The following is a 72,089-nucleotide window of genomic DNA, read 5'->3' as shown; positions in this document are numbered from 1 at the left end:
CTTTATCCCTTATGATTAACTTTGGCTTGAATCTCCTTTTTTTGATAAGAGAATGGAAACCCCTGCTTGCTTTCACTGTCCATGTGAGTAGTATGATTTTTCCAAGCCTTTCACCTTCAGTCTGTGGATGTCTTTCTCTATGAGATGAGTCTCTTGGAGGCAGTGTGTTGTTGGGTCTTTTTTAAAAAATCCAACCTTCTAGCCTATGTCTTTTGATTGGTATGTTTAGGCTATTAACATTCAAGGTTATTATTGAGGCAAGATTTGTATTCCCAGCCATTTTTGTTTATTTTTGGCACTTGACTATATTTCTCCTTTGATTAGTTTTTCACTTAGTGTAATACCTCCCTTTGCTGATTTTCATTGTTGGTTTTCAATTCCTCTTCATGTAATATTTTGCCAAGGATGTTCTGTAGTGCAGGTTTTCTAGTTGTAATTTTTTTTAACTTTTGTTTATCTTGGAAGGTTTTTATTTCATCATCAAATCTAAAGCTTAGTTTTTTCTGGATATAAGATTCTTGGTTGGCACCCATTTTCTTTCAGAGCTGTGTATATATATTGTTACAGGATCTTCTAGCTTTCAGGATCTGGGTTGAAAAGTCTGCACAGAATTTAATTGGTTTCTCCCTATATGCAATCTGATTGCTTTCTCTTGTGGCTTTTAAAAATTATCTCCTTATTCTATATGGTAGACATGTTCATTATAATGTACCTTGATGTGGATCTGTTGTGGTTTTGCACATTTGGCATCCTGTAAAAAGTCCCTTGAGTTTGGTTTTTCCAATTCATTCTTCATGTTTGGAAGATTTTCTGATATTATTTCATTGATGAGTTGCTCATTTCTTTGGTTTGGAACTCTGTTCCCTCCTCTATTCTAATAACTCTTAAATTTGGTCTTTTGTGTTATCCCATATTTCTTGAATGTTCTGCTCATGGTTTCTTACCATTTTTACTTTGTTGTCTACATTCTTTTCAAGTTATATATTTTGTATTCATTGTCTGAGGTTCTGTCTTTCAAGTGGTCTAATCTGTTGGTGATGCTTTCAATTGAGCTTTTAATTTGGTTTATTTTTTCTCTCATTTCAAGGATTTCGGGGTTTTTGTTTGTTTGTTTGTTTGTTTGTTTTGTTTTCTTTAGAACCTCTATCTCACTATTGAAGTAATCTTTTGCCTCGTGTATTTGTTTATGTAATTCTTTGTTGAAATGATCTTTTGCTGTCTGTATTTGCTCTCTTATATCATCCTCTAATTTAGAGAACATCTTAATCATGTACATCCTGAACTCCTTCTCTGTAATTTCTTCTGCTATGCTTGCAGTGGAGTCTAATAATGTGGTATCTTGATTTGTTTGGGGCAATTTCTTCTCTTGTATTTTCATACTGTTTGTGGGTCTTCCCTTCTAGCACTGTGGATATGAGGCATTAGTGTCTTTACCCTATAGGCTTATAGTGCCCCTATAGTGTCACCTCTCCTTTGAGGTGACAGAGAATTTTATTAGACCCTAATATAAGCATTATATACCCTAAAACCAAATGTTTGCTATTAAGATAATTACAATTTGGTCACAATGTACAGAAATGGTGAATTCAATTATTATCTATTATATACTTAGTAGGTTTGTAAAAGAGTTTATAACTTATAGTTTCTGATGGTGGACAAAGAACCTGGGGTGAGGAGAAGGATGATATACTGAGGAGGTAGGAGGTAGGAGGTGAGGATATTGAGTTGTTATATCTTAGGAAGTGTGAAAGAGAAATGTAAAGAGGAAGATTAGTAGCAGGAAAAGGGAAAGGAATTAATTTTGGGTAGACAAGTAAGTGGGGAGACAGTAGAGTACATAAAACAAATACACATATATATTGAGAAAAATACAAAATGTTAAAAATAGTAGAAATTTGTGGGGAAAAAGAAGAAAAGTATATACAACACAGCTGTAATATACTATTCAGATGTCCTAGTCCTCAAAATCCTAATTCATGCAAAATACTTGGTTTCATATATGTTGGGGATGTGAGGGTGGGAAAATAGAGAGGGAGAGGGGGAAAAAAAAGAAAAAAAATTTGAAGGAAGAAACAGGATTGTTTTGGTTGGCAATCGTGTCTTTCCTGCTTCCCTTCTCATTTAATAGGTGGGGTCATCTGTTGTTAGGTGGTCTTTCCACCCTCAGGGTGGTGAAGTTAACCAGGGTGTCAGTGTGCAGGGGTAGCAGCTGCTGGGGAGAGGAAGGGAGTTAGAAACTGGGCACCTGGCCAGCCAGAGTTCCAAAACTGGGAGTTGCCCCTCACTGAAGATGGTGATGAACGTGGCCCAAGATGGAGGTGACTGCTTTCAGTGGTGGGCTATTGGGTTGTGTGGGGGGAGCTGAGTGATGGCATTGGAGGATGAGTTCAGAGATGAGCTTATGCAGTGTGTGTCTGTTGGCTGACTTCAAAGCCTGTGTGATGTTCTTGGGTGCAGGTAGGCTACCACTCGAAGGGGACTATCTCTGCTGCTCTAGCATCCCAAGATGGTGGCAGCCAGGGGATTACCCATGTTGGTAGATGGGGGTCCACATGGGAGTGGTGGTGGGAGTTCCTGTATGTGGGAAGCTGCCAGGTGTCCTCTATGGGAGTGATATTGATGATTTCTGCTTGGGTGGGTGGCTGGAAGTTCTGCATGGGTATTGATGGTGCCCTCTTGGGTACCCAATAGTCCTGTGTGGGCCAGTAGTTTGGAGACCCACTATGAGGCCTGGAGCCCTGGGTGGGCACAGTGGCCGTGATTCCTACACAGGAGCAGGAATATTGCTCGCAGAGAAGCAGTACTTGAGTCCCAGGTCATGGAGCGACTCAGAATGCTGCCTCCCTCTGTCCTGCTATCTTGGGTCCTCAGCCCAAAAGTTTTTGAGGTGTTTGAGGTCTATTTACTATTGCCTTGATGGTTAACATCAATGCTGATGTCTTTAGCAAGCAGTTGCTCAGGCACACCCTCCTCCATCTAGGAATGTTCCCCCCAAAGCTCATGTGTTAGGCAATGCAGCAGCATTCAGAAGTGAAAATATTGGATTATGAGAGCTATAACCCCATCAGTGGATTAATCTACTTGGTGGATTAATATTGTACCACTAGGTGATAACTGTAGATATGGGTGTGTCTGTGACTATAACCTTGGGGACTGTATCTTGTCCCTGCCCGCTCCACTCTCTCTCTCCCCTTTCCTGGTTGCCACGAGCAGTGTGCTTTTATCTGTTCTGCCCTTCCACCATGATGTTCTGACCCACTCAGGCCCAGAGCAATGGAGTCATCAGGCTATGACTGAACCTCTGAAACTGTGAGCCCCAAATAAATATTCTTTCTCAAAGTAGTTCTTGTCGGTTATTTTGGTGGCAGGTGGAATGGACACGGCATGGATGACAGACAACACGACTGACCAACCCATCTCTCAAATATCAAATATGCTTTGTTTGCTCTTTACATTGGCAGGCTGTGGCTTTTACAGATCTGCTCTGTTTCCTTTTATTCTTAAGTTTCATTGTAAATCTCACTAATAGCCAGTAACAGCCATGTAGCAGTCCGAATGCTTTGCTGTTTAGAAATTTCTTCTATCAGATAAACTTGTCCATCAGTCTTAAATTTAGCCTTTCATAAAGACTGGAAGACATCAAAACAGTTAATTAAGTTCTTGTCCACTTCATAACAAGGATGACCTTTTCTCCAATTTCCAGAAGATCCTCATTTCCATCTGAGACTAGTTCCCTAATCCCCTTGCCTTCTGAGCCCTCACCAGAATTGCCTGAAATGCTTCACTTAAAGCACTTAGGTTATTTCTATCCTGCTCTTCCAAAATCTTTCAACATTTTCCTGTTACCCAGTTCCAAAGCCACTTACACATTTTTCGGTATAGTTATACCAACAAACTCATTCTCAGGACTAATTTTCTATCAATTAGTTTTCTTTTGTTTTAATTAAAAAATACTCAAGATTCAATAATTTGTAAAGAAAAGAGGTTTATTTATGTAGCTGCTGGTTTTAGAGGTTTAAGAGCATGGTTCTGGCTTCTGCTTGGCTGTTGTGAGGACTTTATAGTACATGGAAACACAGTGGTGGGAATACATATGGAAGGTCATATGGTGAGACAGGAAGCCAGAGAGTGGAGAAGGGCCATTTTTGCTCTTTTTATAGCAACTCACTCTCATGAGAACTAACTCATTCCACAAGACCGGTATTAATCCATTCTGTAATACCCCCAATAACCTAAGCATCTTCACTAGGCCCTACCTCCTAAAGGTTCCACCAACTCTGAATACTACTACATTAGAAAGCAAACTTTCAACACATGAAATTTTGGGGGCAAACTCAAACCATATCCAAATTATAGCAGTAAGATATATTTATAGAGGTTGAGGCATGGGTAAGTTTTTATTGGATTTAATTTTTGTTATTTTTTATTAGGAAGAAATTTGTGTAAGCAACTTGGATATAACATTCATTGGTCTTAGAGACTTAAAGTAAGAGTTGGCATCAGCTGATTGTTCGAGATGACATTGATGGACAAATGTTCTATTGAGAGCATATTATCTGAATTGCTGTAGTCTTAAAGAAGGTTAAAATACAATTTGTTACAGAAATATATGTGAATGTGAGGCATGCAAAGCATGGGGTGTGTATAGACTGAGAAGGAATTTCTTATCAGTCTTTAGAAAGTCCTTGAGAATTTCTTCTCTCAGGTAGGCAGGTATGAGTTCTTTCTCTTCATTAATACCTGGCTCTAATTTTGTCTCATTCTGGCAAGAATGATTTATCTTGGTGTCAACAACTTTCACAATTGTTTTTTCCTTTTAAATTGCAGAGCAGTATTCTGTTGGGCTGATACATCACATTTTGTTTATCATTCACCAGTCGATGGACATTTTAGTTGTTTCCAGTTTCAGGTTATTAGCAATAACGTTACTATGTCTTTGCATACCAGTATTAATGTGGAAATGTTTAATTTATTTTGAGTAAATGCTTAAGAGTATAATTTCTGGGTTGTATTTTTTATTTTATGAGAACTGGTAGCCAAGTGTAGTGGTGAATGCCTCAGGAAATTGAGGCAGGAGGATTGCAAATTCACATCCAACCCCAGCAACTTAGTGAGACCCTATCTCAGAAAAAAAAAAAGGCCTGGGGATGTGGGTCAGTAGTTAAGTGCCCCTGGTTAAATCTCTGGTATAAAAAAGAAAGAAAGAAAGAAAAAAAAAGAAATTGCTAATCTGTTTTCAAAGTGACTAAACAATTTGCATTCCCTCTAACAGTGTAGTAGACTTACAGCTGCTCTTCATCCGTACCAGCGCTCTTGATATTGCCTGTATTTTAAATTTTGTTCATTATGATCATATATATTAGTATGTTACTGTGGATTTAATGTGCATTTCCTTGATGACTGATGACATTATCATTTTTCCTTGTAATTGTTAATCATCTGTATGTTTTATTTAGTACTGGTTCAAATCTTTTATCTCTCTTTTTTTAAATTGGGTTATTTGTCTTATTGTGTTGTAAGAATTCTTTGTTAGTTATTCTGAATACAAGTCCTTTACCAGGTAGATGTTTTCTCAATACTTTATCTAGTCTGAGGCTTACTTTCTCATTTTCTTGGTGTTTTTTGAGGAACAGAAGTTTTTAATTTTTATAACATAAAGTTTTTTCTTTCATAGTTGGTACTTTTTCTGTTCTAATTAATCTTTTCCTAACCTAAGGTTATCTAGTCTTTTCTCTTATGTTTTCTTTGAGAAGTTGTGGTGAGCCGCTTCTGCCGTTTCTGCAGACTATGGTCGCCATTACAAGATGGCGCTGGCTCCGCTGTGGTCTGTGACAAACAACTCCTTATTTGGGAGAGTTGGCGCATGGTTTTTCACCAACCTATGAGAAAGCTCCACGTGGCAGCTTCGCATTGGGGCTTGAGATGCTTTATTAAGGCTGGGAGGGGCATCCGAGAGGGAGAAGAAGAAATATCAAGGGCCTGAATAAACTGCTGAAAGAAGATTCCTGAGTTGCGTCTTCCTTGCGGGCAAGGGGTCGCGACAAGAAGTTTTATAGTTTGAGCTCTTACATTCAGATCAAGGGTCTTTTCAAATTAATTTTTATAAAAAAAGTGACATAAGGGCAGAGGTTAAATTTTTTTCTCCCCATCTCGTCTCCCTTCTCTCCGCCCCTCTCCTCTCCTTTCCTTTCATTTCTTCCATTGTTCAGGAACTTTTTGTTGAAGAACCATTCTTTCTCTACTGATTTATTAATATGATTATGTGGTTTATAAGTCAACTTGATTTTATCATAGTACAAAAATAAAGTTAGCATAATTTGAAAAAAAAAATCAACCATATATAGTTGGGTCTATTTCTATAATCTCTCTTGTGTTCCATTGATATGTATGTCATACTTTAAGCCAATTTTACATTGTCTTGGTAACTGTAGCTTTATAGCTAGTCTTGAAATTAGGAAGTGTGAGATTTCTAATGCTCCTTAAACATTTTTTTGGGGGGAACTCTTCTAGGTCCTTGGAATTTCAATATAAAATTTTGAATTAGCTTGTCAATTTTTGTATTTAAAAAATGCTGCTGTGATTTTGATAGGGATAGTACTAAACATAGATAAATTTGGCAGAAACTGATATCTTAACAATATTGATTCTCCTATCATACACATGCTGTATTTTTTTAAAATTACATGTTTATTTTTATTATAAATTTATTTCAATCCCTTTGGATTCAGCATGTCCTTAGGCTTTACCCACTCGTCAAACTGCTCTGCTGTGAGATAGCTAAGTCAATAGCAGTTTCATTTAAGGTTGATCTTTTTTGTGTATGTAGTCCCCATCACACAGTTTTCTGTGATGGAAACTGAAGATCCCCCAGCCACCTGGCTGAGTGTAATACATTTTTAATCATCATTGGTTTGAAAAAATTTGTCTCAAAATGTCCGTTGCTGTCTCCAACAGTAACAGTGACATGATTCCCCATGATTTGGGCTACAAACATGGTCATTGCTTCACACTGAGTTCACCTTGTCTGGCATGATACTGCTTCATGGTTCATTTTCAGGCAAGATCAGTTCTCCTAGGCCAGACTGAGGACCAGAAGCCAGAAAACAAGTATCATTTTCTATCTTCATCAGAGTGTATGCAGTAGTGTTTATGGCTCCACTGAGCTCCGCTAAAGCATCATGAGCAGCCAGGGCTTCAAATTTATTTGGAGCAGTATCAAAAGGTAAGCCTGTGAGTGCAGCCACTTTTGCAGGAACCTTTCTGCAAGGCTATTTTAGTATTTAAACCAGAGCCAACAGCAGTGCCTCCAGTTGCTGGACATAGATTCTTGACATTCTAGCTTTTATTCTGACTATGCATATTGTACCTGTTGAACATAACCACTAAATTCCTGCCTAAGAGTAAGTGGAACATCCTGAGCATGAGTACACCCAAATATAATGATCTGTGCAAACTCTTTGGATTTTTGCATTGAAAGTATCATGTAGCTTCTACAGTCCTGGTAACAGTACTTCATGAACTTCTACTGCAGCTACAATTTGCATTACTGTGGGAAAAGTATCATTGAGCTCTGGCTTTTATTATCATCGTTATTGGGATGCACAGGGTTCTTGCCACTAAGCTCACCTCCTAACATTTCAATTGCTGTATTGCTAATAACTTTACATTTATATTTATATTCATATTTGTATGGGTTCCTGATCCAGTCTGTCATACCGCAAGGGGAAAATGATCATTTAATTTGCCTTCAGCTACCTCATCTGCTGCCTTCATTATTGCATTAGCAAGCTTTGGATCAAACCATAATCCTGATTTAATTGAGCAGCCGCTCACTTCAAGATGTCAAAAGCTTTAATAACTGGGGTCGGATGAAGCCTGCTACTTCTAGGCTTACTAGCCTATCCTACAATCCTGCCTTGACTATTTTTCATACTCTGGTTGGGCTCCATTAGGATATGTAATATATTTCATTAACCCTTTTCATATGTTAAAATCTTGGCATACATTCTCTCATACCTCCAATCTTAAAGTTCTTTGTAGATCTTATGTCTGGGTGCCAAAATACTTATCATTTGGGACCTTCAGTTCACCAAAAGTGTCATATTCAATTCAGAAGGAATTTGGCTTGCCATTCAAGCCATGTTCAGGGGCCCAAGGGGGAGGACAGCCACATCACCCACAGGAGCTAAGACAGCAGCTGGATGAAGCAGGAAGCCACTAGATCGTGCAAGGAAGCAGAGTTTCATATATCCATGTTCTGTATCTTTTCATTTATTTAGATATTAAATTTTTTTTCTCAGAAATACTTCACAATTTTATTGTATTTTGTTAAATGTATTCCTGAGTATTTTGTTTGATTCTATTTTATATGACATTTCCCCACATTTTAATTTTTAATGTTTTTACTAGTATATGAGAAATTTTATATATTGCCCCTGTATCTTGTGATCTTGTTAAAATTATAAATTTTAGCAATTTTTTTTGGTTGATTCTTTGGAACTTCCTATGAATAGCATCACGTCATCCAAAAACCAAAAGTAGTTTTACTTCTTTCTATAACTATATGAATTTTACTTATTTTTCTTACCTAATTGTACTGGCTAATATCTCCAGTATAATGTTTAAATAAAAGTGGTGAGAACAGACATGTTTGTTAATGTTCCTGGGGAAGCATATTCAGCATTTAAGAGTTTAAGATGAGGTTAAATCTGTTTTGAGTAGATATTTTTGTTATATTGAGGAAGATCCCATCTATTTCTAGTTTGCTGAGAGTTAGGGTTAATCCTGAAACGATGTTAAATTTTATAAATTTTTTTATGTTTATTTATGGAGATTATATTCTTTTTCCTTTTTATTCTGTTGATATGGTGAATTGCAAGGATTTGAATATGGGGCCAACTTCACATACGTGAAATAAATTGCACTTCAAGATGCAATTTATTTCTTTTTATCTGTTGCTGGTTTCAATTTACTAATATTTTGTTAAAACTTTTCAAATTGAGGTTCAAGAAGGATATTTCCTGGCAAATTTTATGGTTTTGAAGAATCTTTGTCTGTTTTTGCTATTGGGGAATTGCTGTCATCATAAAATAAATTGGTAAGTGTTATCCCATCTTCTATTTTCTGGAAGAGTTTTTATAAAATTTGTATCATTTCTTCCTTAGTTATTTGATAGATTTCATCAATGAAGCCATCTGGAACTGGAGTTTTCATTGTGGCAAAATTTTAACTATGAATATAATTTCTTTAATAGACATATGACAATTTAGGTTATTTGTTTCTCTTTGAGTAAGATTTGGTAATTAAGCTATTTAAAGAAATTTATCCATTTCAATTAAGCTATCTAATGTATTGGCAAAACATGTTCAAGATATTCTCCTGTCCTAGGGGATCTCTAGTGATGTTTTCATTCCTAATACTGATATTTTGTTCCTGTGTATTCTTGGTCATTTGGTGACAGTTTTATTTGTTTTTTGTTTGTTCATTTGGTCCTGGGGCTTGAACCCATGGGCTTGTGTATGCTAGCTAGGCAAGAGCTGCTACTGAAATATATGCCCAGCCCTTTTTTGTAATCAAAAAAAATTTTTGAGATAGGATCTTACTAATTACTCAGGCTAGCTTTGAACTTGTGATCATCCTGCTTCTACTTCCCAAGTAGTTAGGATTCTAGGTATCACCTGACTCAGGTTTATCCGTTTTAATGAGCTACTAAAGAGCAAGTTTTTACTTTCTCTTCTTTTTGTTGTTGTTTTCTATTTCACTAATTTCTCCCATTATATCTCCCATTCTTCTTGCTTTATTCTTTGTGTTTTATTTTTTGCTAGTTGTTAAGATGGAAATTTAAAAGCATCTATTAGAAATCTTTCTAAAATAACTATTTAATATAAATTTTCCTCTAAACAGTGCTTTAGCTGTGTTCCACTAATTTTGATTCATTTTATTTTCATTCAAATAAAATATTTTTCAATTTCTATTGTGTTTTCTTCTCTAACTTGAGAGCTATTTAAAAGTGTTACATTTAATTTCCAAATAGTTTTCTCTTATTGATTTCTCATTCAATTCCAATATGTTCAGAGAACATACTTAAGATATTTTGAATTCTTTTTTATTTCTTTTTGGTGAATGTTTTATGTACCCTGAAAATAATATATATTTCTCTATTGTGGGCAAAGTGTTCTATAAATGTCCACTGGGTTGATTTAGTTGATAGTGTTGTCAAAAATCTATATCTGTAATGATTTTTTTGGCGTGTTTGCTCTGTCAGATACTGACAGAGGCGTATCTCAACTATGATTGTGACTATCCTGTCATTTTCCCTAAGTGTGCCTTTTCTGCCTCAGAAGTACCAGGATGGGTCCTGTAATAGAGAAAACACTTGCCAGGCCATTAAATATAAGTCTCCTTCCCTGAATTACTCCCAAAATTTATCCAGATTTTATAATTTTATGCTCACTTTTGTATCCAAGAGATGAAGGGAATATGATTGTTTCTTTACAAATTTAGTATTCCTCAAGAAGATGACTTTTCCATCCCTTTCCTGTCCTCTTTTCATGTTAGGGGAGAGATGGTTGTTCCAAATAGCAGAATTTCAAATATTAGGTACTTTACTTTTTTTTTTTAATTTCTAATAGTGGGGCCTTGGTGAGAATTCCAGGGGAAAATAGGAAAAATTCTGTTAAATAAATTGAACTTGAAAGAAACTGAATTACTAAATGAGTTTATACTGTTCTCCTTGAAATTCTTTGCAAAAATAAAAAAATTCTTTGCTATAATTACTTATACTGCTCACTGAGGGAAAAACTGTTTAGCCAAACTGATGTTGTTCCAGCTGAGGTTCATTCCAAAATTCCAAAGTGTTTGTTTAATGTTACAGAGTGATCATTCTTTCAATAGAAGCAAAGGCCAGCATGCAAAAGCCAGTATTGCACAAGGAAAGCATATCATGTTATCAACATCAAAGTGGAGGAAAATATTTAGAATTCTTGTTTGAGTTTAACTTTATAAGATGTATCTGTTTGAGGATTCATTCAGCAGCAATGTTCTGATTTGCAGGAACATCTGCCAGTCCCTTTGAGCCTATGTAACACAAAAGTTTGCAATTTTTGTTTTCTTGTGACTTTTGGAGAATATTTCCTTGAGGAAAATAATAAAAATAAAAATACCTATTGGACATTAAATTATAAATGCAGGTGGAAGGAGAGAAATAGGATTTATATGATTGATCTTAAAATAGGCCAGGTACTGTGGTAGGTGCTTACAACCATTTCCTTATTCCATCATCTCAATACCCCTAAGTGATATATTAGCCCCATTTTATAGCCCCATTTTCAGAGCATTACAAGATCCCCTGATTGCAGAAATTGAGATTAGAACCCAGATCTCTCTAGTACCAAAGTTCATATCCTTTGCTGTCCATTATGTGCTGTCATTTATAAGGTGGTCAAACACAAAAGTAACCCACATTTCATGGCTGTTTTTATCTATTAGTTCAGTGGTTTCTAGAATGGCCCTGCTTAAGAGTGGTTAGCAGTTGAATCCACAAAATGTCATCTTTCTTTTTAGATTCATTTTGTTAGGGAAGCTTTGATCATGCCATGTTCTTTAAGCAGACCCTGAGTATTTTATCTTAGATAACTTTCACATTATACAGTGTTGACATCACTTTGGACTCTAGCCTTTTCAGATGTTAGACTCAATTTGCCAGGAATGAACAGTGAGCAACTTTGGACCTTCTGCCTAGATAATGAGGAAGGACTAGGAAAGTTTAAGATCAACAGTAAGGTTGATCAGATAGTAGGAACAAGAAAGCTAGTTGAGAGGTTACTATAGGTGTTAGAATTCAGCGTGATGTATATATCAGAGTGCCCAATGACTTGCTACAAGAGGGAATGAACACTCAAAGTAGTAATCTAATCACTGTTCATGTGATCAGTGACCATACAGTTGTGTGATCTAGGACAGTGATTTCTGAAATCAGAATCTCTGTGGCTAGGGCCCAGAAAGTTGTATATGAAAAAGCTTTCCAGATGATTCTCAGGCATGTTCATGTTTGAGAACCTCTGAACTAGAGGAGCAGAACAGCAAGTAGCAGGAAGGAGCAAACCAGAGTCATTGGTAGTTTGACTGACTGCCTCAAATATTTAATAAAAAAATATTGAAAGTGCCAGACCACTGAGTTAGGTACTGGTAATACACAGATAAAGAGATAGAGTATCTCTGGTGATGGGATAAAGAAAAGAATGCATTGGATTCAGGTTGTATTGAACTTGATGAATCGAAGCGGTGGTGTTCTACAGTCAATTGAAAGTCCAACTGGACTGCAAAGAGATCTGGCCTACAGAGTTAACAGTCCATAATTGTGTGAGGAACTAAAACCCTGGGATCTGACTGTCCTGGGTGGAAGCGAGTAGGTGTGGCAATGTGGAATGAGGAAAAGGTAAAAAATCTGAGATTCCTTGATGTCCTGTTAACTACTTCCTCTCCAATCAATAGTACACTGATATCTGTTCTTCTGTTTACACCTTTAGTGAAGGCAGAACTCCTGCCCTAAATAGTATGAGATAGTTGAACACACGACACTCAAAACTGGTCTGTTTCTTCTTGGGTTAGTCTTGGTAGTTTGTGCCTTTCAATGAATTTGTCTGTTTTTATTAAAGTTGTCAAATTTATTGTTGTAGCATTATTTATAATGTTCCATTTTTATATGTTTAATACTTTTAGATGGGTTGGGGATATAGCTGAGTGGTACAATGTTTGCCTAGCATGTGTGAGGTCCTGGGTTCAATCTCCATTATCACAAAAAACTCAAACAAAACAAAAACCTTTACAACTACAGATGTCAGTTCTTTTATTACTGATAATGGTAATTTTTTTCATAGTCAGTCTGGCCAAAGGTTTATAAATTTTATTGATTTTTCCAAGATCCAGTTTTTGGTTTTTCTAATTGTTTTTCTGACCCATGTAGTATTAATAAATTATTGCATAAGTTTTTGGTTATCCCATTTACCATTCACATATCATGGAATATTTGCACTTTTATCCTGTGCTCTTTTGAAGAAATATAGGTATTTTTTCATTTTTACTATTAGTAGTTTTATATTTATAATTTAATATTTGATACATATTGCTTTGGTCTCAATGTTCTGGTCTCCCCACTGCAAATTCTTATTTTGAAATTCTAACCCCCAAGGTAATGGTGTTAGACAGTGAGACCTCTAAGAAGTGATTAGGTCATGAAGGCAGGGTCCTTATGATTGTGATTAGTCCTCTTAAGAAAGAAACCAGAGGGGTGGCTAACCTCTTTGGTCATGTGAAGACTTCTTCAGATACTAAATATGCCAGTGCAGATCTTAGACTTTCAGCTGCTAGACTGATAAAAATAAATTTCTGTTGTTTATAAGTTACTCAATTTATGGTATTTTGTTGAAGCAGGCTCAATAAAGTATGACACATATGAAAACATATGTTACATTTGTAGGTCAAGAAATATAGTCAAATACCTATGAGATTTATATGTTATAAATTGTCAGATCTCATCCATTCTGATTTATTCTCTCCACACTGAGAGGATAACAAAGTAGAGGCATGCATGTCTTTTTAAAGTTTTAATTGTACCTAAGAAAAATTTTTCTCAGTACCAATCAAGTTTGCCTAGATTCTAAGCTAACATTCACTAAGTATTTGCTATGTGCAATGTAGTTTCTATTAGCGTCCTAAGAATCAGGTGTCAAAATCATCTTTTCTATTGATGAAATTTACTTTAAGCTTCATTCCACAGAAAACCCAGCACTATCTTGAGCAGACATGGGTTTATTTTTTTTCTTAACATAAAGTCTGCAGTTAGTATTTCAAAAATAGTATGGCAGCTCAACAATGTTACATGTGACCTATTTTTTATGGTAAGTTTCCCAGGAACAGATTCTGTGTTAAGGGTTTTTGAACTTGTGATTTATTACTAAGGTAGTGCTTTCAAGAAAAACTAGGGAAATTAGGGCAAGAGAGGGCAATCTATGTAGCCTTTAAGCAAGGAAATAATCTTATGCTAAAGTCCAGAAGAAGTAGCTTCAGTATGAACTCAAGGAGGGAAGTTCTGAGTGAATGCTTGGTAAGGTTGGTGGGAGAAATATAAACTCAGGCACTCATGTCTTTCTGTGCAAGAGGGCAAAGCATCATTTATACCATCAAGCCTGTCCTTGTGAGAAGAACTGCAAATGCTAGATATTGAAAGTACACAGAAGATGGTGGTGGTGAAGATGTGTGGTATTCACAGAAATGTCATCAAAGGATCTAGTGTAAATGAATCCAAGGAGACTTGGACAGAGCATCAATACTGTCTGCTATACCAGAGTTATATCTTTCTCTCTGCTATTTTTTAATGTATAGGTCTTTGTTCCCCCTCATCATCACCTCCTGATCAGAAGGTAGTTATTGTACATTCCGTTTCATATCTATGGCCCTGGTAGGAAGATGGGATGCTGAAAAGGGACATATCAGTCAAACATGTCCCTTAAAAAAGTTCTTCTCAAACACTTATCCTGCCTATATTTTACTATCTGGAACTATATAAAATAGTTACCGTAGATATCTGGAATGGGTTGTTTTTAGTTGGGTAAATGACTAACTGGAACAAAATGAAGTTCCACTGGTAAGCAAGTAAGGTAGAGGTGGTGGATATTAGGTAGACAACTACAAGACTTGTTACATATCCATTTTACAGAGAAACAGAAGTTTCATACCTTGTTGAAGACACACCACCTATAAGTGGTAAGTCAAGCCTATGTTTTTAATGTAGTGGGCAGTGATTCATGCATTCTATTTATGATAATGTCCTCTAGGATAGGCTAAAAACTGTGATTGGGTGTGGACATGTGTTACTTCTTATTGACACTTCAACAAGAAATAGCTCATTGATTTTGTCTCTACCAGCTGGCTTTCTTTTGTCTCTTCCACCCAATATTTAGATTTAGCTTGAATCTTGACTATTAATGGAATTGGAACAACTGAATTTACCCTTTTTGCTCAATATCTGTAGAAGAAACCTGCTTAACATGACTTTGGGAATAGATATATAAACAAATCAGGTGGATACTAGGGTGCAGGGGTAGAGAATTCAGTCCTGTTTCTTTCCTTGATGACAGACCCTCACGGATTTCTGTCACCTTGTATGATTATGTACTGCAGAGTTGGAATTTTAATATATACTATATATGTACATTATACAAGTTTCATATGGACAAGGAGAATAGCTTAAACATATTCTATACTTTCACAATGTTCAGTGTACATGGTATGTAATTAATTAGTTACTAATAGGAGATGAGATTTCTGGTCTGTACAGGTCATAGTATGAGGGAAGAAGGGATTTAGGGACAAGTCTGACCCAATCTCCACTAGACCATCTCATTTGAAGATTTCACTGTTCACCTTGAAATTTCTTATATGAAGCACAAAGATTGAAATTGTTATTTCTGATTTGTTTTGTTCTGTGTAAGTAGAGATTATGAATCCATCATCCTAGACTTAATTCAAGGTGCTACATTCTAATTAGATTAGCAATTTCCTTTCCAAGTGCCCCCTTCAAATTCAACTCTTAATTATTTCCCCCCAATTCTAAATGACTTCACTCATTCAAATGAAATTTTCTTGACCATATTTCAAGTGTTATGGTTTAGATATGAGGAATCCCTCAAAAGGTCATGTGTGAGACAAAACAAGAAAGCTTAGAGGTGAAATGATTGGGTTATGAGGACCTTAACTTAATCAGTGCAATAATCCACTTGAATGGATTAACTGGGTGGCAACTGTGGGCAGATAGGATGTGGCTGAGAAGGTAGGTCACTGGGGGTGTGCCTTAGGGATATATGTTTTGTCCCTGCTGAGTGGACCTCTCTCTCTTCTTCTTTATTGCCATGTCCTAAGAAGCCTTCTTCTGCCACACCCTTTTGCCTTGGTGTTCTGCCTCACCTTGGACTCAGAACAATGGAGTCAGCTATCTATGAGCTGAGACCTCTGAAACCATAAGCCAAAGTAAACCTTTTTCCTCTTCTAAATTGTTCTTGTTGGGCCTTTTGGTCACAGTGACAAAAAGCTGACTAAAATATCAAGGTATCCAAAAATACATAGAAACTTACAAAATATAAATATGAGAGGAAAAGAAATTTTGACATAACTATCATTTCTGATACAGTTAAATGGACACATTCCGTCTAGTAATGTATACTATGGGCCATCAAAAAAACATGCAAGTAAGTAACAATACCTTGAATATTTTAATTAAATAACATTGATTATGATAATGGTGGAAAATATTTTTAAAAAAGAAAAAACAAAATCAGATAGCTGACTTAAAAGATATCTAAATAAGGAGTCATAAATCTCAGATTAAGTTCTAGTGAAGGTATGTGTTAGCTGTTTGATCTTGGGTAAAAATCATCTAACATTTTTGTGAGGGCTTCTCTACCAGGCACTAAGAAGACAAAAGCAAAAGTCTTACTTGATTTTGAATTAGCAAAAATATCAGTAAATATTTGATTTACTCTAGAAACCAACATTGATAAATTAGGGTGTGCAAATTCACTTAAGAATTTCAGAATATTCACCGGGTGTAATGGCACACGCCTGTAATCCCAGTGGGTCGGAAGCTGAGGCAGGAGGATTTCGAGTTTAAAGCCAGCCTCAGCAACTTATCTGGCCCTAAGCAACTCAGTGAGACCATGTTTATAAATAAAATACAAAAAATGGCTAGGGATGTGACTCAGTGGTTAAGCACTCTTGGGTTCAATCCCCAGAACCAAAAGAAAAAAGAAAAAGAAAAAAAATTAGAATATTGAGTTGTTTTTATGATAAAATCATTATAGTCATGCATTCTTTTAAAAAGTACAGTTTTATTCAGGATTACAAACAGTATAATGGACATATTTAGTTTATAATTATTTTAAGTATATCATACAGATGCACACAATGTTTACTATTTTTGAAGGAAATGATATAGGTTCTTTTATTTTTGTCTCTATAGTAAAGTTTTAGCAAATTATGAAACAATGATATATTATTCTACAGTTGCATAATTTTTATACAATGATTCTCAGCCTCTTTTATCTTATACCCATTAGGTTCCAACGAATTAGAAATTTCAAAGTCCACTTTCAGCAAAGGTTACATGTCATCAATTTTCTATTATTATATTTGCCATTAATTATAAGCCATGTCTATGGAAAATTATAATAGAAATTGCTAAAGATTGAAATAAGCAAAAACCATTCATTTACTAGTTCAAAATGTTATTATATGATCATTAATTTTAGTAGCTTAGTAACAGTAAAACACAAAGATGTTCAGTGAACAATTTTGCCATCAGTAGGCAAAAGTTCTACAGTATTAGGTACCATATGTAAAAATTCTACATTGTAAGGTACACAAAGCAGAATAAAGGTAAGCATGTAGAGTTCAGATGAAATGGAAATGAACGTGGGGGTATTGGTGCCAAAGGATACCTTGGTTAAAATAACTGAAGAAAGGACAGAGTTAAATGAATATTCCATCCGAGCAGAGTCATTGAGAAGCTAAACAACAAAAAGACCTGCTGTGTTTATGGAAAGCAAGGATTAGAAGAAATTTTACCCAAGGTGATGAGCATATCAAAAGTCATAGATCTTGGAAGGTAGGATTCGAAGGACATAGTATGCATAAATGTGAATGGCAGCCAGTTATTGAAATTTTAATGTTAATTTTGTGTCTTTTTTGGGCCTTAGTAAATTAGAGGACTTCTGGTTTCATTATAGTATTTGGATCCCATGCTACTTGAATGCCCTAACCATTCTACTATAACTTAGTATTTTAAGAAAATGTTTCAGTTTGTTAGATATTACCAATAATTTCAATTACATGTGTGAACTGAAATTTGTTTTCTAATGTAGGAAGGCCTTGTTTAAAGTTAACTCTCTCTATAAAAATTATTTCATATTAAATCAGAATTTAAGAAATGAAACAGAGGTAAAATTGTTCATTTTATCAACACTGGATTTGTTTTTCTTAAGTTTCAAATTATCCTTTCCTTTATATTACTTGCCTAAACATGTAGGCATTTGAAGTGCCATAACTCTTCACAAAAAGAGCCAATCTGAGTGTTACCTAGGGCATTTATAAACACACTCAGTGTTTTATTCTAGTGGATAAATAGTAAGTCTATGCAGTATTTATTCTTTTTATTAACAGCTCTAGTGTTTGAATCTATTGTTTGGAATAAGAGAAAACCATGTATCTCTTTAAAATGGATCCCTATTTAAAGAGCAACTTGAGTTAGGGACTCTTCTCTAAAGAGATGTAAACTCTAAATGTGGAAATTCTTTCTGGACTGAATCTAGAAAAAAGTAAAGGTTAGCCTATATCTCTTCAAAAAGCAGATCTTTTTACCAAAACCTTGTTTTATAAACTCATAATGTTGTTGAATATATAGTGATACAAAGAAAAAGAAAACAGTTGAAGGATTAGAAAAAATATTTGTACACATAGTAAATAAAACATTCCACAGCATTCTAAGCCATTTCCCCTAGATATTGCCTGTCTCTTTCACTCTTGTCCTCCAGTGGTATCATTTGTGTTGCCCAAACCAGATCCTGCAGGTCTCTGTTACATTAAGGAGAGCTTAAACATGATATTATCACTAGTCTGATTCTTTCCTTCCACCAGAGCAAGCTGATTATCTTTGACTCCTATATACATTCCACGATTACTCTTACATTCGAATGAAACAAAATCAGAGGATTCCTTATGAAGGACAAAGAAGGCCTGGTCTGGCAATGGAGTTTTACACTTTTGCAGCTGAGGAAACAAGAGAAAAAGCAACCAATACGTGAGTCAAAGGTCCAGAATCAACTTTCCCTTCATATGTTAGAACCTGAAGGGGAATAATAATCTATAACTTGGTATTTCCAGCAAGCCTGCTTACTGAGAAAGGAGGTGGGGCAGATGAGTAGAGGGTAAAGGGTGGGTGGTATGATTTAATTTGATTCACTGATGGATAGCATACTTAGAGAGGCAATATGACTTAGAATGACTGAATCTGAATGCAATAGTTCTGGACTTGTACCCTTGGTTTGTAATATACGCTAAGACTTGGGTATGTTGCTTTTCTCTTAAACTTCAATATTTTAGTCTAGCCAGTTTTCTAGATCAGTTAATTCTCATCTAGATGTATGAATAATATAAATAATTTTTATTTTAAATCACTAAGTTTGGGGGATAGTTTGTTATTCAGTAGTAGCTGAAATATAAGTCTATGATGTAATATAATAGCTTCACCATAGATGTAACTGTAAGGATTAGATGAGACAGTACTTAGCAAGTGCTTGGTATTTAATAGCTCAGATGAGTTACTTCTTATTATTGAATAGTTATATATGCTAGACACTGTGTTATATACACTTAGGGATATTTTGTTATAGAAAATGCCAGTTACTGACCACTACTTATGTTAATACCTTATATAACTGTATTAGTTAGCTTTATAAATTTGTGTAATTCATCTTCTGTATTATACTTTCATGTTCCTGTCCTTGCTTCTACCTTTGGTTTATTTGTTCTTCAAGATATTTATAGTTCCTTGTCATGACCAATATAATATTGTCTTTTACTAAGTAAACAATATGCAGTGAATCCTATGAGAATGTAGATCATTTTGCTCTCCATAAATCTTGACATGGAAATGTGTGCTGCATCTCCAGCCACCAGACTTGGAGTATAAGAATATTTTACAAAAAACATTTCCTAGAAGAACATAATTCCTAAAGTCAAATAAAAAGAAACTGAGATAAACCTGTATAGCAGTGCTTCTCAAACCTTAATGAAATTGTGCATCTCCTAGAGATTTTTTTTTGTGTGTGTGTGTGTGCGTGCGTGCTGGGGATTGAACCAAGGGCCTTGTGCATGCAAAGCAAGCACTCTACTGACTGAACTATATCCCCAGCCATAAGAATTTGTTAAAATGCTAATCCTGATTCATTCCTTGGAGGGCTTGAACTCCTGCATTTCTAACAAGCACTCAGGTGATTCTGTGCTGCTGGGAGATTCCAGATTTTTAGCAACAAGGTCACATATACTTTTCTCCTTCCCCTACCGCAGAAGCAAGTCATTAGTAGTACCCGTTTTATTTACAACATCACAAACAAAACTCCTTCTTCAAAATATCCCAATACCCAAATATACACACATGGATAGAGTTAATCACCATAATTATATAATCATGTATCTATTACCTCCACAGACTGCGCCTTGTTGTTGGCATGAAGCAAGATGTCTCTGTCTTTTGTAGGACTCAGGTTTACCATCAACATCTTACCATCGACACCATCACCTTACAATTAAAATGATAATTAGTAAGGTAATGCAGTTTTCAACCAGCTAGATTTAACTACTCTACCATGTATATATACTTCAAAAATTCATGTTGTACATAACAAATACCCAGGTTCATTTGTCATTAATTATAAAATTAATAATAAGAAAGAAGATAAATTTTAAATTATAATGACTTGCAACTCATTTTTAATTTAAGTCTTTTTAACACCCAGAAAAGAGTTCAAGATATCAAATAAAATAACTACTTCATTCACTTAAAGATATTTGCACCCAAATGAAAGTAAAAGAGTCATTATTAAATAAGAAGAGGGTTCTTCTGAATTTCTCGAAGGAGAGAGGTTGGTATTTAAAAAATATGCTTTCCAACTGAAGAATTGTGACTCATGGGCACTTCTCTGGGCATCAGCTCCCCTGTCTGCCTATAAAGCTACAGGGCTTTACATGGTTGTCCTCTAATATCTACTTCCTTTTATATATAATAATAAAAGATTTCCTAGCCTGCTTCTCATGGCTTCATGCAGCAATGGACTAAGTTCTTAGGTGTAACTTCTAGTTGTACATTCATTTTCCTCTGTCTCACTGATTGGACATTGCCATCGTAGCTAGGAATATTGAACCATGTAGATGCTGATAGAGCCACAGTGTAGAAGCTGTGTGTCTGGACAAACTTTGAGCAGAACTGCCATTCCAGTCCTGGGTAAGAGATTTTTATTAAATGCAGCCAAACCTTTATCCTAAGTATTAATCTAGAAAATTAATGTGATGGAATAAATTCTCTAAGAATCTAAGATTTTATTGTGAGTGTGGGTTGGAGAGAGCTTTTTGAAACAATCTTTCTTTCCCATGGAGTATTTTGGATTTATCTTTACTACAAACTTAAGAATTTCAGCACTACAAATACCTAAGCCTCCAAATTACCTGATTCGCTTGAGGGGTATGGAGACTCATAGTAGCGCAGTAATACCTTGTCTGAAAGAGAATGCATAAGATCACTTTTGTGAGATACATTTTTATCAAAAGGTTTCAGTTCCATCATATTCATAACATCAGAGAATATCCTCGCCTTTTTATTATGCATCAACAAAAGCAAACATTTCTCGGTTCTGAGAAGGTCTTAAAATTTGAAGGTCTTAAAATTTGCTCTGACAAATTCAACACAGTTATTATTAAATATTTATGATGTTGATAGCAGTGGTATATTCCTTTTGTTAAAGATTATAATTTATTGATATTAATAAGGCTAGAAAGATCTAGTGGGTAATTTAGCAATAGCAAATACATGTACCTCCTCCTTCCATAGTTCACAACATGTATACTCTTAATATCTATATTCTTGCATTAAGTAATCCTAATTAAACTTCTGAATCCTTCTCAACGTAGCGATGTTCAGGTGTCCACTGACAATGTATTAGAATGAGCAAATATAAGTAAATCTATTTGCTGTATCTAAATTAATCCATTGTTGATGGTTTGGTAGATTTATTTTTTTAATCATCATTACATAATTTTAGATAAGGAAATATTCTACCTTTTTCTTGGTCTTTTGGCTGGTCTTCAACATTGGTCACATAATTTCCATCCTCCCAAATAAAACGAACATGTTGATTATTGTATGTACTCAGGGAAGCGAAAGATTCTGTGAAAAAAGAAACTCCTATAACAAGTGAAATTCTTGTTTCCATGGGAAATAAAACTTGTTCTTGGGAATAAAACTTGTTACCATGAATAATTCTTTTGACAAACTGTTTTTGAAGTGTGTCCTCAAAATTTTTTTTTCTTTGCAATTTGAGCTACATTTTGTCATTAGTTGTGAATAGATGAAAGCCTTTGGCACAAAGCTTTATGTAGCTCAAAGGCTGAGGTGTAACACCTGGATGGGATTAAAAGTGCTTAGTCTCCTGAATAAATGCCGCAGGAGCACCTAGAATGTTTATGGGAGGGTTTGGTGGGGAGAAAGAAGCTGAAAAAGTGATGGGAATTGCCTGAAGAAACCTTCATTTTTTGGTTTCCCATGGTCTAGGGAACTGTGGGAAAGAAGGGACTTTATTTTGATAGATATAGGTAAATGAATGCCCATCTACAAAATGTGGTTACTTAGAGAATTTTATAGTCCAGGGGAATTCAGATATAATCACAGTTCTCTCCTTTAAGCTAAATAACAGAGATACTTAGAGCAATTTTCCTAACATTTTTTTAATGTCACAGCACACATAGAAAATGATAATATACTTTTATATACCTTTATTTTATTTATCTTTATGTGGTGCTAAGGATTGAACCCAGGGCTTCGTATGTGCTAGGCGAGTGCTCTACCACTAAGCCATAACCCCAGCCCAAAAATGATAATATTTTTAAAGCGTGCAGGGATAAACTGGTTCAGATTTAGGGGGTACTGATATAGGGCCTGCAGAGGGAAAAAATCACTGTATCTTCTTTATGTAACAGAATTATACTAAAAAATATACAAAATATAAAAGAGATTGCTAAAAATTGAATTTATATGTGAACTTGTAAAGCAAAGTGATTTAAAGACCCTTAGTGAGAAACTTCAGTATTACTTTTGTGAACTTAATATGTTTTTATCAGGAATAATGCTTTAAGTGGCAACATGTAATTACTTATCAAGTTTCCTGAATGATGATTCATTCACTTCTTCCCCCAACCCACTTTGGTGCTGGGTATTGGACCAGGGCCTTGCACATGCTAGACAAGTACTCGACCACTAAGCTACATCCCTAGTCCCTCTTCACTTCCTGATAGTTACCAGCAATTTGAATTTATGTGCAAGTACGTGATAAAATTGAAAACCATTGTAACTTTAAAATATATTATGTTGAAATTATATTTCAAAAAATAATAGATCTTCCTTTCCTTTCATGGACAAAATGTTGAATTTGGGGGAATAATAGATATTTTTCTTTCAAAGGACAATGTATTTCCAGTGGGAATAACATATATAGGATTCCAAATAATGACAAGCATCTCAAAATCATGATGATGTGCTAACTATAGAATACACAAGCATTGTTAGATCAGTTACACCTGTTTGGATACCACTAAATGGGCATATCGGCATCAAACAGAGGTTCTTGATACATATGAAAACAACTTTGGAGCTGCCTACTTGTGTCTTACCTCCCTCCTCCCCCCAATACCACCCCTATGACCCATCACACCTCTGATACTTGATGTGTCAAGTGCTCTAGTATTTTCTTGGATCCTAGCTATTTCAAAGATGGAGTGCTCCATAGCAGGTTGATAGGCAGCAAATAACTGATGTATTTCTTTGTGCTTTCCACCTGTAGGTCAGAAGTTGAACAGGAATGGACCATCAGTCCTCACTCTGCATACATGCCATTTCCTTTTGATGATTCTAAGTCTGCTTGCTGACAGTGGTAAATGATCCCAGGACTTTGGACACCCCATGGTCTGATGGGATTAATACCTCCTGACGTATTTATACCCTAGCAGAGCACACTAGGAGGGAGAAAACTGATCACCTATGGTCTCAACACTCCAAAAGCAATCACTTAGCCCTCTAGTTTGCCCCTTTAAATAAAATTACTTAGAAATATTATAAACTTATTTATATATAATCTTGTATCCTTTATTTTTACTTAATATTATAACATAACTGTATATCCCTCATGCTGTTAAAAACTCTTTATATGCCCCTTTACTCTTTTGGGTGAGGAAGAAATTTATGTATTTAAATATGGTAAGTGAAGGCAAATAGATACCCATTGCTGTTGCCATGAAACATAGTTTCCCTTACCTGTTTTTTGTGAACAATGTTTGGTGATTTCTTTCCTGAAGTAACAGGCCTTCTTTTTTATGGTAAGGCCAGAGCGTAGCTTCATACAATACACATGGCAGATTTCTTTGGTCTTCTGTTGGGATTCTAAACAATGAAAAATTGTTATGTTTTACTCTGTTCATCTTTATCTTTTTGCAAACCCTAAGTGCAGCAGATGAAAGCAAGTATAGATCCACTGTATTTTACCAGAAACTCTTGGAGCCAATTGTGTTTTAAAATTCAGAGATTTTTTTTAGATTTTAGCATTGTAATATAGAACATATATCATCCATATGTAGTACCTTTAATGGGCTGGTGTAGCACTGTTTAGTCAAAAATTAATTAATCTTACAGTGAAATATTGGAAAATTTACAAAAAGTAAAATAAAGATATTCAGATTGGGACTTAATGGACAAATGAATTCAGATCATATGTTGCTGCCAAATGAATTATGAAAAATTTTAGGTTTTTAGAAAACATTTTGGTTTTCAGAATTCCATATGAGGAATTACAAGCCAACATTTAATAAACATAAATTTTTGCCTAAGAGGAAATACATATGGCTATGTGAAATCTGAGATCTAAAATAGATCTACTTACATAAAATACACTTAATAATTTTGCAGGGATAGCTATATTCTATGAAGGTTATTGACACTAAAATAACTAACATCTTCTAAGTGTCAACAGTGGGCCAAGTACTGTGCTAATTATTTTACATATTTCACTTAATTCTTCATAATAATCTTGCAAGTTAGACATTATTATCCCAATTTTATAGGTGATAATCTGAGGCTTTTAGGAGTCATGTAAAATTGTCCAAATTTACAAGGCTGATGAGAAGTTGTGACTGAGGTGTGTCTAATATAAAAACAACTTTCCTCACCCTACCTCCATTTAAGAAAATGCTACACTATTGTTTGAGGTACTAACAAAGTGCAAATTCAAATCTAAAAAAATTGAAGTAGAAAAGTTAATCGTTATTCAGTAAGTCTTACTTAATTTGGCCAAATAAAAATTTGTGCCAAATTTTAAAAAATCAGTTGGAAATTGGAAATCATAACAACCTCTCAGAGTTACACAGAGTGAAAACTAAAACATGAATCAGGCCAGTTGCCATGGCACATGCCTGTAATCCCAGCAGCTCAGGAGACTGAGGCAGGATGATTGTGAGTTCAAAGCCAGCTGCATCAACAGCAAGGTGCTAAGGAACTCAGTGAGACCCCTCTCTCTAAATAAAATACAAAAAAGGGCTATGAATGTGGCTCAGTGGTTGAGTGCTCCTGAGAGTTCAATCCCCAGTACCCCCCCAAAAAAAACCAAACACAAGTCAGATGATCTCAATTTTCAACATTATATAGTAAATGAACCATCAAAAAAATTATACTATATAGTTAAATTTCAATTATTCACAGTAATTCAGAAAAGAAAATAATTCTGACTTTGGGAGCCAATCAAAGATATTTTTCAATTTTCTAGAAGATTTGCCTTCCTAGTAGAATGCTTATAAAGACCTGTGAGTATTTTCACCTGTTTGAACAAGGAATTGGCCACTCCACCATGGAACTCCCTGACTTCTCTTGACAATTCAAAAATATCAGCTACAGTATCTCACATTTATAAAGTACTTTTATAGTTACAAAAATAATTTACAAAGTTAAGTAGTGCCAGAGCCAGCATTGTACTTGCTCTCCTGATAATTTAATACAATACTTTATTAACTATACTACATCATGCCTTCAGAGTTTAGAGGCTTAAGACCACACCAAAAAATCTGTTTATTCCTTATATGCTTCTATTTATGTAATAGTTGGCATCACATGGGAACATGGTAGTCATCTCTAATATTGAATGTAGACTCTAGGGAAAAAGAAATGGGTCTTGGGTAATTTGAAGTAAGGGTCATGACATGTACAAGTATTGTGGAGGTAAAAGAAGAAAAGGGGTTAGGAAGAGAGTTAAATGTATGAATGTGTGGAGCTAACATCTAGTGGGACATTCACTAGTTATAATTCATGGGGAATGTGACTACATTTGAAATATTGTAAATACTTTACCTTGGAAGAATTTGGGAGAAGTTATACTTTGGTGCTCTAGGCAGCTGAAAGTGTGAGGGTCGTGTGGGGGTTATGCAGGAGAGAGTGTTCTACTGGTGTCAGGGAACCAGCTCAAATCTACACAAGGGCTATTACCAATTCCTGTGTCTCCATCCTGCTTGCTCTCTGAGGGTAGAGTCTTAGTGTGACTTTTAAGAAAATTCTCATAGCTAATATCATCATTGTAACAGCATGAGTTCCCTAAGGCAATTCTAGTGAGTACATAGGAAGAGGCCTGGAAATCTTTCTGTAGTTTTGGCGCCATGGTTGACAGATTTGAAAAACTTCATCTTTCATTTCTTCCTCAAATACCTATTTCACTATGCTTTTTTCTCATTGCTTCCTAATCTTGATCTCTGTGGCATTTGACTCTGGAGACCACTTCCTTTCTTGAATCCCTCTGCCCTTATTGCTATGTGACTAAGTACACTGGTTCCCTGTGTTTCTTTCTGATCAGTTTACCTCTGTCTCCTTGTTAGTTCTTCCTCTGCCTAAAATGTCAGTGTACCATATGGTTTTCTCCTTTGCCTTCTCTCACTCTAAACTTTCTTTCCAGGCAATCTTGCTTGTTCCAGTGACTTCAAACATCTGCTTAGTGGCTGATGATTCCGCAAACTGTAACTTTATCTTTTGTCTTTTTCCTGAACTTTCTTCACAGGGCATTTGGAATTAGCTACCTTCAAGCATTTCTGTTTCTATCTATGTATGTCCTCAGGAATGAAATTATGGACATCTTTACCTGGATAACCTATAGCTCCCTCAAGCTAAAATATGCCAGTAATGATGATGAGGATGAGGTTGATTATAAAAATAAAACATCTTTATCTTTCTCTACCCTCAATATATTTCTCCGGAATCCCCTCTCTTGAAAAATAGTACAACTGTCTACCATTATCTGATCAATTCTTAAATCAGAAAGGTGAGAATCAGAAAGTTAGTATCTCTTTCTTTCTTTCCATCCTTCAATTTAGTCAATATGTAATTAAAGCTTATTAATTTCACCTTTCACATATATCTGGATTGTAGTTCTTCCTCTCCATTTTGTTGTCTTAGGTCAGGCCTTCATCATCAGTCATCTAGATGATACAGTAGACCTCTAATCAGTTTCCATTTCTCTCTTGACACTCATTCTATTTTCACACATCATTCCCCAGTTAAACATTTTCAGTGGTTTCCTCTAGTCCACAGTATAAACTGAAGTTCCTTCACTAACAGAAAACTCTTATATGAATAGATTTAAACTAAAAGGGTTGATCTCTACCTAGTCCTGACTAACTGTGTCATGCAGGAATATGGGCCCAGTATTTCTAGATCTTTAGATTTTTTGAGAGAACCTATACATATAGATTCTCATGAAAAGTTCCTAATTTTGAAAAGTTGTCTCAATTAAAAATAATACTGTTCAGGCCAATAAATGCTTCTGTAGGCTGTATATGTCCATGAATAAAGGAGGCGAGCTTGTTAGGAAGAGAAAGTACTGATGAATGTTGGGGAACAGAAGCAGGAGAGGAGAAGGACCTGACCTTGGGGAATATCTTCCTGGAAACTGGAAGGGGAGAAGTTTAGAGAGGGTCTTTCCTCCAGGTCATGAAATTCTCTACCATGTTGGCATCAGAGGTGAAATTTTCCAGGGGTGAACTAATGTGTGACTGGCTGTGTGGATGGATATTGAGTTTTATGGCTTGTGAATTGTGAATTGTGTCATATCCAGGTAAACCAAGGGAGTTTGAGAAAGAAATGAAGTAGTGTGTGTGTGTGTGTGTGTGTGTGTGTGTGTGTGTGTTCTTTGTGGCTTGAAGGCTCAGAGCAGAAGATTATTTAGAAAAATAACGTGACATTTCTTGCACTTTTGAGTTTTGAGAAATGGTTCAGATCTGTCGTAAATTGCATAGGTCTCTGTTGAATTTTTTACCAAGTGTTTAAATACCTATTATTGTAGTATGGTACTGAGTTGATATTATTGGAAAGGAAATTTTCTTAAGGGATGATAAAAATGTGTTGTATTGCAAAGTCATATTTTGGGATTATCTTTATCACTGTCCTCTGGTGCAGATAAGCAGTTCCTGAACTCATAAAAGAGGAGTTACATTTTAACTTTGGTATCAATACCAGAAACTCTAATAAACCCTACTCCCTCATTCCTATATCTGTAAAGAACCCTTATTTCCTGGGATACAAAAAATACTTTCTTTATTAAGAAGGAATTCGGGGACATGGAGTAACTGTTTTTGCACAAAGCATTTCAACTTAGTAAAGTGATTAATTTAATAATGATTTTTTGGCCAAAACTAGTGTCAAATTAGTGTTTTCCCTGGTTACCAAAAAATAGTGTGCATGGGCCAGACCCTCATGGAGGACAGAAGAGGACAGAAATGATATTCCTTAACACTGTTGTCTCTTCTAGCCTTAAAGGTGTTAATGGAAAGGGTGAGGAGCATAAAGGATAATGATATGCCAGTTGCCATTATCATTCCTTATCCTCCGTTTTTTCTCCAGCCCACCAGGGTTCTGTTAACTCTCTTATGTTACTGTTTCCATGTGAAAAAATGAGTGTATAAATTTACATGATTCCTTCTTAGGTAGATAATTTTAAAAATATATATGTTTTAGTTGTAGGTGAACACAATACCTTTATTTTATTTATATGTGATGCTGAGGATCGAACCCAGGGCTCAACACATGTTAGGCGAGCACTCCATCCCTGAGCCACAACCCCAGCCCTTAGGTAGATAATTTTAAGGGTTAAATAGGCATAGAGCCCTTCTATCTCAGAGATGTGGCTATTATTTGACTATATTTCCTTTTTATCTTATTCCAAACTCTCTTAGTTTTTTAAAAATATTTTTTAGTTATAGATGGATGCAATATCTTTGTTTTGTTTATTCATTTTTATGTGGTGCTGAGGATTGAACTCACTGCCTTAAATGTGTGAGGCAAGTGCTCTGCCACTGAGCCACAAATCCAGCCCCTAAACTCTCTTAGTTTTAACTACATAAACATGAGTTTCATTTGGTCGATTCTGCTTCATCTGAGGACTGGATTATTCAAATATCTTCACTTGTTATTCTCCTTCATCAGTATTTGCAAGTCAAGACCACATGGTACACCAATTGTCTTCAGTATTTGTTGAATGAAAATAGATTAGTTTAGAATTTTGTTTTTTAATTAGGAAAAGGTTTGGGGATTTGGTAGCAAAAGGTGTGGGGACAATAAAAGGATCAACATAGAAGGCTATAATTTATATTATTCATAAGTTTAAATTATCTGGGCTATTCCTATCTCATGATGTATTAAATAAGCAAAAGTTGGCTGTCATATCTATGAGCCATCCTTTTTAAAATTTTAATTCTTTTATTCTTAGAAACTTTTGGCAAGGTAACATGTAATCATTGGAATAATAAAGATTTGACACCAGATAAAAATAGTGTAATATAATCAAGAATGCTTAAGTCCTTACCTCTTATCTTGCAGGGTTTTACCAAGGTTCTATCTACTGTGCTGCTCAGCTTTGCTGAGGAGATTTTGGGGGTTGAATACTTCATTTTAGGCTTCATTCTTTCAGATTTCTGTTGAATTAAGATATAATATTAGTTCAACTTTCTTAACTTGAAAACAATCAAGAACCATGACTAACTCAATATAAAATTGATAACCACATTTTTAAAATTAAGTAAAATTTGAACAAGTATTCTAATTATACTTTTATACTGGAATATAGCCATAAAACAGAGAGAACTGCAAAGAAATTTAAACTTTAGTTATGTTTATTATTAGTGGTAATACCAGTATTGAAATTCTGAGATTGTTTAGTTATACTGTAGTACATAAAAAATAGAAGACATATTGATGCTATATGGTTTTCATTGTAGGGGAAAGGAGATACAAATATAAAATTAAAGAAGCCCAAGAAAAAACCCTATAAATATTAAAACTTAATCAATAAACCAACTCCCAGCAATAAATGTGTGCCCATATCTTAGTTTCTAAATATTTCTGCCAGAAGAAATCTCAAGATCTACTCCAGATCTGAGACTGGGAAAATAGTAGTAAACATGGAACATTCTTTGTGCCAGAAAGCATTATTGTTTCAAAAGCATACATGAGCTGCCTTGAAGTGTTTCCCACTGGCCAAATTTGGCATTATTTGAATATCAAAAAGAATAATGATGGTAATTGACTATAAGCATTTAACTCATTAGGTTCCACGTTTTCAGCTCTGTGAATATTTCAACAAAATCAACATAGGTGCATTAAAATAGGTTGGAAGTCACAATCTAGATCACACACACACACACACACACACACACACACACACACACATATATATATATATATATATATATATTCCTTATATATACTTCTGTATATATGAAATATATTTTTTCAAACACTTTAATCATTCACCTATTACTTTTACCAAAATAATAGAACTCTAAAAACATAATTGTTTCAAAAGTTACCAAAAGTTGTATATTCATTGCTTAATTTGTTTTCATAAGTGTCCCACATCTGGAATGATGGGACTTGATGGGTTAATAAGAAACCCGCAAATATATGGCATTTCTTGACAATGAATGAATAGAAAGGGATCTATTCATTACAGAAGGAATGATAAAACTAGAAAAATCACCATCTTGCAGCTTCCAACTTAATACTTAGTTCAGGAAAGGATTACCAATGGATGTTATACCTTGAACAAGCTGGATTGCATTGTCATATTGAAAGAATATGGAATTCTCCATCATAAATTGTGGAAAGCTTTTTATTCTTTCAATATGATACTACAAGCTGGCTTCATAATCAAGGTATGGCAGTATTGTGGTTTCTGGAAGAGTAGGACTTCTCCAGTTGACTTTGCCTGAAATTCTGCCAATGATTATTGATTTTTTTTGTAAAGCATTGAACTCCTATTTTGTTACATTTAAAAAAAACCCCACAAATTAGCTAAGAAGTGGGTATAATTTAAACCTTTTCTAAACTCCAGGTGTATCAGCTCTTCTAGCTGAGTAAGAGAGGAGTCTCTGGGTTAGAGGATTCTTTAGAGGATAAACATCATACACCTTTGTTTTTGTCTGTAGATAACTCTACACAGGTTGAAATTCCAAATTATCTTCTCTAGGTGGAGCTAGAATCTTATATGCAAGTTGCTTATTTATAGTCAGTCCCCTTGAGCAAAATCCTCAAAGGAAGAATCCCTGTTATGCCCCTCAATTTTGTCTTGGAGTGGATATTATCCTTATACTGCTTGAGGACATCAGATAAATCCTACTTCTTTCTCTGATTCTCCCACCTTTATTGATCGAGAATGCTGAGAAGCAGAGAACCTTATAGTTGTAGTCCCTCACCCTACAAATGAGTAGATTGAGATTCTGGAAGATGCCTTGCCTAGGCTCACAAAAACAGCTGTGAGCATAATCTAGTCTACTGACTACCATCTTAATGTGAGCACTTCTCCATTCTGTCTCCTTCCATCCCCATTCTATGGCCCCTCCCTCTTCAAAATGTAGTGGGGGTAGTCAGGGGAAAGAACTGGGAATTTCACTTAAAACACCCAGCTTTTCTTCTACACAAGCAGTTGTCCAACTTCTTTGAAATAATAAATTTCTGAATATGGGATGTGAAACTGAAGAAGCTGTATCTATACTCAAAATCCTGCAGACTGTTTGACCTTGGCTGAATAGAACATCCTGATTGTAGAAATATGGGAATTTTGTAGTTTGAAAGCCCAAATTATCTTGGGCTATCTTAGATTATTTAGATAAGTAGTCATTCACTTTAACCTCTGTATCTGACATAATATGCTCATCACTATTATGTAAACTTCTCAGACTATGTTGTTAAGCTTAGAAGACCTCTAGCCTCTACCAACCCCAAAGCTAAGAATGCTATAACATAATGATATCCATAGGAAAGATATCCCTGCTTTGCTATGGCCTGCCTACCTAACACCGACACTGATTCATTTGTTGAATGTATTAGTTTGTAAAACTCTTTGTTCTTTGGCTGTAAAGTTTATGTAACCCCTTTCACTTTGGAACATGTAATTTCAGGTAATCTGGGCCATGTTCACTCATATTTGGCTCAGAATAAATGTCTTTCTTATTTCCTTTTAAATAGGGTTGAATTTTACATTAACAGTAGCTAGTTTATGACATAATACATGGAATAGTACAGGTTAGGTAATCCTATTATAGTTAAATTTTAAATTACACAGAAAATAGTTGAAATAGTATCCTGCACACAGTAGGTATTGAGGTCACACTTTATTAACATGAAGACTGCATCGCTATGATAATTTTTGTTTGTTTTCTCTTTTATCCAAAGCTACACATGCCCTAGGGAAAAATTATCCTGGTCATTAAAAAAAGTATCCTGGTCATTAAAAAAATTTGCATTTTCAAATAAAACTTTGTGTTCCAATCTGTATCCTATCTCTTAGAGAACCAGAGCTCAAATTAGTATCATGAAGATGTTGGTAGTCCTTCATTGAAGAAAATCAATAGCTATCTTTATTGACCTAATTGTTTTCAGTAATTAGTTGATATCATAACATTTTTTCCCACCACTATTATTCCTCTGGACTAGCGAGAGAACACCTTTGGAAGAATTCTATTCTAAATCATCATTAGCTTGCATAGTTTAACAAGAAGCTGGAAAACACTGCATTTATGATGAACACAGAGAAAGTCAACACCTTTTTAGAGTTACATAAACCAAAGTATAATCCAGAAATATTTTCAAATGCTGTTCTGAAAAATAACCTACAAACCTTTTACTTTGCTAAGTATGATAACTATTTTTATACTATTTTCACTTTCTTCAGACTCAAATTTGCTCTTTCTTTATTCTCTTTTTAATGTTAGTATTTCAGAACATATTGCAATATAAACACCATAGGTTCTTTTTTGATGCTTTTTCCAGTAACAGACAACAAATATTCTTGCACACTGGTTATAATACTCACCTAAATCGTAAATGTGAAGGGCTACTCTCAGCTGATGTGGTTTCCTGTAGTCAGCACTTGGTAATAGTTAACGAAGTTACATTCCAATTCTACTTAAATATACACACAGACATGGATTATGCAATATTAGGTGACAGCACTTGATGAATGAGGCAAAGCAAAGAGAAGTGGTTGAATAAATTACAATGTGTGGGAATAAATCTTTTTCCTACAGCCAAATCCTATAGAGAGCTTTCAGATTATTGTAGCTATAGTATTTCCAAAGAGTTATGCTTAATTAATTATTAATTTTTATAACCTCCAAGACGTGAACTCTAGGTAGTGTCTCTTCTGGAATACAGAATATACAAGGGCACAGACAGTTTAATTGACTTTCTATTTTCTATAGAAAGTTGAAAACAAGTAATTTTTTTCTAACTACAAAAATGATGTATTTGTACTTGGAAAATGTATAAATAACAGGAAATCATATATGCTGTGAATCTTGACATTTGTTTTTCAATGTTAACATATATACAGATATCAGATAAAAATAGTGCCATACTGCAAATATTTTATAAGCTGTTTTTTTTCTGTTTTTCTACTAACACTATATCATGAGCATTTCCACATGTCACAAATGTTCTTTTAAAAGTAACATTCTAAATAACCTTCAATCATATAAATATTTTAACTAGTCCTTTCTTGATTAACATGTTGGCAAGTTCAGGCTTTTCTTTTCTTTCCTTCCTTCTGTCTATCCATCCATTCCTTTGTTTCTTTTTTCTCCTAACATCAGTGTTGCAACCACTAGTGTGTGTGTGTGTGTGTGTGTGTGTGTGTGTGTGTGAGAGAGAGAGAGAGAGAGAGAGAGAGAGAGAGAGAGAGAGAGAGAGAGATTGATTCTTGGAAAATATTTTTTTTAAAAATTTTTAATTTGTAGGTGGAAACAATACCTTTATTTTATTCATTTACTTTTATGTGGTGCTGAGGAATGAACCTAGTGCCTCAGACATGCCAGGAAAGTGTTCTATCACTGAGCTACAACCATAGCCCCTTGGAAAATATTTTTAAGTTCATTGGTAGAATAAATTCCTAATCAGAGAATTGCTAGATTAAAGGGTACATAGTTTGATAGATGTTACCTATTGACTTACAAAATTTGTATTGGTTTATATTTTGTTAACAGTTCAGGAGAGTGTTCTTTTCCCCATCCCTGAAGAAGCAATGGCTGCCATCACCTTTAACATGTTTACCTTTCTAACGAGTAGAAAATATCTTATAGTTTTGAATTTTATTTTTTATTTAGTGAAGTTGAACATTTATAAAAAACATATGTGTTGTCTATTTCTGAAAATTATTCATAGGACTCTTTTTAAATCAAGAAATTAAATTCTTGTCCATGGTATATGTTAGAATATTTTCCCCAGTGCCATTTATCTTCAGACTTTGTTAGTGACATGTTTTGTCCATAAATATGTTTTCAGATATTATATGAAAATATTTAATCAATTTAACCAAGTGAGAAACATCATTTAGAGTATGTTTTATGAATATAATTTTTTTTTACTGTGGGAAACACCATCCAAAGAAAGGAAATAAGGAGAAGAAAGGAAAGAAGACCAGACAGGTGGCCAGTTAAAATAGTCCAGGCAAAATGCAGTGAGGACAGTTAGGACAATGTTAGTTGGACTAATAAGAAGGCATTAAAGGTGAATGAGTGCTGCAAGCTCTTCATAGAGTTTTTGGTGTGAGAAAGGGCTTCGCATTTCCCAGTTCCAGCTCCACTGAGTCAGGTAGCTACTTAACAATTAAGCCAAGATTAGAACTAGATTCTCCTCGTGGCTCAGGGATATGTCCATCACAGTGTCTCCATAGCTTTTTTTGTATGAGGATGTGCCAGCTATGTACTGAGTAAAAGGGAAATCAGGGTAGTGAAGGGATGTGAAGATGGGGCCAGTGGTTAATGATAGGTGACTGACTCAGGTGAGGAATTCATGGGTAGAAACAGGAAGGAAGTGAGTTAGATATGGGGCACATAGAGTTTTGAGGTACTTTGAAAGAACTATTAGGAAATTTCAGCAGGGGGCTGGAATTGGGTTGGAGGAGACTAGAATTAACTATGTGGATTTGCTCTTCAATTGTGAAAGCATGATAGTTGCTGGTGTGGGAATAAATGAGATTGGCTTGGCTAAGTGTGGAACAGGAAGAGAAAGCTGTGGAGAGATGGAACTCTGGAGATCTTACATTTGAAGGATAAAGATAGGAAAAAGAGTCAGAAAAGAAAACCAGAAAGAGAAGCAGAGAAATGAAGAGATGAAGGGAGAACACTGTCTCAAAACAACATAAATATCTGGCATCGAGTGGTAGAGCTATGATGGGAATCACAAAACAACTACAGTAGACTGTCTAGACAGGAGGAGGAGGAAGTGAAACTTTTTCAAGAAGTATGCAAATAAAGAAAAAAAAATGAGAGAGAGAGAGAAAAAAAAAGGAGGGTATCGCGAGAGAATAGTATGGAGCATGGGAGATTCTGCTTACTACCTAGATATCTTGAGAGAGTTATTTGATGTTTCTAAAGCCACAGTTTCATAAAGATTTAATGCAATTCCTATTAAAATTCCAATGATGTTCTTCATAGAAATAGAAAAATTCATTTGAAAAAATAAAAGGCCCAGAATAGCCAAAGCAATCCTTAGCAAAAAAAGTGATGCAGGAGGCATCACAATACCAAACCTTAAATTATACTACAGAGCTACAGTAAAACAAAACAAAACAACAACAACAATAACAACAAAAAACCCAGCATGGTATTGGCAAAAAAAAACCAACACAAAGACCAATGGAACAGAATAGAAGGCACATAAATGCAGTTATCTCATACTAGACACAGGTGTCATTAATATACATTGGAGGAAAGGTAGCCTCTTTAACAAATGGTGCTGAGAAAACTAGAAATTCATATGTAGTTGAATGAATTTGAAGCTGTATCTCTCACCCTGCACAAAACTACTCTCAAAGTGGATCAAGGACCACAGACTCTGCACCTACTAGAAGAAAAAGTAGGATCAACTTTCCACCATATTGGCTTAAGAACCGACTTCCTTAATAAGGAAGATATGCCCGATTCATTCTATTGTCTTTATATTTCCATTCCTCCCTTCCCTTCATTTTCCTCCTAAAGCATGAGAAATAAAACCAATAATCAATAAAGGGGACAGTGTCAAACTAAAAGACTTCTTTATAGCAAAGAAAACCATCAAGAATGTGAACAGAAAGCCTACAGAAAAGGAGAAAATCTTTACCACCAGCATCTCAGACAGAGTATTAATCTCTAGCATATACATAGTACTCAAAAAACTTAACACCAAAAATAAACTGAATATCCCAATCAATAAATGGCCTAGGGATTGGGGCTGGGGCTCAGTGGTAGCGTACTTGCCTGGCATGTGTTAGGCCTTGGGTTTGATTCTCAGCACCACATATAAATACATAAATAAAATAAAAGTCTATCAACAACTAAAGTAAATAAATGGCCTAAAGAACTTAACAAGCCACAGAAGAAGAAACACAAATGGTCAAAATATATATGAAAAAATGTTCAATATCTCTAGCAATTAAAGAAATGCAAATCAAAACTACACAGATATTCCCAGCCAGAATGGCAATATTCAAGAGTAGAAGTAACAATAAATGTTGGCAAGGATGTGGGGGAAAATGTTCACTTATACATTGCTGGTGGAACTGAGCCACTTGAAAAGCAATATGGAGATTCCTTAGAAAACTTGGAATGGAATCACCGTTTGACCCCACAGAACTATATAGGGCTTAAAGTCAGTATACTACAGTGATGCAGCCACTTCAACATTTATAGCAGCTCAATTCACAATAGCTAAGCAATGGAACCAACCTAGGTGCCCTACAACAGATGAATGGATAAAAAACAATGAGGTACATATACACAATGGAATATTATTACTCAGCCATAAAGAAGAATGAAATTATGGCATTCGCCGGTAAATGAATGGAAATGGAGAATATAATGTTAAATGATAAAAGCCAATCACAAACAACCAGAGGTGTAGAGAGGTGACTTGGACCATGGTCTTTGACTACCTCATAGATGTGGCTGTGCTTTGCCCTGGGAATGTTCTGTGCAAAAGTGCAGGACAAGATGAGATTGCCCAGTAGTTATGGTAATGCTCTGCCTGAGAAAGTTCTGTGCAAAGGTATAGAACAATAACAGTCTTGACCTTGAGCTCAGACACCAGCTGCCAGGGATAGAGAATTCTGAGCATAACAAGATAACCACAATATCTTGCAATTGCTGCAACCTTCAAGCCTGCATAATTTGCAAAAACTTTCCCACAAATAATCTCTTGATGATAAATCCTATATAAGAAATATGCTGTGCTAGCTCTGGATCACTGTTCTTCCATCAGAGGTCAGTGTCCCATCTGGTTCCACCTTTCTGTTTGTAAATGTTTGTGCGTCTTTCTTAATTCCCCATTGCCCCTTGCTGGTTTTTAGGATTGGCACAATGGCAGAATGTTCTCTCTGATTTTATGTGGATGTTAATCACAGGGGATGATTAGAAGTTCATTGGACTAGACAAAAGGAAATGAAGGGAAGGGAGGAATGGAAATATAAAAGGCAGTAGAATGAATAGGCATATTTTTCCTATCCATATATATGAATACATGACCAATGTAACTCCCCATCAGATACAACCACAATAATGGGATTTTTTTTTTTTTTTTGGTACCAGGGATTGAACTCAGGAGCACTTGATCACTGAGCCTCATCCCCAGCCCTTTTTTGTATTTTATTTAGAGACAGAGTCTCACTGAGTTGCTTAGCTCTTCCCTTTTGCTGAGGCTGGCTTTGAACTCACTATCCTCCTGCCTCAGTCTCCTGAGCTGCTGGGGTTACAGGTATGTACCACTATGTCTGGCAATAATGGGGATCTTAACTGGAACAAGTTTTACTCATTCTATGTATGTATAATGTCAAAATACACTCTACTTTCATGTGTATCTAGAAAGAACAAATGAAAAATAAAACCACAGTTTCTTCATAAGAATGAATTTCTTCATAATAATTTAAGCTCATAAGGTTGTTGTGAGAATCATATAAGATGTATTTTAAGCAGTTGGCATGGATGATGGCACATAGCAGAAACTCAATACATCTTTTAAAATATTGTTATCATTGATATTTTTTGTGATGTGGGACTCTTGGGAATGTTTCAATAAGAAAAGAGTCAATGAAAAGAGATAAAAAGAATCTATATGATAATCATGGAGGAGATAGATAAGAGAGAAGAATAGTAGAGGAAGGGACAGATTTTTAAAGGAGGAGTCATCCTACTTGTAGGCAAGAAGGAAAAGTGAGAGAAGGGAGAAGATATGAAGTTTTAAGGTCTGGGACGCGAACCCGAGGATTTTATAAAATGACATCAATCTTTTTAGTAATGTAAATTGTGAAAGAGTCAGAGACGAACAGGAAAATAATTTATTTGAACTTTTGAGAATACTTGGGAAAAAAATCTAAAACAGCTCCTTGGAGAATATAAGAAATTCAATCACCTAATGAATAGGGAGTTATTGTTCGGTGGTACAGAGTTTCAGTTTTATTAAGAGGGAAAAAAAAGTTTTGGAAGTAGATGGTAGAGCACTTGCAAAACAATCTGAATGTACTAAATGCCATAGAACTATATGAAATGTTTTGGTGAAAATAGTGGTCAGAATGAGATTTCTGAGTGAGCTGTTGAAGAGTGCTAGAGTCATGAAAACAGTCATTGAAATCTCCAAAGGTGACAACAACACAGGCAATGATGAAAGGAGGCATTCCCCTCTGATTAACAATGACAAAATGTGTGTGATACATTCCTTTCCAAAATTGCAGATGTATATGGTTGCCTCTTAGACTGGAGAAGGCTTCAAGAAACTTATATTCAGTAAGTACTGAATGCCCATTTTATGCCAGGGACTAGGTATTTCATTAGCATTAATATTATCTCCTACATTTTGTTGTTGTTCAGAGATAAATGGCCAAGTAGTAAATTTCTATTTAAGATATAGTTTCTTGATAGATTAAAATCTGTTAGGTTTTCTCCCTAATTTAAATGTATGTCATTTCTTCTGAAACATTCTCCTCCCATGCCCATGAATACTCCTTATGCTCTTCCTCCTGTGGGACACTACATGAAAATTTCATTTGACTTTATCGTGTTATCTACCTCTGAGCAACTTGAAAATAATTTTGAATCACTCACCTTCTTTTATATTTTAGGTAGTGCTCTTTGACTTGTAATTTCCCTCTTTTAAAATACTGATCTGCTTAAAAGTGTTAGGTTGGCTGTTGAATTTTCTTTCCTTATTGTGAATTATACTTCAAAAAATTTAAAAAATAAGATTGATTTCCTCTGATGAGTCTTGTCATTAAAATGCAGTTAATAAGAACTTTTATTAAAAATACATAGTTATTATGGAAAATTTGGATAATACATAAAAGAGGAAGTTTACCCTATAATGCCCAAGAAAGTAGTTAAATGATTTGAAAAGAAACACAACTGGCAATCATTGTACGAAAATCCTAACCTCCCTGATGTCCTGAGGCCTTTAATAGTGTTAGATTTGAATCTCTTTGTGGTAATGCACAGAGTGCTGCATCACAATAATAAATCAAATACTTTGTCTAGTATTGGTCTAGGTACTAGAGACATAGCAGTGAACAAAGCAAAATATTTCTTGGTCATATAAATACTGTTATATAAATATTAGTGAGCAGTGATAAATTGGGGCAGAAGATAAAGGAGTAGAATAATATTAAGATAGTGTAGTCAGATAAGTTGACACTGAAGACGCATCCCAAACATCCAAAGAACATGTGGAAGGGATAGGAAGCAGGTGCTTTCTGAGCAGAGAAAATCCAGAGGAAAGGCCCTGAGATGGTCAGAACCTGAAGTATTTAGGGAACCAAGGGGGCCAGCGTGGCTGGATCAGTGGGTTTTGGGGAAAGCTTAATGCCATGGGATTGACAGTGGAAGGGGACAGAAGCTAGGTTGAGGTGACCCTAGAGGCCAGAGGAAAAAGCTTGGATTTTATTTAAAGTGCATGGGAAGTCAAAGAAACGTTTCAAGTAATATGGATGTGATTTGTTTTTTGGTTTTAAATTAGGCTGCCATGTGAGGAACAGCTGGAGGGCAATAAGAGAGAAGAAATGAAACCAGCCAGGAGTTTGCATTAGTTCAGACTCTTAATAATGGTGTTGTTGGTGGTAATGATAGAGGCTACTGTGTTTTTGGTATGTTACATGGGCCAGATGCTTTATCTCTAATTGTCATCTTAATCCTGAAGTTTTAATATGATTGTCTCCCTTTTAGAAGTGAGGAACTGATATGGTGGGTCCTGCCTGCGATCCCACCTACTTGGGATACTGAGGCAGGAGGGCTGCAAAATTGAGGCCAGCTTGGACAAATTAGCAAGAAAGACCTTGTCTCAAAAAAAAAAAAAAAAAAGGAAATAGTGGCTCAGAGAGATTGTCTTGCAAAAGACTATATATATATAATAAGAAGCAAAGCTAGAATCTAATATCAAGTTCATCTGGCTCTTTCTTTTAGCTTATGGGGAGGATTGGTAGAATGGGTTGAATTCCTAGGTCTTAAATTTCATTCATCATTTTGTTGAGTTTTCATGCCCTTGCATGTCTTTAAGTTGAATAGCACTTGACACTTACAAACCAGTTCTGTACTTTTCCATGTTTTTTCTGGATGCAATATTACCCAGTCATTTTTGTACATTGACACTATGTGCTCCATCAACTTTTATCACCTTATCTCTCCCTTCATAGCCTCTACCTTTCAGATGACTAGATTAATTTACCATTCTTCAGTTCCTCATGTGCTTTCATACCTCCATACCTTTGTTCAGACTGTTCTTGCTAGTGGTGCTTCTTATTATTTGTCTGGGAAGCTTCAACCTAACTCTTGGAGCCTAGTTCAAATCTTTATTTCCCTAAAAACCCAAAATGAAATAGACTTTATTGCGTACGTCTTACTTGCTTACCATAGCCAACTCTGTGTATGTATGTCTGCTCCACTGGACTGCTACCTTCTTGGGAACCAGGGTTGTGCCTCAGTAATATTTATTTTTCCAGAAACTTTCCATAGAAGGCACTTGGTAAGTCATTCTGTAATTTTGATCAGTCCTTAAAAAATCTCTATAAGTAAGGCAGGTATCACCTACTAAAAATATGTGGGGACTCTGTTCAAATTCCCAAGATCTACAGAGGAATCTACAGAGGAGTGGAGCTGGAACTTTGTGTTGAGCTGAAAGAAATTGACACTAATGTTATTTTTTAAATATTTATTTTTTAGTTGTAGTTAGATACAATACTTTTATTTTATTTATTTATTTTGATTTGCTGCTGAGGATCGAACCCAGGGCCTCGCATGTGCTAGGCGAGTGCTCTACCGCTGAGCCACAACCTCATCCCTGACACTACTATTTTTGAAGTACAGAAATGATGGTTTTATAGGGATCAGTCTACCAGAACCCAGGTCTTCTTGTTCTTGGATCAATACTCTTTCAGAAGCTTTAAAAGAAGCTGACTTTCTGGCTGGCTTGTGGCTTGTTCAATACACATTGTTTTATTTTCCACTCCATTCCCATCCTCCTCTCCATGTCTCACACACTTTGGAAGCCCAGCTTGTGTAGCAGATCAAGTCCTTAGTGATTTTTGAAAAAACAGAAGTAGGATGGCCTCCTTTCCTAAGCTTAGTAAACCTGGGTCTTTTCCCTCCCCTCAGATCCCTTCAGCTTTTGAACTCCGAGTTTCCCCATCTTAAAAAATAACTCAGCTAGAATTGCAAGCCACCAGATATTCTCATAGGAAAACTTCCAGGGAAAATGAGTAGTTTATAGTCAAAATTTATAAAGCAAAGAAGAATTCTAGGCACTATGATAAAAGCCCATAGCAGAAACCAACTGTAAAGTCTTCATGTATTAGAATAATCAGAAATGACATAAAAATGACTGATTTTAATATGTATAGATAGTGTTGTAAAAAAGATTGACAAGACAAACAGGGACCTAGAAATTTAAAAAAAATGATATCAAAACTCAACACAGAATCAGAGCCTCTGGGACAGGAGCCCCCTGTGTTTCCTCCTTTGCTAGCAAAGCAATAAAACTTCTTTTTCCTTTTTCTCAAAACTGTGTCCTCATTGGTTTTGCATTGGGGACAACGACCAAGCTTTTGGTAACAAATTGGTGACAACAAAGGGACCCAAGAGCAGCTCCTGCTCTGGTTTTTTAGGGGTAGGTCTGGTACTCTGAGAAAACTGCCTCCCATGCTGAGGATGCAAGTGGCTGGTGAGCTTGTTGAGTCAACTGCTGAAGAATTAGGAGATGGGGTGAGTTTACCTTGTGCTAAACCAGAGGAGCTGTTTATGTGAGTAAAGGGAAGGACCTAGCGAACCATCCCAGCAACTGCCAAAGCTCCTTTTGCTTCAGGGAACTCCCACCCTCTCTTCCTTAACTGTACAGGATGGTCCATCAATCACTCTATTTTAAGAAAAAGGAAACTGAACACAGTCACGTTGTGACACAGTTGTCCATGTGCATGATCCCTGCCCTATGTATGTGTTATAGTCACCTGCCAACTGCAACCATGGACTTCTGTACTGCTTTGATGCTAAAAATCCTTAACTGTCCATGCTCCACCTGATAGAGGACAAGGACTTAAGGTTACTTCCCCCAACTTTGCCTGTGTCCACAAGGAAGCATTTTGGAGATGTTACTGCCCATTTCCTTGGAAATGAAATATAAAAATTTACAGTGGTGAAGTGTAACAGTGGTAATGCACAGAGTGCTGCTTAACAATAACAATAACAATAAAATAAAAATAAAAATATTTTGTCTGTGTTGGGCTAGGTACTGGAGATACAGCAGTGAACAAAGCAAAATATTTATGCCTTGAATATAGCCCTTGCTGCTCTTTACTGTGACTTATTTTTCAAATGGACATGTTTCTTTCTCTTCCTCTCTCCCTCCCCTTTCCTAATCTCCCTCTCTAATCTGGGAGGGGGCAGGAATACCTTTTTCCCCACCCTATGCAGAGTTATTTGCACACACATACCACAGGAATGAAGGAATTCATACTTTCCAGATGACACCAGGAGATCTAAAAAAAAATACCATCTCTCAAATTAACAAGTGAATTATAACTCCAGACAGAGAACACCTGGACTGTAATCTTTGAATCACTTCTTTAAGAGGTCCCTGTTCCCCCTGATGAGCAGAATCACAGATTTTAGGACAGGAGCTCCCTGTGTCTCTCCTTTGCTAGCAAAGAAATAAGTCATTTCTTTTTCCTTTTAAAAACCAAAACCAAACCAAAAAAAAAAAAAAAAAAAGCCCCAAACCTCAATGAAGCAGCAGATTTGACATGGGTGAAGAGAGTTGGTGAATGGAAAATACATTTGAAGATTTTTTTAAAAATACAATCCAGATACACGTAGAGATGAAAAATGAGGTAGGAGAATTTGGAGGATAAGAATGAGACAGTCTAATGTCTATCTACTTTGTAATCATAGAAGGAAATGATAGAATAGAGAAGGAACTATATTTGAAGATATAGTGACTGAGAGCTTTCCAGAATTTTAGAAAGATCCCACTCTTCAGACATAAGAATACCAGTGAATCCTAAGCAGGAAAAAGAGAGAAGGGAAAAGGAAAAGGAAAGGATAGGACTACATTTTGATACATTAACTAGGAAACTGAAAATTAAAAAAAACTAGGAAACTGAAGAACATTAAAGAAAAAAGAGAAGGTTGTAATTTCAATCACTAAGAATAATGAATTAAGCAGAGGCAGGAGTATCGCAAGTTCAAAGTCAGCCTCAGCAATGGGGAGGCACTAAACAACTCAGTGAGACCCTGTCTCTAAATAAAATATAAAATAGGGCTGGGGGCCCATGCAGGACTACTGGGTACCCAAGTGGGCACCATCAACACCCACACAGAGCTTTCAGCCACCCACTTGAGCAGAAATTACTGACACCACTCCCATGTGGAACCCCATCTACCAACGTGGGGATTCCCCGGTCACTGCATTCTTGGGAATCTGCAGAAGTGGAAATACTATGCCCAGTAGCCTGCCTGCACCCGAGAACTTCACACAGGCTCTGAAGTCAGCCAACAGCCACACACTGCACGAGCTCATCTCCAATGCCACTGCTCAGTTCCCCACAAACGATGAGACAGCCCACTGCTGAAAGCACACACCTCCATGTTGGGTCATCTTCATCACCATCTTCAGTGGGGGACAACTCCCAGTTTTGGAACTTCAGCTAGCCAGGTACCTAGTTTCTAACCGCCCCCCCCCCCAGCAGCTGCTACCCTTGCATAGTGACACCCTGGTTAACTTTACCACCCTGAGGGCAGAGACACCAGCTAACAACAGACAACCTCACCTATTGGATGAGAAGGGAAGCAGGAAAGACAGGAATTGCCAACCAAAACAATCCTGTTTCTTCCTTCAAGATTTTTTTTTCTTTTTTCCCCCTCCCCCTCTCTATTCTCCCACCCTCGCATCCCCAACATATGTGAAACCAAGTACTTTGCATGAATTCGTATTTTGGGGACTGGGATGTCTGAATAGTATATTAAAGTTGTGTTGTATATTCTTTTTTTTCTTTCATCCCACCAATTTCTACAATTTTAATATATTTTATCTTTCTTAATATATATGTGTGTTTGTTTTATGTACTCTACTGTCTTCTCACTTGTCTACCCAAAATTAATTCCTCTCCCTTCTCCTGCTACTAATTTTCCTCTTTATATTTCTCCTTCACACTTCCTAAGATATAGCAACTCAATATCCTCACTCCCTACCTCCTCAGTATATCATCCTACTTCTCACCCCTGGTTCTTTGTCCACCATCAGAAACTGTAAACCCTTTTACTACTAAGTATATTGTAGATAATAATTGAATTTACCATTTCTGTACATTGTGAACAAACTGTAAACATCTTAATAGCAAATGTTTGTTTTTAGGATGTATACTATTTATATTAGGATCTGATAACATTGTCTGTAACCTCAAAGGAGAGGTATTGGATCCCTATAAGGGTACTATAAGCCTATTGGGTAAAAATACTAATGCACTAATGCCTTGGATCCACAGAGCTAGACGGGAAGACACACAAGCAATATGAAAATACAAGGGAAGAAAGTGCCTCAAACAAATCAAGATACCACATTATTAGAATCTATGGCCAGCACAGCAGAAGAAATTACAGAGAAGGAGTTCTAGATGTACATGATTAAGATGTTCTCTAAATTAGAGGGTGATATAAGATAGAAAATACAGACAGCAGATGATCATTTCAACAAAGAACTACATAAACAAATACTGGAAGCAAAAGATTACTTCAATAGTGAGATAGAAGTTCTAAAAAAAAAAAAAAACAGAAATCCTTAAAATGAAAGAAATGATAAATCAAATTAAAAGTTCAATTGAAAGCCTCACCAATAGATTAGACCACTTAGAAGTCAGGACCTCAGATAATGAAGACAATATATGTAATCTTGAAAAGAATGTAGACAACACAGTGAAAATGATAAGAAACCACGAGTAGAGCATTCAAGAAATATGGGATGGCAAAAAAAGGACCAAATTTAAGAGTTATTGGGATAGAGGAGGGAACAGAGTTCCAAATCAAAGGAATGAGCAATATATTCAATGAAATAATATCAGAAAAATTTCCAAACATAAAAATCAATTGGAAAAACCAAATTCAAAAGGCTTATAGGATGCCAAATGTACAGAATCACAACAGATCCACACAGGCAAATCATAATGAACATGACTAACATAGAGAATAGGGGGAGAATTTTAAAAGCCACAAGAGAAAACAATCAGATTACATATAGTAGGAAACCAATTAGATTCTATGCAGACTTTTCAACCCAGACTCTGAAAGCTAGAAGATCCTGGAACAATATATATGAAGCTCTGAAAGAAAATGGATGCTAATCAAGAATCTTATATCCAGCAAAATTAAACTTTAGATTTGATGATGAAATAAAAAACCTTCCATGATAAACAAAAGTTAAAAGAATTTACAACTAGAAAACCTGCACTACAGAACATCCTTGGCAAAATATTCCATAAAGAGGAATTGAAAACTAACAATGAAAATCAGCAAAGGGAGGTATTACACTAAAGGAAAAACTAATCAAAGGAGAAACCTAGTCAAGTACCAAAACTAAACAAAGTGGCTGGAAATACAAATCTTGCCTCAATAATAACCCTGAATGTTAATAGCCTAAACACACCAATAAAAAGACATAGTCTAGAAGGTTGTATTAAAAAAAAAAGACCCAACAATATACTGTCTCCAAAAGACTCATCTAATAGAAAAAAAAATCCACAGACTGAAGGTGAAAGGTTGTAAAAAATCATACCACTCAAAGCAAGCAGTGGATTCCATCCTCATATCAAATAAAGTAGACTTCAAGCCAAAGTTAGTCAAAAGCTATTAAGAAGGATATTTCATACTGTTTAAAGGAACCATTCATCAACAAGGCATAACAATAGTAAATTTATATGTCCCATATAAATTTACATCTACATTCATCAAACAAACTCTTCTCAGGTTCAAGAGGCAAATAGACCACAATACAATAATTCTTGGTGACTTTAACACACCTCTTTCACCACTGGATAGATTGTATGAAAAAAAACTGAACAAAGAAACTATGCAACTCAATAATACAATCAATAACTTAGATTAACTAACATAAATAAAATATTTCATCCTTCAATGAGAGAAAACACTTTCTTCTCAGCAGCACATGATCCTTCTCTAAGACAGACCATATATTATGCCACAAAGCAAATCTTAGCAAATGTAAAAAAAAAATAGAGGTACTATCCTGCATTCATAATGACATGAAATTAGAAATTAATGATAAAATAAAAATAAAAGCCACTCCAACACCTGAAGACTAAATAATATGCTACTGAATTGAACAATTGGTTGTAAAAGACATCAAGGAGGAAATTAAAAAATTCTTAGAGGTGAATGAGAACAAGGATACAATGTATCAAAATCTCTGGGACCCTATGGGCAATACTAAGAGCAAAGTTCATTGCACAGAATTCATTCCTAAAAGAAGAAAAAGTCAACAAAATAAATGACCTATCATTACATATGAAAGCCCTAGAAAAAGAAGAACAAATCAACACCAAAAGCAGTAGAAGATAGGAAATAATTAAAATCAGAGCTGAAATCAATGAAATTAAAACAAAAGAAACAGTTGAAAAATTGACAAAACAAAAAGTTGATTCTTTGAAAAAAAATTTAAAAAAGTAGAAAACCCTTAGCCGTGCTAATGAAGAGAAGGAGAGAGAAAACTTAAATTGCTAACATATATGATGAAAAAGGAAATATCCAGTAGACACTATAGAAATACAGAAGATGATTAGAAATTATTTTGAAAACTTGTACTCCAATAAATTGGAAAATATCAAAGGCATTAACAAATTTGTAGAATCATATGATTTCCCCAAATCGAATCAGGATGATATACACAATTTAAACAGATCAATTTCAAGTGATGAAATAGGAGATGCCATCAGAAGCCTACCAATCAAGAAAAGACCAGGACTGAATGTATACACAGCTAAGTTCTACAAGACCTTCAAAGAAAAACTAATACCAATACTCTGCAATTTATTTCAGGAAATCGAAAAAGAGAGAGCACTTCCAAACTCATTTTGTGAGGCAAATATCACCCTGATTCCAAAACCAGACAAAGACATATCAAAGAAAGAACACTTCAGACCACTATCTCTAATGAACATAGATGCAAAAATTCTCCATTCAATTCTGGCAAATCAAGTACAAAAACATCAAAAAGAGAGTGCACCATGATCAAGTGAGGTTCATCCCAAGGATGCAAGATTGGTTCAACTTACAGAAATCAATAGATGTAATTCATCACATCAATAGATTTAAAGATAAGAATGATATGATCATCTCAATAGATGCAGGAAAAGCATTCCATAAAATACAGCACCCCTTCATGTTCAAAACACTAGAAAAACTAGGGATAACCTGGACATATCTCAACATTATAAAAGCTATCTATGCTAAGCCCCAGGCCAACATCATTCTAAATGGAGAAAATTGAAAGCATTCCCTCTAAAAACTGGAACAAGACAGGGATGCCCTCTTTCACCACTTCTATTTAACACAGTTCTTGAAACAATGGCCACAGCAATTAGACATACGAAAGAAATTAAAAGGATACAGAAGAAAAAGAAGAACTCAAATTAGCACTGTTTGCCAACGATGTGATTCTATACCTAGAAGACCCAAAAAATTCCACCAGAAAAATTCTAGAACTAATAAATGAATTCAGTGAAAGAGCAGGATACAAAATCAACACCCATAAATCAAAGGTATTTCTGTATATCAGTGACAAATCCTCTGAAGGAGAAACTAAGAAAACCACCTCTTTTACAATAGCCTTAACAAAAACCCAAAATACTTGGGAATCAACCCAATGAAACAGGTGAAACACCTTTACAATGAAAACTACAGAATGCTAACAAAAGAAATTAAAGAATAACTTAGAAGATGGGAAGATCTACCTTGTTCTTGGGTAGGCAGAATTAATATTGTCAAAATGACCATACTACCCGAAGCATATACGGTCTGTTTTAGAGAAGGATCCATGTGCTGCTAAGAAAGTGTTTTCTCTCATCGTAGGATGAAATATTTTATATATGTATATATTTAATGCAATTCCAATCAAAATCCCAATGACATTCCTCATAGAAATAGAAAAAGCGCCCCACCCCCCGCGCCTGCCAGGTAGGCGGAACTGTGACCACCGATAGAAAAGGCCCAGTGGCCCATGGAGGGGCAGAGCTTCCAATCACTCCTGCAAGGTAGGCGGGCCTGCGACCCACCGGCAGAAGAGGAGCAGCGGCCTGCTGAGAGGCAGAGCCGCCCCCTCCCCCTGCGCCGGCAAGGTAGACGGAACTGTGACCACGCACAGAACAGGTCCAGCGGCCTGCTGAGGGGCAGAGCCGCCCCCCACCCCCAGTGCCTGCCAGGTAGGCGGAACTGTGACTACCGACAGAAAAGGCCCAGTGGCCCGTGGAGGGGCAGAGCTCCCAATCACTCCTGCAAGGTAGGCGGGCCTGCGACCCACCGGCAGAACAGGAACAGCGACCTGCTGAGAGGCAGAGCCGCCCCCTCCCCCCGCGCCTGCAAGGTAAACGGAACTGTGACCACCAACAGAACAGGCCAGACCTGCAACCGACAGACAGAACAGGCCCAGTAGCCTGAGGAAGGGTAGAGCCGCCCCCCCCCCCGCGCCTGCAAGGTAGGCGGACCTGCGACCCACTGGCAGAACAGCCCCAGAGGCCTGCAGAGGGGCAGTGCCGCTGCCTGCGCCTGCAAAGTAGGCAGAACTGCGACCACCGACAGAACAAGCCTAGCGGCCCGCAGAGGGACAGAGCCACCGCCCGCACCTGCAAGGTAGGCGGACCTGCTACTGACCGGCAGAGCAGGCCCAGCGGCCTGCCGGCGTGGTAGGCACATTGCCCCAATTGGAGGAGGGGCAGAGCCGCCGCCCGCGCCTGCAAGGGAGACTTTGCAACTATACAAGACCAATATAAAAAATTGTGCACCATGATCAAGTAGGATTCATCCCTGGGATGCAAGGCTGGTTCAATATACGGAAATCAATAAATGTTATTCACCACATCAATAGACTTAAAAATAAGAACCATATGATCATCTCGATAGATGCGGAAAAAGCATTTGACAAAGTACAGCATCCCTTTATGTTCAAAACTCTAGAAAAACTAGGGATAACAGGAACATACCTCAATATTGTAAAAGCAATCTATGCTAAGCCTCAGGCTAGCATCATTCTGAATGGAGAAAAATTGAAGGCATTCCCTCTAAAATCTGGAACAAGACAGGGATGCCCTGTCTCACCACTTCTGTTCAACACAGTTCTCGAAACACTGGCCAGAGCAATTAGACAGACGAAAGAAATTAAAGGCATAAAAATAGGAAAAGAAGAACTTAAATTATCACTATTTGCTGATGACATGATTCTATACCTAGCAGACCCAAAAGGGTCTACAAAGAAACTATTAGAGCTAATAAATGAATTCAGCAAAGTGGCAGGATATAAAATCAACACGCATAAATCAAAGGCATTCCTGTATATCAGCGACAAATCCTCTGAAATGGAAATGAGGACAACCACTCCATTCACAATATCTTCAAAAAAAATAAAATACTTGGGAATCAACCTAACAAAAGAGGTGAAAGACTTATACAATGAAAACTACAGAACCCTAAAGAGAGAAATAGAAGAAGATCTTAGAAGATGGAAAAATATACCCTGTTCATGGATAAGCAGAACTAACATCATCAAAATGGCAATATTACCAAAAGTTCTCTATAGGTTTAATGCAATGCCAATCAAAATCCCAACGGCATTTCTTGTAGAAATAGAGAAAGCAATCATGAAATTCATATGGAAAAATAAAAGACCCAGAATAGCAAAAACAATGCTAAGCAGGAAGTGTGAATCAGGTGGTATAGCGATACCAGACTTCAAACTATACTACAGAGCAATAGTAACAAAAACAGCATGGTACTGGTACCAAAATAGGCGGGTGGACCAATGGTACAGAATAGAGGACACAGAAACCAATCCACAAAACTACAACTATCTTATATTTGATAAAGGGGCTAAAAGCATGCAATGGAGGAAGGATAGCATCTTCAACAAATGGTGCTGGGAAAACTGGAAATCCATATGCAACAAAATGAAACTGAATTCCTTTCTCTCGCCATGCACAAAAGTTAATTCAAAATGGATCAAGGAGCTTGATATCAAATCAGAGACACGGCGTCTGATAGAAGAAAAAGTTGGCTACGATCTACAGTCGGTGGGGTCGGGCTCCAAATTCCTCAATAGGACACCCATAGCACAAAAGTTAATAACTAGAATCAACAAATGGGACTTACTCAAACTAAAAAGTTTTTTCTCAGCAAAAGAAACAATAAGAGAGGTAAATAGAGAGCCTACATCCTGGGAACAAATCTTTACTCCTCACACTTCAGATAGAGCCCTAATATCCAGAGTATACAAAGAACTCAAAAAATTAGACAATAAGAGAACAAACAACCCAATCAACAAATGGGCCAAGGACCTGAACAGACACTTCTCAGAGGAGGACATACAATCAATCATCAAGTACATGAAAAAATGCTCACCATCTCTAGCAGTCAGAGAAATGCAAATCAAAACCACCCTAAGATACCATCTCACTCCAGTTAGATTGGCAGCCATTATGAAGTCAAACAACAACAAGTGCTGGCGAGGATGTGGGGAAAAGGGTACACTTGTACATTGCTGGTGGGACTGCAAATTGGTGCAGCCAATTTGGAAAGCAGTATGGAGATTTCTTGGAAAGCTGGGAATGGAGCCACCATTTGACCCAGCTATTCCCCTTCTCGGTCTATTCCCTAAAGACCTAAAAAGAGCATGTTACAGGGACACTGCTACATCGATGTTCATAGCAGCACAATTCACAATAGCAAGACTGTGAAACCAACCCAGATGCCCTTCAATAGATGAATGGATAAAAAAAATGTGGCATTTATACACAATGGAGTATTACTCTGCATTAAAAAATGACAAAATCATAGAATTTACAGGGAAATGGATGGCATTAGAGCAGATTATGCTAAGTGAAGCTAGCCAATCCCTAAAAAACAAATGCCAAATGTCTTCTTTGATATAAGGAGAGTAACTAAGAACAGAGTAGGGTCGAAGAGCATGAGAAGAAGATTAACATTAAACAGGGATGAGAGGTGGGAGGGAAAGGGAGAGAGAAGGGAAATTGCATGGAAATGGAAGGAGACCCTCAGGGTTATACAAAAGTACATACAAGAGGAAGTGAGGGGAAAGGGAAAAATAATACAAGGGGGACAAATGAATGTCAGTAGAGGGGGCACAGAGAGAAGAGGGGAGGTGAGGGGAGGGGAGGGGGGATAGTAGAGGATAGGAAAGGCAGCAGAACACAACAGACACTAGTATGGCAATATGTAAATCAATGGATGTGTAACTGATGTGATTCTGCAATGTGTATATGGGGTAAAAATGGGAGCTCATAACCCACTTGAATCAAAGTGTGAAACATGATATATCAAGAACTATGTAATGTTTTGAACAACCAACCATAAAAAATTAAAAAAAAAAAGAAATAGAAAAAGCAGTCATGTAATTCATCTGGAAAAATTAGAGACCCTGAATAGCTAAAGCAATCCTTGGTAAGAAGAGTGAAGCAGGTGGCATCACTATACCAGAACTTAAACTATACCACAGAGCAATAGTAACAAAAATGTCTTGGTAGTGTCACCAAAATAGACTGGTAGACCAATGGTACAGAATAGAGGACTCAGAGACTAATCCACATAATTACAGTTATCTTATATTAGCCAAATGCACCAAAAACACACACTGGAGAAGAGATAGCTTCTTCAACAAATGATGCTAGGAAAACTGGAAATCCATGTGCAACAAAATGAAATTAAACCCCTATCTCTCACCATGCATAAAACTCAACTCAAAGCAGATCATGGACCTAGGAATTGAACCAGAGACCCTGCATCTAATATAAAAAAAAGTAGGCCCAAATCTCTATTATATTAGATTAGGCCCCTATGTCCTGAATAAGACTCTCATAGTGCAAGCATTAAAGAATTAATAAATGGGATAGAATCAAACTAAAAACCTGCTTCTCAGCAAAAGAAACAATCAATGAGGTGAATAGAGAGCCTGCAGCTTGGGAGCAAATATTTATCACTTGCACATCAGATACAGACTAATCGCTAGGGTATATAAAGAACTCAAAAAGCTAAAAACCAAAATAAATAAATAAATAAATAACCCAATCAATAAATGGGCCAAGGAACTGAATAGACGCTTCTCAGAGGTGATATATAATCAATCAACAAATATATGAAAAAATGTTCAATATCTCTAGCAATTAGAGAAATGCAAATCAAAACTACTCTAAGATTTCATCTTATTCCAGTCAGAATGACAGTATTAAGAATACAGACAACAATAAATGTTGGTGAGGATGTGGGGAAAAAGGCACAGTCATACACTGCTGGTGGGACTGCAAATTGGTGCAGCCAATATGGAAAGCAGTATGGAGATTTCTTGGAAAACTGGGAATGGAACCACCATTTGACCCAGCTATCCCACTCTTCAGTCTCTACCCAAAATACTTAAGAACAGTATACTACAGGGACATAGCTACATCAATGTTTATTGCAGCACAATTCACAATAGCTAAACTATGGAACCAATCTAGATGTCCTTCAGTTGATTCCATACCTAGAAGACCCAAAAATTGGATAAAGAAAATGAGGTACATATACACAATGGAATATTACTCAGCAATGAAAGAGAATAAAATTATGGCATTTGCAGGTAAATGGATGGAGTTGGAGAATATATGCTAAGTGAAATTAGCCAATTTCCAAAAAATAAATGCCGAATGTTTTCTCTGATATAAGGAGTCTGATTCATAGTGGAGTTGGGAGAGGGAGCATGGGAAGATTAAATGAAATCTAGATAGAAACAAGGGGAGGGAGGGGAAGGGAAGGGAGGGGCCCTAAGTATATGAATGAAGACACGAATGGTGTGAATATACTTTGTATACACCCAGAGATATGAAAAATTGTGCTCTCTATGTGTAATATGAATTATAATGCATTCTGCTGTCACATATAACAAATTAGAATAAAAAAATTAAAAAATGATAAATATTTGAGGATGTAGATGTGTTAGACCTCATTCAATGATTATACAATGTATACATGATAACAAAAAGAATAATGAATTAGTCTATTGAGATGAGTAAAAACAATTTTGATAGTGCTATGAATGCATGTGTACAGTCTTACAGTAATCCCAGAACCTGTGAAATTAACTACAGATATTTGCAGAACCAATGAAGCATCTCTGTGGTCCATTGAACACTATTAAAAACTGCAGCGACCTGATGTGGTGGCACACACCTGTAATCCCAGCGTCTCAGGAGACTGAGCCAGGAGGATCTCAAGTTCAAAGCCAGCCTCAGCAATGGTGAGGCCCTAGGCAACTCAGTGAGATCCTGTCTCTAAATAAAATACAAAATAGGGCTGGGGATGTGGCTCAGTGGTTGAGTGTCCATAAGTTCAATCCGTGATACCCCCCTCAAACAAATACACATACACACACACACAAATGAAAAACTGCAGAGATGGCCTCAAACTCCTTATTTTACAGATGAGGAAAGTGATGTTCAGAGCTAGTAAATGGGTACTTGGGGGAGCCAGGACCAGATCTTGGGTCTTCCAACTCACAGAGCGTGTGACTGCTAGTTTTCTCTACCCTGCTGTTGTTTCTTTAAAACATTAAACAGCAACATAGAAAAAGTGTGAGGAAAAGTAGTTTCAGTTTATCAGAGAACTTTTTGGTGCTGTCCTCATGTTTCATGTGTAAAACTTAATAACTCTTTTAATACATTGTTAGTGCAATGTCTCCTCTCTAGAAGAGAAACTGCACACTTTTTTTGGATGGAGATAATGGGAGACAGCCTTGATTTGTTTCCTTTTAGTTAGTGAGAAAGCATGAGGCTTGAGTAAGAAAGAGTTTTTGAAAATGTGACTCAAACTGAGTCACAGAAAATATTTGACACAGCATTCTGTAGAAGGTGGCAGAGGAAGAAAAGGTAGGGGAAATCTTACCACAAAAAAGGCTTTGCTAAGAAATTCACGGGGAAAAGCAAGTGCCAAGTCACACTGTGTGGGTACACCTGAGTCATTAGGTTATAAATCAGTTCATAAAACTAGGGATAAATCTGATTTGTTTTGCTTTATTTCAGTGCTTTAGACTTTTATATGATTTTCTTTCTAAAAAAGTTCATACCCTAGACCTGCAATGGAAGTGTACAGAATGCTAATATATCAAATTCTATCACTTCTTTTTATTCATGAAAAGATGGTATTGTGTTTATTTGCATGTATGTATGAAAAATTATTTCTGGATCTTGCCTAATTACCCACAGATATATATGTCTGTCTGTCTGTCTGTCTGTCTATCTATCTATTTGCAGTACCGGGGATTGAACCCACTCTGCCATTAAGCTACATCTCCAGCCCTTTTTATTTTTTATTTTGAGACACGATCTCCTTAAGTTGCCAGGCTGGCCTCAAACTTCTGATCATCCTATGCCTTAGCCTCCAGAGTCTCTGAGATTATGGGCAAGAGCTACTACACTTGATTCTGTAATATGTCCATTTAAATTTATTTACTTGTAGAGCAGCAGGCTGATTTGAGTATGCATATTTTTCAAACATAAAACATTAAGAAAAAGAAATTTGTGTTGTATATCACGGATATATATATATATATATATATTTAGAGTCAGTGAAAGTTGTTCCTTACTTCCATTCCTGGTACACAGAGATTCCAATAAATACTTGAAATATATCCTGTGAGCCAGTGAATTCATTTGAAGCCAACAATAGAAAATAACAAGGAATAACAAGAAGAGTTTCTGAAAGAACAAGGCAGGTATTTATGGAAATGAGGAAAGAAGGATTCTAATCTCTACAGTTTAGGTCCAGAAGAAGGAAGCTTAAAGTACCAGTTGCAATGGCACAACTTTGCATTGGTAGAAGATAAATGTACCAACTCCATTTAAAAAAAATATTTTTTAAAAATTGTAAGTTTTCTCTTCAATAATGGAGAACAACTGCTGTTTAGCAAAGCATTTGCTAGTTACGTTGTAAAGACTAAAGACAGGTTTCAAAAGTGCACTGAACATTTTATTCTCAGACTCCTGGCCCCCAACCAGAAGATAAAAATTGAACAAACACACAAAAAACTAACCAGCTAAACTAACCAATCAGCCTTTAGCATTTGGGTATCAAATGTACAACCCCTTTATGGTCTAGTTTATGAAATGCTTGTGATAAATTAAACAAAGCAAGTAATTGTCTAATTATATGCTTTTTGAACAATGTTATAATGTAAAAAATTCATTAAGGTAAATTATTATTAGTTCATAATGATTCAACAGTAACCTAGTTCATTTTTTTTTAAGTACATCCTATTCAAAAGTCTATAAAAACTCTGTTTTTGATAGGAAGTTGAAAGGTGAATCCTTTTTTTTTTTGAACTGTAGTAGAATATTTTAAAAAGTATCCCAGTATTCCAGACCATTTTCTTCTGAAACAGAAAAATAATATAATGGTTTCTTTTATTAATGTTTTCTTTTTTATTAATGTTTTCTTCCCTAATTAATTTCGCCCTGCAATTGGAACACAACAAAGGAGTCCCTTAGCTTCAAAATTATAATCCTATAGAAGATCTTTTTTTCTAGCTAGTTAAGTCTGGAAAAACATACAGGTTGTCCCAGACTAACAGATGTATTTCTGGGTTAGGTAAAGAAAATACAATGGCCAGGGATGTGGCTCAGTGATAGATTGCTTGCCTAGCATGTGCGAGACCCTGTGTTCCATCTCAGCACCACAAAGCAAACAACTTCAATAACAACAACAACAAAATCCAGAAAATGCACGCATCCTATCAAAATCCTATGAGAATGAAAAAGCTATCAAGTATTGGCAAGGATTGGGATATATGAAATTCTTATACAACAGAAAGGCATAAAAATGTTCACCAAAAGAAATGCAGTGGGGGCTGGGGTTGTGGCTCAGTGGTAGAGCGCTTGCCTAGCACGTGAGAGACCCTGGGTTCCATCCTAAACACCACATAAATAAATAAAATAGAGATATTGTGTTCAATTACAACTAAAAAATAAATATTAAAAAATGCAATGGACTGTTTCTAGCAGTTGTAGTCCTCTATCTTTACTTAGGAAATAACCCAAATTGTGATATATACATTTACAGGTATAAGATTTAAAAGCTACGGTTATGTGCAACCACACATATGTATCTCAGAAATATAATGTTGAGTGAAAGAGGCAGGATACCAAAGGGTGTATAATGTATGAACTCATTTATGTGTAGTTCAAAATCTATGGGCAAATGTAATGCCATGCATTGCCTAAGAATGGAAATATATTCTGAGAAATGAATCATTAGGTGATTTCCTCAATGTGGGAACATCCTAGAGTGTACTTACACAAACCAAGGAGGCTACAACATCACTGGGGATATTATCTTATGAGACCACTCTTTATATGTGATCCATCATTGATTGAAATGTGGTTATGCAGTGTGTGATTATGTAATATAGGAAAGCATAATAATGGTAATCCTTAAGATAGAGAGTAGTTATTAGAAGGGGTCATGAGGAGGCTTCTGGGGTTCTGTACTCTTCTAATTTCTTCATATGATGGCATTGGTATGTCCAATTTGTGATAATTCATTAAGCTACACAATTTGTGCAATTTTGTTTAATTTTCTATGTCTATATTCTATGTCAGTAAACTTTGCAGTTTTTTTAAGTTAAGAGAAAGAGAGACTATCAGTGAATTCTAAAATATATTGATTCAAGTGTGGTAGTCAATGAGATTCATTGACAGAATTAAATAAGAAGAATTACATTGAATCTTAAAAGAGTTAAATAATTTAAAACTACTTTTAAAAATAATTAAAGGAGTTTCAACACCTGTGTTTGGAAATGGTCAGACATGAAATAAACACATTCCTTTTTCCTTAGCACTAAATACATACTTCTGATATGTTTGATTAAAGGCTGTTTTCTGCTTTAGTCTTAAAAACACCTCAAATATCCCCTTTAATCTCATTAATTTTCAGTTTTTCTGGACAGAAAACAGCCTTTAGTTCACTCCCCCAGTACTGGTAATTGAACCCAGGAGAGTGATTTATCACTGATGTACATCCCCAGCTCTTTTTATTTTTTATTTTGAGACAGGGTCTCACTAAGTTGCCAAAGATGGCCTCGAACTTGTGACAATCCAGCTGACTCAGGCTCCCACATAGCATGGATCTAAGAGTAACTTTAAAAAGAGTTCAACTGTGCTCTTCAAGGGTGGGCAAAAAGTCTTTGAAAAATAAAAAAGTTGGAATTCTGCAGGAGTTAGATGGTGCTGAGAGTATTAATTAATGTTGTTTTTGAGTATTAATGTTGTTTTTGAGCTATAAATTACTCTTTTCTTTCCCCAAAGAAGAAATATAGATATGTGAAACACATGCAATTCATAGAAATTTTATTTCTACTTACCAACAAAGGGTGTAAGAGTAGACATGTGACCTAGATCTGGTCAATGAGACAGAAGGGGAGGTCAGCCTGGGACTTTTGGGAAATGTTTTCTTCTTGAAATAAGAGGCATGTGAGGAGTAAGTGCTTTTTGGCCCTTGGGAGAACATAATGCTCATGAGCCCTGAGGATGGCAGAGCAAAAAGGATGGGAAGAGCCTGGGTCCTTAATGATGTTCTTGATTCTTTATGTCAACTCTGGGACAGCCCCCCTCTGAACTTTTTGTTAAGTAAGCAACAAGTGACATTATGTTTGTGTGTGTGTGTGTGTGTGTGTGTATTGAACCCAGGGGTGATCTACCACTGAGTTACACCCCCAGTCCTTTTTATATTTTATTTTATTTACTTTATTTTTAAATTGACAAACTTGGTAGTTTTAGTGTTTGTGAAAAACAAGTTGTTCTTTATTTTATTCTCCTCAAAATTTAATTCTTTCCAACAGCCATCACACATTCTGACAATAAACAAAGAGGGTGAATCTTCAGTTCTGGCTTCTGAGGTACACAAGATAGGAATTGACCTTCTAATTCTCTAAAAATGAGCCTAAATAAGATTTTAGTCTGTTGAGAGTTATGACCTTGTATAAAAACATTACTTGTGTCTCCCATGAACACAAGTAATGTTTCCATGAACACAAGCAATACACACCCAATAAAAATCTACTCCAAGAGAAGTGATAATTCCCAGAATATCAAGTGAAAGCCAAAGCCATTATCACATAGCCTAACTTTTTCTACTGAAGTCTTTTCTCTTTTGCGGTGTTATTAAAAGAGAAACAAAACAGCAGTTTTCTTTGACTTACTTAGGACTCCTAGACTTTGTTCTTTCTTTAACAACAGTGTCCTTAACTAATAGGGAGCTGCCTTTTTATATTTTATTTTGAGACAAGGTCTCCCTAAGTTGCTGAGGTTGGCTTTAAACTTGCCATCCTCCTACCTCAGACTCCCAAATTGCTGGGATTAGAGGGATGTGCCACTATGCCTGGGAAATAAATAAAAATTATCATTATGTTTTTAAATTATGTTCAATTTAGTGTTTCACTACTGCAGCTAAAAGCTTATCAAGTGATACAAATTCTTTTCATTTTTTTTTGTTTAAGTGTAATCTACACTGACATTTTCTAAATCTTAAAATGAAATGGCAAAAAACTAATATACTCTGGAGGTTCACTTAATAATATACTTAAATAAATATGAAGTTCTGCACATTGTAATATTTAAATAATGTTATATTTTAAAGAAAAATTTATAAAAATGAATATCCAAATTGATGTATTAAAATCAATAAAAGAATATTATATATGAGCATGATATATCAAAAAATAGAAAAGATTAACTGAAAATCTTTTTTGTCAGAACAAGATTTTGAAAACTATTTAATGTGCTCTTAAATAGTTAAAAAAATGCAGATTGCCAATAAGAATGCTGTTGTTACTATTTTTACTATTAGTTTACAGAATGCTAATGTAACAGTGTTATTGCTATTTTATTATAAAACAGTAAAACACCTGTTGGATTTGTTTATCAAAAATATTTGTATATAAATTTAGTTATATAATGATTATGAATATCATATACTTATAAATCATGCATTAAGTAATTTGAATGAACAAATAGTGACAAAATGAAATGACTTGTAAAGGCTGAAAATCAAACTTCATAAAATCATAAAGGAAGAGAGGGAATGATAAATATTATTGACTCTAGGAGAAAAGAAAGGATGCCACTAGGTAATGGCACAGAGGGGACTTCAAATGTGTTAGTAATGAAGGTAGAGGGAACTGTGACCATGCACAGAGCAGGCCCAGCGGCCTGCTGAGGGGCAGCCCCACCCCCCGCGCCTGCCAGGTAGGTGGAACTGTGACCACGGACAGAAAAGGCCCAGTGGCCCGCGGCGGGACAGAGCTTCCAATCACTCCTGCAAGGTAGGCGGGCCTGCGACCCACCGGCAGAAGAGGAGCAGCGACCTGCTGAGAGGCAGAGCCGCCCCCTCCCCCTGCACCGGCAAGGTAGAGGGAACTGTGACCACGCACAGAGCAGGCCCAGCGGCCTGCTGAGGGGCAGAGCCACCCCCCACCCCCCGCGCCTGCCAGGTGACCACCGACAGAAAAGGCCCAGTGGCCCGCGGTGGGACAGAGCTTCCAATCACTCCTGCAAGGTAGGCGGGCCTGCGACCCACCGGCAGAAGAGGAGCAGTGGCCTGCCGAGAGGCAGAGCCGCCCCCTCCCCCTGCACCAGCAAAGTAGAGGGAACTGTGACCACGCACAGAGCAGGCCCAGCGGCCTGCTGAGGGGCAGAGCCGCCCCCCACCCCCCGCGCCTGCCAGGTAGGTGGAACTGTGACCACGGACAGAAAAGGCCCAGTGGCCCACGGCGGGACAGAGCTTCCAATCACTCCTTCAAGGTAGGCGGGCCTGCGACCCACCGGCAGAAGAGGAGCAGCGGCCTGCTGAGAGGCAGAGCCGCCCCCTCCCCCTGCACCGGCAAGGTAGAGGGAACTGTGACCACGCACAGAACAGGCCCAGCGGCCTGCTGAGGGGCGGAGCCGCCCCCCACCCCCCGCGCCTGTCAGGTAGGCGGAACTGTGACCACTCACAGAAAAGGCCCAGTGGCCCGTGGAGTGGCAGAGCTTCCAATCACTCCTGCAAGGTAGGCGGGCCTGCGACCCACCGGCAGAAGAGGAGCAGCGGCCTGCTGAGAGGCAGAGCCGCCCCCTCCCCCCCGCGCCTGCAAGGTAGATGGAACTGTGACCACCATCAGAACAGGCCAGACCTGCAACTGAGAGACAGAACAGGCCCAGTGGCCTGAGGAAGGGTAGAGCCGCCCCCCCCCGCGCCTGCAAGGTAGGCGGACCTGCGACCCACTGGCAGTACAGCCCCAGAGGCCTGCAGAGGGGCAGTGCCGCTGCCTGCGCCTGCAAAGTAGACAGAACTGTGACCACCGACAGAACAAGCCTAGCGGCCCGCAGAGGGACAGAGCCGCCGCCCGCGCCTGCGAGGGAGACTTTGCAACTATACAAGACCAATATAAATATATAGGGGGAAAATTCAATAGCACAACAGTTTCACCAAGTAGAAAGGAATGCGAACAGTATGAAGAGACAAGGAAAGAAAGGACCACAAGCATTGCAGGTCAACTCAACGTTAGAAGAGGTAATAGCTGCAGCAGATGGAATGTCAGATAAAGAATTCAGGATATACATGCTTCAGATGATCTGGAGTCTCAAGGAAGACATCAGACAGCAAAATCAGACAATGAAAGATCACTTCAACAATGAATTACATAAACAAATCCAAGAAGCAAAAGATCAACTATACAGGGAAATAGAGGTTATAAAAAACAAACAAACAGAAATCCTAGAAATGCAGGAAGCATTAAGCCAACTTAAAAACTCAATTGAGAATACTACCAGCAGAGTAAAACACATAGAAGACAGAACATCAGACAATGAAGATAAAGTATTTCAACTTGAAAAGAACATAGACAGCTCAGCAAGACTGTTAAGAAACCATGAGCAGAACATCCAAGAAATATGGGATAACATCAAGAGACCAAATTTAAGAGTCATTGGGATACAGGAAGGGACAGAGTTTCAAACCAAAGGAATGAGCAATCTATTCAATGAAATAATACGAGAAAACTTCCCAGACTTGAAGAATGAGACAGAACCCCAAATCCTAGAAGCCTACAGGACGCCGAATGTGCAAAATCATAAGAGACCCACACCTAGACACATTATAATGAAGATGCCCAACATACAGAATAAGGAGAGAATTTTAAAAGCTACAAGAGAAAGGAAGCAGATCACATTTAGGGGTAAGCCAATCAGGATAACAGCTGATCTTTCAACACAGACTCTGAAAGCTAGAAGATCCTGGAATAACATATTTCAAACACTGAAAGAAAATAGGTTCCAACCAAGAATTGTGTTTCCAGTGAAATTAAGCTTCAGGATGGAAGATGAAATTAAAACCTTCCACGATAAACAAAAGTTAAAAGAATTTGCAGCTAGAAAACCATCTCTTCAAAACATCCTTGGCAAAACATTACAGGAAGAGGAACTGGAAAATAACAATGAAAACCAACAGTGGGAGGTAGGACACTAAAGGGGGGAAAATAACCAAAGAGGAAAACAAACCATGTTTAGTAACATAAATAAACAAATATGGCTGGAAGAACAACCCATATCTCAATAATAACCCTAAATGTTAATGGCTTAAACTCACCAATCAAGAGACACAGGCTAGTAGAATGGATCACAAAACAAGACCCAACAATATGCTGCCTACAGGAGATGCATTTGATAGGAAAAGACATACATAGGCTGAAGGTGAAAGGTTGGGAAAAATCATATCACTCATATGGACTTCGGAAACAAGCAGGCGTGTCAAACAACAACAAGTGCTGGCGAGGATGTGGGGAAAAGGGTACACTTGTACATTGCTGGTGGGACTGCAGATTGGTGCAGCCAATTTGGAAAGCAGTATGGAGATTTCTTGGAAAGCTGGGAATGGAGCCACCATTTGACCCAGCTATTCCCCTTCTCAGTCTATTCCCTAAAGACCTAAAAAGAGCATGCTACAGGGACACTGCTACATTGATGTTCATAGCAGCACAATTCACAATAGCTAGACTGTGGAACCAACCTAGATGCCCTTCAATGGATGAATGGATAAAAAAAATGTGGCATTTATACACAATGGAGTATTACTCTGCATTAAAAAATGACAAAATCATAGAATTTACAGGGAAATGGATGGCATTAGAGCAGATTATGCTAAGTGAAGCTAGCCAATCCCTAAAAAACAAATGCCAAATGTCTTCTTTGATATAAGGAGAGTAACTAAGAACAGAGTAGGGTCGAAGAGCATGAGAAGAAGATTAACATTAAACAGGGATGAGAGGTGGGAGGGAAAGGGAGAGAGAAGGGAAAATGCATGGAAATGGAAGGAGACCCTCTGAGTTATACAAAAGTACATACAAGAGGAAGTGAGGGGAAGGGGAAAAATAATATAAGGGGGACAAACGAATGTCAGTAGAGGGAGCAGAGAGAGAAGAGGGGAGGGGAGGGGAGAGGAGGGGAGGGGAGGGGAGGGGGGATAGTAGAGGATAGGAAAGGCAGCAGAATACAACAGACACTAGTATGGCAATATGTAAATCAATGGATGTGTAACTGATGTGATTCTGCAATCTGTATATGGGGTAAAAATGGGAGCTCATAACCCACTTGAATCAAATTGTGAAATATGATATATCAAGAACTATGTAATGTTTTGAACAGCCAACAATAAAAAATTTAAAAAAAAAAGTGTTAGTAATATTCTATTTATTATGCCAAATGTTAAAGTGTTAGTAATATTCTATTTATTATGCTAGATGTTAGATACACAGGTATTTGTTTTATTGTTTTTCTTCAGAACTTTCATTTATAATTACATTATGCATATTATCTTTAGTGTATGAAAATATTTCATAATTTAAAAGCTTTTAAAAAAGAAAATTAAACTGCAGCTAACATTATATTCATAAAGTAAACTGTAAAGCAGGCTTCTCTCTCCTCCACTAACTAAGATAGCTACCAATTAAGAAAACCAATATCAACACTTTCAGAACTAAAGAGAACAATTTGTTGCCTGAAAGCAATGTTTAATTAAAAAAAACAAAACTATGAGGTGGGTTTTGCTTTGTTTTGTTTTGTTGCAGTACTAAAAATTGAACTCAGAGGCACACTACTGCTGAGCTACATTATTTTCTTTAAATTTTAAGACAGGGTCTCAAGAAATTGCCCAGACTGGCTTCAAACTTGCCATTCTCCTACCTCATGCCCCCAAATAGCTGGGATTATAGGCATGTGCTGCCATACCCGACTACGAAGTGGTTCTAAAAGAACAAATGAACCAGCATAAAGAGGCTTCCATGTGTCAAACTGTCACAGTTTGACTCAAAAGAATAAAAAGAGTTATATCTAATTAAATGATTTAGCTACGACAGTAACAAAGCTCGTAAGTCCATACTGTTGTTCAAAGTAGAACAGAATTTAAAATTGTTTTATGATCAAAGTATTGTTTTGAGTTACCTTTAGCAGTTAATTTTAAGTATATTTTTATGACATGGAAGCCTTTTCTTTTGCAAATGCTATAGTTACTGCTATCATCTTCTACAAGATTTTTCTTAGAAGAAAAATATGCTTATTGAATGGTGACAGAAACACTGATGTATTAGAACAGTTTGTTAAAAATTCTGTAAAGCTTTATATATTTCACAACACCTCACTGCCACACCTTTACAAGTTAGCTGGTATTCAGCTGGTAGGCTCCATGGGCTAGGTTAGATGTATAAGACTGTTCCTTTCTTGTTTTTGTTAATGCAATACCAGCTGTTAAATGTTTTAAACATCACACATGGATAGACCATGGAATTTTCTTTCATAACTAAATGGGTATACACTAATACACAGCTTTGTGTATTAGATAACTTTTATTTGGTTATTATAAGACATTAATAATTAAGAGTATATAGGCTTTAGTGAAAAGCCTCTATATTGTTTCAGTGCACAGAGAGTTCCTGGCCATTAACTTGAATAAACTAAGACTCAATCCATATCTTGTATATTTCATCCCCATATAATTTAATCAGAGCTGCATTGTGCAATGGTCATAAAAATACAACTTGAAGATCTAAAAACTTGACCATCACGCTAAGGATAATGAGCTGCTCTAGCTTTTCGCCAAATTGGTATCTTCATCATCTGTTTGTAGAATTGTTCGTAGGCTTAGTCTTGGTTATCTAGCGGCTGAGCTTGAAGTGAAAACTACTAAAATGAAAAGACTCTGTTGAACACCTCTCTTAAAGAGAAAACTAAAAAAATTTTTCTAATTATTACTTCAGAATACAAATGACTTTAATACTACTAAATTTTGGTCTCTCATGGACTAGACAGTACTGAGAAGTCCTGCTTGATATAATGAAGGTAATAACAATTAGATAGCCAGGGGCTGGGGTTGTGGCTCAGTGGCAGAGCGCTTGCCTAGCATGTGTAAAGCAATGAGATCTATTCTCAGCACTGCATATATAAAGGTCCATTGACAACTAAAAAAAATTTTAAAAAATTAGCCAGATATAAGCATTACCTATCATAAACTAGACATAGTACCCTCTAAATTGTAGAACAGTTTATACTCCTGTATGTATTATTAGCATCAAATTTTTTATTTTTATTTATTTTTAAATATTTATTTTTTAGTTGTATACAATACCTTTATTTTGTTTATTTATTTTTATGTGGTGCTGAGGATTGAACCCAGGGCCTCGCACATGCTAGGCAAGCGCTCTACCGCTGAGCCACAACCCCAGCCCCCAATTTATTTTATTAAGGGACACCACATAATAGCAATTATGATCAGGTTTTCACAAAACACACTCTTGAATAAGTAAAGAAAAAATTGCATTCTCTTTAATAAGACATTATTCTACATATCCATTCAGATATGAATTATTTTTCTTTTTTTTTAAACTTTGTTTATTCATTTTTATGTGGTGCTGAGGATCAAACCCAGTGCCTCACATGTGCGAGGCAAGCATTCGGCCACTAAGCCACAACCCCAGCCCCTGAATCATTTGTCTTATGGAAGAAAAATTAGAAAGCTGAAGATTGTCATGAAATTACATCAGAAGGAATGTAACTTTTCCTATGGTTGAGACTTTATAATTTATATAATAGCATGACTTATTGCTCAAGAAAACCTAATTCTAGTATTAATAATTTACCAATATGAAACAGTTATATTGACTATTGATTATGTGTTATTGAACAGGATTGCTAAAGAATGTAGATAAGCAGTACATAATGTATGTGTAGCCAGGCCTGGGGATACACACCTGTAATCCCAGTGACTCAGGAGGCTGAGGCAGGTTCAGGGACAGCCTTGTCTACTTAATGATACCCTGTCTCAAAATTTTAAAAAATATAAAAGGCTGGGGATATAACTCAGTAGTAGAGCACCCTTAGGGTTCACTCCTCAGTACTGCAAACACACGCGCGAGCACACACACACACACACACACACAAATACATCAGGAAGGAGAAATTTTGGAAATAATAAATTCAGGTTTAAGAAAGTTCATGTTTGGGTATAATAAACTCCTAAATGACAACAAGTGGAGAAAAGCTTGTAATTTCATCTTTAAGAAAACAATTTGCTTAAGTAGTATTTCTTAAACAACTGACACTGTTAAGCCAGAAAGCTAAGAAGTTAGAATGCTTGAGAGTTGAACATAGCAGACACAAAACTATGAATTTCTGTTGAACTTTTAAAGAAAATATTGAGACTTTGTTTATAATTCTGTGGGAAATAATGAGAAAAACATTCCTATGATTACTTTTTAGTGCATTCTCATATGTACCACATTGGTGGGGAAATTTTTCACAATTCTTCTTTACTTGTGAGGTATTGCAAATGGAGGCCAAATTAGATATATTTAAAATTCAAATTAGCTTATTTAAAAGTAAAGCTCCAGGAACAAAAAAAGAAGGAGGAGGAAGAGGAGGAGGAGGAGGAGGAGGAGGAGGAGGAGGAAGAGAAAAAGAAAAAAGTAAAGCACCAAGCTAAGTTTGTGGGTGGACCCTTCCTGATTCATAGCAATGGGAATGGCAGAGGAAGTTACATAAGAGAATGGTGGCTTACAGTGACCCTTTTCCTCAGATAACAGTGAACGCATCCCTGAAAAAAATAAGTGGAAGGTTTTAACATTTTCTCACTATTATTTTTTGCTTTTGAAAATGGTAGAAATTCTGAGTCAAGAAATGGCTTTCCAATATGTATTAGAGACACACTAAATGAAGTAGTATAAAATTGTTCTTATTTCTTAGTTCTTCTTCCTATAATGAGACTTGGCCCTGAATTTTAATCTTTGACTTGGAATTGACTAATTTTATCATCTTGTACAATCTTTTCAAATCCCACTTTCTTAATTTCATAAATGGATAGGATAATATTTATTTCACAGAGGTGCTATGAAGATTAAAAGGGATAATGTGGGATAAGTGGTCAGTGATTGATATTACCTTTCACCACCCCTTCTAACTTGCAGTACTCATGACAACACTTCTCTTGAGTAGGGTTTTGTTTTTGTTGCTTTTTTTTTAAACATTTCATCCCCAAATGGAAAAACAAAAATAAATCAAACAGATAAAAAACTTGGGCTCAGGAAAGTTAAATCATACAACTGGTCAATGACAGATAATGGATCTGAGGCCTGTCGGACCCTAAAAATCTGCTTGTACTATTATGTTGTATCCCACTCTTCATTTAAAACATAAACAAAACAAAACAAAATCTTCATATGCATAGCATAATTTAGCAATAATACCAAAGCAACGTATGCCAGGAGTCTGCTGCTAGAGGGAACTGACTCAAATTTCTGGCTTCCACTTTATCCTCTCTTAATGAACTTCTCTTCTCCTCTAAGGTTATGGCCTCTTTGCACTCAATGGTAGTGCTTTCCCAGCATGCTAGAGGCATAGGTTCTGTTCCCGAGCACTGAAAAACAAATTTCTTTTGTATTCAGATGTCAGCCCCAGAGAATCTGGAGGGAAAACAGAGGTTAGAGGTTCTATCGTAATTTCCTGGTGGCTTTGAACCAAGAATCTTTTTGTATTGCTGTTGACAACATTAAGCTTTCCTTTCATTATTTAAGTGTAACTGATGTGATTCTGCAATCTGTATATGGGGTAAAAATGGGAGTTCATAACCCGCTTGAATCAAAGTGTGAAATATGATTTATCAAGAACTATGTAATGTTTTGAACAACCAACAATAAAAAATTAAAAAAAAAGAAGTTAAGTTTTTGGTTTTAATATTTCTAAATATCCCTTCTACAAATTGGAATATAAAGAAGGGAAATTTTGGCACTCTTGATTTCCACATGTTTGCCAAAATCTCAAGTTGTTGAATAAACGAAACATTATTTTTGATTTTGGCAGTCACACTCACATAAAAAAAAGCCTCTTGATATCAGATTTACTGGCATAAATATTCCCAGATATATACTTTTTTTCCTTTCGTAATGCCATATTTCCCTATAATAATTTAATTCTTTGACAAAGCTGAACTTTTCACAATTGAAAATCATGCATCTTCCAAGAAGTTAGTTGCAAGCTGTTTCTATAACCCTTGATCAGAAGTGGCAGCTCCCATTTCTCATCTCTTTCCTGACTTTCAGCCTGGACTATTTCATCCCCTAAGTGAAAGTTTGCCTCAAAATTCTTTCCTCTATAAATGCAAAGGGGGAAAAAGTTACATTCTGGCTATGGATATTATAAGCCAAACAGTGATGACAAAGAGATAAACATTTAGGTTGCTGAGAAATTCTATAAAGACTAATCTTTTTAGGTAATTTATTAATAATTTTACAGATAATCCAGACGAAAGCAAAATGGAATTATAAGTTAATAGCAATTGTTATCAACTTTTACTTCTATTAGCAATAATAATAACAACAAATCAACCTAATAATTACTTTGCCAAAATAAACAACAGTTCTTCCATGGCTTCTAAGATCTTTCTTTGCAAAACCTGGATAAAATTCTCCCACAATTTGGGTTTCAGTCTTACCTTGTGATTTTGTTTTGATTTCTCCCCTGAACTGCTACAGTCTTTTCTCTACTGTTCAGAGAGCCTGCAAACTCTTTTTATTACCCAATGTTTGGCAGAGAACCAAATGGCCTTAGAAGGAACATCTGGGGGATGAGATTTTAGCCAGTCTTTAATCACATTTAGAGAGTCAATAAAGTTACTGTCAGCATCTTAGATTCACTTCCCGGCTCCATCTGACTCAACACCCCATTTCTGAAAGCAGCCATCTTTATCTTGGGACACCTTTGTAGTCATCTTTAGTTGGGGCAAACTAAACTAGCTTGGAACACTGTAAGGATGGCCTTAGGCCTTAGCCTAAGCAACTCCAATTTAAGACTCCATCTTAAAATAAACCTGTAGCTTCACCAGGCAAGCCATAGAGCCCTCTGATATATCAATCAGGCATAGCCTGATAAAAGCAAGTCACTTTCCACAACCATGACAAGAATCTGGGTGAAGTGACATGTCATTTTTCATAACCCTGATAAGAGCCAGAAGGGTATCAGGGCAGAAACCACCAGACCATATGTTTTCTTTCACATGTAAGATGTCACTAAGAAAACTGGTAACAGCTGATAGGGACCCAAAGGGCAAGCAGAAGCTTCCAAATTTTGTATGAATAATTGAACAAGTGAACATTCAGCCAGCTGAAACTGATGTACACAAGCCTGGGAGCCTGATGAGGACCTGGACTGACATCCCAACTCTTCTCATCTGCCTGATCCTCTGCGTCATCCTTACCACTCTCAAACTCTACAGCAGCCTCTTGACTCTGGTGAGAAAAGGACTTCTCCTTATGACCGTCTCCTCAGCCAGCCGTCAACTCACCACAGGAGAATCCTCTATTGGTTTCTGACCTGGTCGCTGTGGTCTGAGTGAGTGTGCATCTGCTGGACTTAAGATCTAGGACTTAAGACTTTAAATCTAGCACTTAAGCTTAGCATGCAGATGGAATGTCTGTAATTGGTCTGTCATGATTAAGTGTGTTTGCAGTGCTTAGAATTAACTTAGAATTGTTTGCTTTGAGTTTATTGTTTATTGCAATGCCCAGCATTAAGGATTGTCATTCCTTGATTAAGAACCTGTAGAATGAAATTGTATTAAGTGATTTGAGTAAATAAAACATTGAAAAGGGCAGAAGCGCGTGGACATTCTTTATCTCGCCCCTCAACTGCAGATGTTGCACTTTTGCCCATCACGAGAAACACCAGCTGGGGCTTAGAAGCAATATCAAGGTACAGAAAGTCCCCAACTCTCCCCTTCCCTGGCAGCCGTTAACCTGGCACAGTGCCTGCTGCTACTCAACCAGAACATAGCTTGCAAAACCAGGTCACAAAACCCAGTTCTGAACTGCCCAAAATAAAATAGCTGTCTGTGACAGGAGTGCAGCCCCCAGAGCACAGCCCACAAGACCTCTGGAGAGAAGGTCTTGATTGGGAAGTAGAAAGGGATGGCATGAGTGAGATACAGTTTAAAGACTAAATTAGAGACCAGGAATTGCAAGGTGTACAGACAATATAAGGAGATAAGACCAGCTGTCCACATCACAGGAGTGGGCCCTAAAGGAGATCCTTAGACCAACCCTCCCACCCTAATAAACTTCATCATCCTGAGGATGGAGATGCCAGCAAACAACAGACAACCCCACTTATTGGATGAGAAGGGAAGCTAGAAAGATACAAAAACAATCCTTGTATCTTTCGAGATTTTTTTTCCCTCTCTCTTCTCTTGCCCTCACATTCCCAACATTTGTGAAATCAAGTACTTTACATGGATTAAGGTACAGAGCACTGAAATGTCTGAATAGTATAGTATAGTGGTATTGTATATTCTTTTACCTCCTATTTTTACATATTTTGCTTTTCTTAATATTTATATTTGCTTGTTTTGTACTCTACTATCTTCCCACTTATTTGCCTCCCCCAGATCATTTTTTCTCTCCTGCTACTAACCAACTTCTTTAGATTCTTCTTTCATAATTTCTAAGATCTAATAACTCTATATCCTCACCTCCTAGCCTCTCAACATCTCATCCTACATCTCACCCCCCATTCTTTGTCCACCATCAGAAACTGTAGTCCCTTTTGCAAACCTACTATTTATATTGTAGATAACAATTGAACTTACCATTTCTGTATTTTGTGACAAAACCATAAGCATCTTAATAACAGCTATTTGGTTTAAGGTTGTGTATTGTTTGTATTGGGATCTGTTCACACTGTTCTCCCTCTTTTTTTTTAATTTTTTATTGTTGGCTGTTCAAAACATTACATAGTTCTTGATATATCATATTTCACACTTTGATTCAAGTGGGTTATGAACTCCCATTTTTACCCCATATACAGATTGCAGAATCACATCAATTACACATCCATTGATTTACATATTGCCATACTAGTGACTGTCATGTTCTGCTACCTTTCCTATCCTCTACTATCCCCCCTCCCCTCCCCTCCCCTCCCCTCTTCTCTCTCTACCCCCTCTACTGTCATTCATTTCTCCCCCTTGTATTATTTTCCCCTTTCCCCTCACTTCCTCTTGTATGTACTTTTGCATAACCCTGAGGGTCTCCTTCCATTTCCATGCAGTTTCCCTTCTCTCTCCCTTTCCCTCCCACCTCTCATCCCTGTTTAATGTTAATCTTCTTCTCCTGCTCTTCGTCCCTACTCTGTTCTTAGTTACTCTCCTTATATCAAAGAAGACATTTGGCATTTGTTTTTTAGGGATTGGCTAGCTTCACTTAGCATAATCTGCTCTAATGCCATCCATTTCCCTGCAAATTCTATGATTTTGTCATTTTTTAATGCAGAGTAATACTCCATTGTGTATAAATGCCACATTTTTTTATCCATTCATCTATTGAAGGGCATCTAGGTTGGTTCCACAGTCTTGCTATTGTGAAT

At 36.6% G+C, this 72,089-nt stretch overlaps 1 protein-coding gene and 1 pseudogene across 4 annotated transcripts; both read right to left on the bottom strand.

Annotated features, from left to right (window-relative positions):
- Positions 1-6,267: 6,267 nt before the first annotated feature.
- On the bottom strand, positions 6,268-7,949 carry LOC124093436 (fumarate hydratase, mitochondrial-like; annotated as a pseudogene).
- An 8,914-nt stretch (positions 7,950-16,863) lies between these two features.
- Il33 (interleukin 33) lies at positions 16,864-69,268 on the bottom strand. 4 transcript variants are annotated; one of them, XM_046445844.2, is made up of 9 exons: positions 69,166-69,268; positions 33,213-33,301; positions 29,706-29,814; positions 24,131-24,256; positions 23,532-23,654; positions 21,884-21,991; positions 21,274-21,324; positions 20,253-20,350; positions 16,864-18,819 (listed from the first exon to the last, which is right to left on the bottom strand). In XM_046445844.2, exons 3-9 carry the CDS (start codon positions 29,800-29,802, stop codon positions 18,628-18,630), a joined length of 795 nt encoding a protein of 264 aa, XP_046301800.1. In that variant the 5' UTR covers positions 29,803-29,814; positions 33,213-33,301; positions 69,166-69,268; the 3' UTR covers positions 16,864-18,627. The 4 variants fall into 4 exon arrangements, with proteins under 4 accessions (XP_046301800.1, XP_058435682.1, XP_046301799.1 ...); XM_058579699.1 differs by having other exon boundaries at positions 33,213-33,351; positions 69,166-69,244; XM_046445843.1 differs by lacking the exon at positions 69,166-69,268 and adding an exon at positions 43,335-43,353.
- Positions 69,269-72,089: the final 2,821 nt, after the last annotated feature.

Source organism: Marmota monax, unplaced genomic scaffold, assembly GCF_021218885.2.
Source record: "Marmota monax isolate L192 unplaced genomic scaffold, Marmota_monax_Labrador192_F-V1.1 WCK01_AAM20220418_F8-fsc00124, whole genome shotgun sequence".
NCBI lineage: Eukaryota > Metazoa > Chordata > Mammalia > Rodentia > Sciuridae > Marmota > Marmota monax.
Note: the sequence above shows the minus strand (reverse complement) of the source record. Positions and strands in the feature narration are given on the sequence as shown.

What these genes read in the sequence shown, in the direction of transcription:
- Il33 (XM_046445844.2), bottom strand. Translation starts at nt 29,802, where the DNA reads ATGAAGCCTAAAATGAAGTATTCAACCCCCAAAATCTCCTCAGCAAAG. An exon ending in ACATTGTTCACAAAAAACAG is followed by an intron (nt 23,655 to 24,130) that starts GTAAGGGAAACT and finishes TCTGACCTACAG; the next exon opens with GTGGAAAGCACAAAGAAATA. An exon ending in ATACCCCTCAAGCGAATCAG is followed by an intron (nt 20,351 to 21,273) that starts GTAATTTGGAGG and finishes TTTAATTGTAAG; the next exon opens with GTGATGGTGTCGATGGTAAG.